Source organism: Vanellus vanellus (genome assembly GCF_965231255.1).
Source record: "Vanellus vanellus genome assembly, chromosome: 1".
Lineage (NCBI taxonomy): Eukaryota > Metazoa > Chordata > Aves > Charadriiformes > Charadriidae > Vanellus > Vanellus vanellus.
The window spans coordinates 204,645,307-204,717,395 of NC_138905.1; the positions used below are offsets into that span (position 1 = coordinate 204,645,307).

The 72,089-nt window shown below is 41.9% G+C and overlaps 1 protein-coding gene across 2 annotated transcripts; it reads right to left on the minus strand.

The window, feature by feature from the left end:
* Positions 1-17,166: 17,166 nt before the first annotated feature.
* ELMOD1 (ELMO domain containing 1) lies at positions 17,167-35,698 on the minus strand (the record flags this gene model as incomplete). Of its 2 annotated transcripts, XM_082482868.1 has the most annotated exons (10): positions 17,167-17,339; positions 19,550-19,683; positions 21,199-21,249; positions 23,716-23,739; positions 24,037-24,105; positions 25,308-25,441; positions 28,672-28,801; positions 34,075-34,172; positions 35,369-35,397; positions 35,554-35,698. In XM_082482868.1, the coding sequence occupies 10 exons, from the start codon at positions 35,696-35,698 to the stop codon at positions 17,167-17,169; spliced, it is 987 nt and encodes a 328-aa protein (XP_082338994.1). The 2 variants fall into 2 exon arrangements, with proteins under 2 accessions (XP_082338994.1, XP_082338995.1); XM_082482869.1 differs by lacking the exon at positions 23,716-23,739.
* Positions 35,699-72,089: the final 36,391 nt, after the last annotated feature.

The window sequence follows — 72,089 nt, forward strand, 5'->3', positions numbered from 1 at the left end:
AAAGCTATAGTGCTCATCTTCTAGATGTAAAATCATATCATACTCTGTCCTCTGAATAAGAGCATGGAAGTCAATGAAATTCAGATGGGAACCACAACAAAAAGCAATTTCAACAAATAAAGGCCTATTTAGCCAGAATCAGACCAAGCCCAAAGGTAAACATACTTCCCCCCCTTCCCCCCCCCCCCCGAAATACTAGCAATTACAAAATGAAGTTGAGTAGACTGGAACACCTGGTTTTTAATCAGCACTGGCCTATAAGAGAGGCGGTGACTGGGTGACAACTAGTAGGACATGGTGATAACACAAATATCAGATATCAATAAGGAGGGGGCAGCATACATTAAAGAAAGCTTTGGAAAAATTAACTAACTGTTCCAAAAATAATATAGTACCCCTCTAACCTGACATTTCAAAAATAGGAATATTGCCATTAGGACTAAACTGTCAACCAGAACATCGTAGAACCATGGAATCATAGAGCACCAGGTTGGAAGGGACCTTAAGGATCACCTGATCCAACCTTTCTTGGTGAAAGCACAGTCTAGACAAGGTGGCCCGGCACCCTGTCCAGCTGAATCTTAAAAGTATCCAATGTTGGGGAATCCACCGCTTCCCTGGGGAGTTATCATGGTTTGAGGTAAAACAGGACAAGTTCTGTTCAGTAACTTTACTTTTCAGCTAAGCCTCTTCTAACTACTGAAATTAACAACATATTGTGCAGATGCTGTTCGCTCTTAGAGTGATAAGACCTATGCTTATAGCTGATGCCCAGGCATGGTATGCAGAGAGGCTCTTGCTTAGACTTATTGCTATAACCCCCAAGGGCAGATAACTCGGTTACTTGCCCTGTTGGAGGGTTGGAAGCAGAAAAGCTTAGTGGGGTCACACCTGTGGGGAGGAGTAGACAGGACAGGTGACCAAAACTGACCAACAGGGTATTCCATCCCATCTGCCTCATGCTCAGTATAAAAGCTGAAGGATCAAAGGGGTCAGACTCTTTCTTCAATGGCTGGTGTCTGAGGAGAACTCCGTTCGTCTGCCTGTGATCCTGATCCTGAATCCAGATCCAGAATTTAGTTCCCGTCTGTCACTGAGTCCAGTCTGGGACTTCCCCAGTGTCAGCCAGTGACATGATCGTCATCCTGGGAGCTTGATACGGTTTTGTATATATTGCATTATTTTCTTTTTATTTTATTATTAATATTTCATTAAAGTAGTTTAGTTCCTTCTAAACTCATAAGTCTCTTTTTCCCTTCTCTGCCTCTCTCTTTGAAGAGAGGTAGGGGGAGCATCTATCGGTCCCATCTGGGGTGCCCCATGTCACCGGTGACCTGTTTGGCCTAAACCACGACAGGAGATTATTCCAATGGCTAACAGTTCTCATTGTGAAAAATTTTCGTCTTGCGTCCCATCAGAATCTCCCCAGGAGTAACTTGCACCCATTACCCTTCATCTTTTCCATGTGACTCCTTGTAAAAAGGATGTCTTTATCTTCTTTGTAGCCACCCTTTGAATACTGGGACATGGTGATAAGGTGTCCCCTAAGCCTTCTTTTCTCAAGTCTGACCAAACCCACTTCTCTCAATCTTTCCTCATAAGGCAGGCTTCCCAGTCCTTTGACCATCTTTGTGACCCTTCTCTGGACCCTCTCCAGCCTGTCCACATCTTTTTTGTATAGCAAGGACCAAATCTGAACACAGTATTCCAGGTGTGGCCTGACAAGTGCTGAGTAGATTGGATTAATGACTTCCTTATCTGCTGGTGATGCCCTTGTAGATGCAACCCAGCATCCTGTTGGATTTCTTTTCCACAGCAGCACACTGTTCACTCATATTGAGCTTGTTGTCCAGCAGGACCCCCAGGTCCCTTTCCACGGAGCTGCTTCCCAGCCGTGTAGATCCCAGCCTGTGCAGTGCTCCTGGATTATGTTTTCCCAGGTGCAAGACCTTACACTTGCCCTTGTTGAACTTCATAAGGTTCTTGTTAGTCCACTCTTCTAGCCTATCCAGGTCTTCCTGCAGGGTGGCTCTGCCTTCTGACGTGTCCACTACCCAACTTAGTTTGGTATCATCAGCAAACTTTGTCAAGGTACACTTGATCCTATCATCCACATCACTTATGAAGATATTAGACAGCATTGGGTCCAATATTGATCCCTGGGGACCCCACTTATGACAGGTTGCCATCTTGAAAAGGAGCTATTTACAACTACCCTCTGGGGGCAGCCTGCCAGCCAGTTCCCCACCCACCGCACAGACCACTTGTCTAGACCGTAACACATCAGTTTCTCTAGGAGGAGGCTGTGGGAAACCGTATTGAAAGCCTTGGAGAAATCCAGGTAAACAATGTCCACCGCTCACCCTTCATCAGCCAAGCAGGTTACTTTGTCATAGGAGGCAAACAGGTTTGTCAAGCATGATTTGCCCTTGGTGAATCCATGCTGACTTTTCCCAATCATGTGCTTCATTTGACTTTTGATAGCCTCCAGGAGGATTCTATCCAGAACTTTCCCAGGGACTGAAGTAAGACCGATGGGCCTATAATTTCCTGGATCCTCCTTTAAGCCTTTCTTGGAGATGAAGGTGGCATTAGCCTTCTTCGAGTCTCCTGGGACATCCCTTGATCTCCATGCCTTCAAAGATTCATTGTCAAAGATTATAGAAAGCAGCCTATTAACAACATCCTCCAGCTCTCTGAACACTGTCGTGTGGATATTTTCAGGGCACATCGATTTGTAGGGGTCAAGCTCCTGTAATAGTTCACATACCAACTCTTCCTTCACTGATGGTGGGTCTGTGCTGGCATCAACCTGGATTGCTGTTCCCAAGGCCTGGGGCCCAACAGTGCTGTAAAGACAGAGGTGAAGAAAGTGTTGAGAACTTCTGCCTTGTCAGTATTGTTGGTGACTAATTCACCTCTCTCGTTTAACAGTGGGCCAATATTTTCCTTCTGTTTCTGCTTGTTGGTTTTGTAGCTGAAGAACACTTTCTTGTAGTTTTTGACTTCTCTAGCCAGTTTCAATTTGAGCTGAGCTTTTGCTTTTCTAATTGCATCTCTGCACACCCCAGCAATGCCCTTGTAGTTCTCAATGGGCATTTATCAGCTTTTCCATCTCTGATACACTTCTATTTTGACTTTGAGCAGACGCAGAAACTTGCAGTTAAGCTAAGGGGGTCTCTTGCTCCACCTACTTTCCTTACCTTTAAAGGGGATGAACTGGTTTTGTACTTCTGGGAGAGAGTTCTTGAAAAACTCCCAGCACTCCCAGGTCCTTTTTCTCCATGGAAGCTTCCCACAGAATCTCTCCCAGCTAAGATCTGAGCGAGCTGTTTGCTTTTCTAAAATCTAACACCCTTGTCTTAGTACTAACCTTCAGCGTGCTCAGCAGGATCCCAAAATCCACAATATTGTGATCACTGCAGCCAAGGCTATCCCTAACTGAGATATCACAAAGCAGGTTTTCTTGGTTTGTGAGTAGCAAGTCCAGCAGTGCCTCATTCCTGGTTGGAACATCCAACATTTGTATGAGGAAGCAGTCCTCTATGCATTCCAGGAACTTGATGGATGACGTGTGAGTTGCTGTATTGTTCTTCCAACAAATGTCTGGGTAGTTGAAGTTGCCCATAAGAACCAGGTTCTGTTGACCCAAAGCCTGCTTAAGTGACCCAAATATTGCTTTTTTGGCTTTATTGTCTTGGTTTGGAGGTTGGTAGCAGATGCATACTGTAAGATCCCCCTTGAAGATGACCCCACTGATCTTGACTCAGAGGCATTTGATAGGGCTTCCACAATCACCGTAGTTGACTTTTATACATTCAAGATTCTCTTTAATATAGAGCGGGACTCCTCCTCCTCTTCTTCCCTGCCTGTTTTTATGAAACAGCCTACAATCAGTCATGATCCTCCAGACATGTAAATTGTCCCATGATGTTTCAGTTATATCACAAGTTTATGACTTGGCGAGGAGCTCCAGTTCCTCTTATTTGTTCCCCAGGCTGCACGCATTGGCATACATAAACTTGAGGTGGTTGGTCTTCTGGTTCTCATCTTGAGAGGTAGCTAAGGAACATTTGTCACTGTTCTGGTTGGCCTGGCTTATTCCCCAGTTCGTTGCAGTGGTGTGAGCATTGCCACTTTGGACCCCACCTGCTGAGTCCTTCAGTTTAAAGCCTGCCTCACCAAGCTGGCCAGCCTGCTGCCAAAGATTCCCTTGCCTCTTCTAGACAGGTGGATCCTGTTTCTCCCTAGCAGGCTAGAGTCATCGAAGAATGTCGCATTATCATAGAAGCCAAAACCCTCACAATGGCACCAGCCACGAAGCTAGAAAGACATATGACATGCTACAGGTCACCAGTGAGGCTGTAAGTCAGAGAGCACAGTGGTCATGGAAAACTCCAGTTACTCACTGCCTCCACAAAGTGGGAAACGGTCACACTGGGCTCTAACTCGTGCTTCATTTTTTAACAACATAAAATAATTTATCTTGGGTAGTCAGACATGACAGGAGGAGAAGCCGTGCAACCATGAATAGCACACAGGACTGGGATTAAAATGTTACTTTTGAAAAATGATAGTGTGATAGTGACCACAACGTGCATGAGTGGAACAGCTTTTTGGGAATGGGAAGGCCAGAAGAAGAATCAACAAAGCACAAGAAGTAATTACAAATGAAATACTGCTGTTCAAAACACAGAAAATGCATCCAAATTGGAAACATTGAAAAGAACTCAGGAAAAATAATTAAAAAATTGTAAGGAGAGCAAGAAAAAAAATGTTGAGTAACACCAGGCCAGATGCATTAAAAGCATCAGAAACAGGAAACCTGCCATGGAGACTGCAGGGTCTGCAGACAATAGATGCAGAACAGGAGTGCTCAGAGAATATCAGTTCGGTACAGGAAAGTTATATTAGTTACCTGCGGCAGTGCTCACTGTGGAAGGGCTTAGGAGGGTTTCCACACTAGAACTTTTATCTGCAGGTGATGAGTTGGGGAAATAGTCCCAGCTGAAGGGCCGGAAGTCAATAGAATGAACAGTGATATATCAGCAGGATCAGACAGTATTCGCCCTGTTATTTTAGAGGAGCTCAGATATGAAATTGCCTGCTTAGTTACCATGGAGCGTAACTTCTTGCTCATGTCAGACTGGAACCAGAGGAACAGAAGGTGGCAGATGCAATATCAGTTTTTAAGAGGGCTGCAGAGGACAGCTGGGGAGTTACAGCCCAGGGAGTTTCATTTCCATCCAAGGAAAAAAAAAACAACAACAACCAACAAACCACAGAAAAGCAAATGGACAGAATTCATAGGCACATAAGTGCAAAAAGTCAGCAAGGCTTCTGCTAAGGGAAATCCTGCTTCTGGTATCCATTACGACTCTGAAGGAGTCAGTGAACGTGTCAGTAAAAGTGAGCTGATCAATACAGTTAAAAAAGCCCTAAACTGTCATGGCATAGAAAGGGAAGTTCTTCTCCCTTTAACTCATTGAAAGACAGAAAGAAAGTGCCAGTGAAGAGTGAAATTGCATAATAAAAGGAGGTCGATAAGAGACTGCATTGTTTAACATACATGAAAAGCTGGAGGATTGCAAAATTTTCTGGTGGTACAAGTGTCATAGATGAAGAGTTGTAGAGTGTCATCTCAATGCCAAACGCTAAGTGATAAAATGGTAGATGACACTAAAGGCTGACAAATGTGAAGTAGGACACATAGGGAGAAAAATCACTTCAGCAGACACAATAATAGGCACAGCAGACACTGGCGCACAAGAAAGATCCAGGAATTGCTCCAGAGAGTTCCCTGAACACATCAGCTCCATGGTAAGTGTGGGAAAAATTGCAGAGAGGAGCACTAAAATGATAAAAAACATTGTGAGAACTTCAGCTTGAGAAGAAATTAAACATACTAGACCCCTTTAACTTAAAAAAAAAAAAAAAGATGATTGAGGAAAGGGTCTGAGTAGTAACAATTAAGGGCACATGGACTGGCTATTTATACTTTCTCAGTCCATCAAATAAATAGCAAACATAATAGGGACATATAAAACCAAGGCAGGCATTTCGCAGAGCAAAATTGAACTACAAAACTCAGAAGTACAAGATATTCTGAAAGAAAACAGGTCAGATACGTTTAAAAATGTTTAGACAAATCTGTGGAAGGAAAAAGAAACCACATCAAGACTTGTTAAATGTGAGGATAGACTTGCTGGCTCCATAGGAAGCTTAACCCACAGACTGCTAAAACTGAGAAGGTATTGTGAACAGTTATTGCTCCTTGTTTTACCTGTCATCAGGGCACCACGGCAGGCTGGGGGCTCCCTGGGGGCAACAGAGAAGGGCCTGTCCCACCACCCCAGCCAGGGAGCGGGGCAGGCCAGGGGCAAACAGTGGCAGCCTCAGCAGCAGACATTGAGCAGCTCACTGGGAATGGGGATGGGCCAAGCAAGAGAAAAGAAGATTCTTCACAGCCTTCAAATATGTACAACATAGCAGCAAAGAAGAAAGCAATACACTTGTTTTCCTTGCACACAAAGTCATGGGCTTGAATGTTAGTAAAGGAGATTTCAGAGCAGTCGTCTTAGTTTGATAGAGGGTATAGTTGAGTACTACGCTACACTGTTGAGTGATGTGGGGCTACCAATACCAAGAGATGCTCTCAGTGGTTTTAAAGATTGGGTTCAAATATTCATTAGAAATAGTTTATAACAGACCTGTCCTAGCTTGGAAAGGGATACTATCTCTTGGGGAGCCATCACAAAAGTAAAAAACAAAGGCTACCCTTCTTTCGGTGTTTAAGAGGTCACAGCCTCCCCAGCCTGGCTCAGTGGAGAGGAGATTTTACAACGGAGATGAATGTTAATAGAAAGTTGCTGCGATTTGCTTATGGGAACTAAAACCGAGTATGTGAACAGGCCAAATCAGCATTTTTCTTGATGGAATTTACAAAGTGTTTAGCTGACTTAGAACAATGTTTCCCAGCATGGAACATGCTTGCCTCAGGGAAGACAAGTGTTACGGAAGTTTTATTTTCTCCAGGCTGCTGCAGCCTCTTTGGGCTCTCTCAGGCCCTGGGGTGTAGGATCCTTGGCAGTCTTTCTCCAAGGTGAGGGCATTCACAACAGCTGACTCCTGTCCAGGCAACACGACGTAGAATCATAGAATGGAATCACAGAATATCTCAAGTTGGAAGGGGACCCATAAGAATCATTGAGTAGCGAGCTCCCAGGACGACAATCATGTCACTGGCAAGCACTGGGAAAATCCTAGACTGGACTAAGTGATGCATGGAAGCTGAATTCAGGAACTGGATTCAGGAATGCGTGTTTGGGATCAAAGGCAGAGGAACAGACAGAGTCCTCCTTGGACACTGACTATTGAAGAGCAAGCCCTGACCCTTTGATCCCTCAGCTTTTATACTGAGCATGAGACAGATGGGATGGAATACCCTGTTGGTCTTTTTTGGGTCACCTATCCTGTCTGCTCCTCCCTGCAGGTGCGACCCCTCTACGCTTTTCTGCTTCTGACCCTCCAACGGAGCAAGTAACAAAGTCAGCTGGCCTTGGGTGTTAGAGCAGTAAGTATGGGCAAGAGCCTCTCTGCATACCATGCCTTGGTGTTCACCAGGAACATCAGACCTTTCGTGCTAGAAGCAGATACTGTCTAACAAATATGCTGATAATTGCAGAGAGTGCAGTTAGTTAGAAGAGACTTAAATGAAAAGTATAGTCACTGAACAGGGACGTGGCTCTGTTGTACCTCAGCCCGGGACAGAGGGCGATTCTTTGCCCCAGAGCCCCGCAGGCCCAGCGGGCCCGCCCCGGTGCTCTCCAGGGTGCTGAAGCGACGGCGCGGGAGCGGTCCAAACACTCGGGGACTTTTGCTGCACAATATCAGAAAGCTCTTGCTTTTACGCCAAAAGGTTCCTTGGTTATAACTCAACTGGAAGGCAATTAATGTGACGTTGTTCTTAAAAATATTGGTGTTCATGGCTTTGAGGTTTTCTTTTGTGTTTTTATTTTCCCTTATCACCTCAAATTCCTTGTACAGTCAGATATCAACACTGAAGACTAGGTTATGGGGGCCTTGCAAGAAGAAAAGTTTTGAAGGGGGGTTTGAGCAGGTAAGAATGTACGTGAAAGAAATAAGTAAGAAGAAAAAATCCAAAGGCAGCGTTGGCATGATGGTTAGCTCATTATTGTTAGAAACTGAAAAATGTACCAGAAACATTTATTGAAACAGAGGAAGCTGCCCTCTCTGCCTGGGGGATCTGACTTTCTGCATTTAGATGTCCCTTATGGTCAGATTTCAGGTGTTGCAGAATGATGATGTAATAGTTTTAAGCAAGACAAGACAGGACAATGTCTTGCATGTTTGATATATATATTGAGTAACACAAACTTCAGCTGTGTCAGAGAAGTGGCTGTTACAGTAGCTGAGTCAAGATAGTGAGATCCTACCCAAAAGTCTTACTCACCAACTGTAAAACAATGCATTTCATTCTCAAAGGAAATCCTACTTGCTTTTTGGAGAAAGGTGTTCTCATGGCTGAAGCAAGGAAGAAGAGCTTGGGAATTCAGGCCTCTCCCATGCACTACCATAATTAAAACCTAGATTATTTTCCATTGCACCTCATTTCCCCCAAATGTGATAACTAGGCATTCTTTGTCCACCTTTTGGGGATTTTGTGAAACTGTAATCCTTCTGATGTGTAAAGCATTACTTCTCCTGCCTGGAACATGGCTATTGGGAATCACAGAATCACGGAATTTTCAGAGTTGGAAGGGACCTCTGGAGATCATCTAGTCCAACTCCCATCACACCGCAGCAGTCACACCACAGCAGTCACACCACAGCAGCTTGCTGAGATACATTGATATTATGTGGGCTTGTTAACAAAAATTTGCTCTCTCTAAAACACAGTATTTTTTCTCATTGCAGTGTTTGTTACAGGTTAATTAATATGAAGAAAATCAATTTATTACAACTGTTCTGATCCTAAAAGCAGTGTAATTAACCCCTGGCAGAATTCAAGACAGATGTAAAAGTCCCACTGCCTATGCAGCTAATGCATCACTCTGCAGTTCCCAACTACCTGTGTGTGTTTCAGACTCATCTTTTTTTAGATAGGTACGTGGTCTTATAAACATTTTTGCTATGTGCTTATCTCCCTCTTTGAATTTTAAGCATTTGATATTAGGGTTATATTATTAATTACATTTTCAGTAGCATCACAGATGACCTAACCCAAATGGCACAGGCTGCACTTCCTCCCATGATGCTCTACCCCAAAGGCAATTCTCTCTCTGGGAGGAAGGGAGCCTCTAACTCCCACCATTCATATGTCTAGGAGCTGTGCCTGAAAAATAATGCAGTTGAACTGTGGCATAGAAGTTAATTATCATTATGTATGAGACTCATAGGCAGTGATTACAGACGTTCATAATAAATTTGAGGTTCACAAAAGATACTGTTGCTAGACAGCGATGTTTAACTTGCAGTTATAGGTGCAAATTAAGAATACAGAATAAAACACTGAAGTGCCAGCATCTCTCTCTATGACTTGCGGTTCAGACAGTTCCAAAATTACCTGAGCTGCTGCAGGTTCCCAAATGCACTGCACAACCTCTCTGTAGCTTTTGGATCTCTATTGGACTTAGACATCAGTTTGGTGCTCTAAAAGCACCAGTATTTCTACATGATAAGAAATTCACTGACAGCTTTTAAAATAGTCTCCCGAGATATGAATGCTTAGTCTAGCTTTTAATACAAGGGCACTCATGCCACTGATCAAGGAAGACTTCCTGACCCACTCGGTAGATAGTTGATGTTCACATCTCCCTCAGAACTGCCTTTTTATCCAGCAAATGAAAGGAGACCACCATGTTTGGATTATAACTCCTTGCTGGAGCTCAGGGTCCCCTAATTCTTTGCTGCTGCTGGATTCATCTCTTCCATACAGATTTGGAGCTGGTGTAAATTTGCACCGCTTCACAGCAGACAGGCATGACTTACACTAACTGAGGCAAGTCTTGGGCATAGACAAAAAATAAAATAAATTCCGTTTTGTGAGACAGAAGCAGCAGATTTTCCCTGGAGGGAGCCTGGTAGGAGTCTGAGGGGGCTTTAGGGGCAGAACAACCCCATGCACTAAATTAGCAGCTGAGCTTGAGAAGCTCTGTGTTCCCCCTGCAGCCACATGCTCACACCTCTTTTCCACAGCTCTCATGGAAAAGGCAAAGCAGTTGGAGGCAGCAGCCTTGAGACAGCCAAGCTTAGAGCAACCCTCCTACCCCTGGTGTCACAGTGGCCCCTGCAAGCTGGGCCGGTGAAGGATGGGAGGAGGGGCCCCACCAGGTCCATCTGGCACCTGTTCAGACCTCTGCTCCCACTATTCTTTTTCTCCTCTTTCTTGGCCACAACGCTATGGAGACATGACGCCCACATTCTCTGCAAAATGGTTCTTTGTCAAATGTGTGCGACAAAGGGTGAAAGGGAGAGAAGCTGAAGGGGTAGTGGAAAGTCAAGACAAAGTGTGTGTCAGTTGGCTTCAATTCCAACAAACAAACCAATGTGAATAGAAAATGGAGAGAAAGTGAAGAGGCAGATGATGGCTTCATCACAACAGCTTAAAGGAGTGAGACTATCCAGAGCCAAATCAGCATCACAAATATCCCTAGCAGAGAGAGGCAGCAAACTGCATCCTCATGTCTTCTGCATCCCACCCCTTGGCGTTGCTCCAGCCAGCAGGTCAAACAGGGGCATCTGCACCAGGCTGAGTGGGCAGGTTTCATAGGCTGGATCAGCCTGAGAGGTCTGTGTCCCAGGGCGCAGAACACGTGCCATTGCCATCATCTAGGGCTGAGTCACCTCAAAAAGATCGACTTGTTCCCAAGAGTCAGTCTGCAACTCAGCAAAACTCACACCTGCCTTTGAGCAGGCCAGGAGGGCTCGTGTGCTCGGGTAATGCTTGCTTATTTGATGAGTCTTGCCAGAAGGATGCCTTGGCTTGAAAAGAGCAGGTGACAACAGCTAAGGGGCTGAACTGATTTACTGCTTTTGAGGATTTTGGTACTGGTTTTGCTGGGTGTACACACTGCTGCGGTGAGATGGACACTGCACGAGTGCTTTTCTGGATGGGTTAAAAGGAATCCACTCAGAATAGAGCACGTCACCAGGGAAAAGATGGAGCACTCAGCTGTCAGATGCCTTTGACATGGGTGACCATGGCTGTTTTCTCAAATTCGGTCTCCCCTTAGTTCCTGAGGTTGTACAGTCCTGCCTCCCACCTTTCTGATCATTACTGACACAAGTCCTGTGGAGGAGTCTTTCTATCCACAGGGGTCTCCACAGGGTTCTCCCATTGGTCTATTTTTTATTCCTGCTTCAACATTTTCTCCTTGGTTAATGTTGTTTGCAAGCACAATCTTGGCAATTCTTGCCCCGTGGATGAGTCACAGAGCTCTCTGTACTCCAAACTTTTATCCTGATGTCCATATTACAGACCTGAGTTGTTTACCATTTCCTAACCCTTCTTGCTGCTTTAAGCCTAATGTGGCTACAAAGCTCTTTCCAACTGTGGAGAACACTTCCATCTTATCTCTAGACCATGATCAATGTCTCCACTTTTGTCCCTAACCCCTCTTCAGAGCTTCATATCTAAGCTATGCCTACATCTTCTTGATATTTCCTGGCTGCTTTTGAGCAGCACAGCCTTTCTTATCCATCCCTAGAAGTAAAAATTGCCCCCAAAGTTGTGCTTATCTTCTCAGGCCCTGGGCCATGCTGTGTTCTCATGCTCAGACCCATTCAGGACCCTGCACACAGCCCATGCTGAGCCCTCCATGACAGCCGCACCATCCCCGTGTTTATCACACCAGCATCTCTATGAATCCCCCTTTCAACATGCCTCTCTCACCTTGGATTCTGTTTTTCTTTCAAGGACATTCCTGGCCATGCTGTATGCACAGGGATATGTCTGTCCTTGTTTCTAGTATGTCACAGTGCCGCGCTCTGCAGTCCATTGGTTAGGTTTTTCGCAGTCATCTCCATGTGCCTCCTTTGTTGTTGGGAAAAGCTGTCCATAAACATACAAGAAGCTTCCTCATGTCCCTTTCTCCATGTCCTCTTGCGCTGCTCTGCTTTTTTGAGCTGCCAGCTGTGGTAAGAGGTGTTGAGCTTGTGCTCCCCTGTCCCGCTCGCCTCCCTTGTTGGAGGCTGCAAGCTCTTTGGGGCACAGACCACCTTTATTTTCATGTTTTTCCAGTCCTTCAGCACAGTGGAGCCCATGTCTAGAAACACAGCAACACATGTAACAGATCCTCTGCCCTTCCCCATAGTTCATTTTGATCTAAGCTGCTGTACCCAGTTCTTGCTCAGAGGTTTTAGAGCTAAATCTCTTTTTCTAATTATAGTTCTGTAGAGAGAAGAACAGTTTCCTCTACTAGAATAAGTAATGACCTGATTTCTATGTGTGCTGCTCACAGGGGAAAGCACAAAGCCAGTCCTGCTATATTCCTACATGATCTTGTAGGAAGGCTCCTGTCTAATCTTTGGCAAGTCTTATAGAAAACCTGCACTGCTGCAAACTAAGGAAAACAATGAATAATTCATGTTCTTATCTGTTTCAGGATTGTTTTCTGCAAAACATCTATTTTAATAATTCATGTGATTTTTAGCTGCTTCGTGCTGCAGATGGAAGAGTAGAGGAGAGCAATACTGTTTTTCTCAGTGTAGCCTGGAGGGTTCATTAGTGAAAAAATCCAGCTCACAGTGGACTGAATTCCAAGTGAGGAGTGAGAGGTGAAAATCAAGGGTGGTGAGCAAGATTCAGAGTAGAACAGTTCTCTGAAAATCAGAGATTATGAGCATCATTCACAGAGGAGTCTTTCTACGATGCCAAAATGGCCATATGTCGACGATGTTAAGCTCGTCAAGAGCCAACTGGGGGACAGAGGGACGTATATACAGAGTTCCCATATTTCCCAACAGTATATACAGAGTTCCCCTGTTTCCCAACAGCACTTGCCAAACCCATGAATTCAGCATTTATAGACTTGCACGTGGTTACTATTTCAGGCTGTAACTGATGCCAACCTCAGTCACATCCATCCAAGCGGCAGAGCTGCTGATTGAGGTTTCCTCTAGAGCTTATGCAGGAATGGCTCCAATCTGCAAGACCCCACCAGTGGACAACCCTGCAACACTGGTCGCCCCTGTGGAAGGGTCAAAAACCTCATGTCACATTATGTCAAAAATGGACAGGTCAGCAAATGAACTGCTAAAAGCTGACTATAGCCCATGAAGGTCAGGTTTAGGAAGGAGATGATGGTACCGACTGTGTAAAGGAAACCGATGTGTGCATTGTGCTACCACAGATTCTTTGTGTCAGTGGCAGCAGATCTGGGTCCATTAACCCGAGCATCAGCACTCTGTTCACGTCTCCTGCTCCACCTACCAGCACTTATTTCAACTGGGAACGTGCTGAGAATCTGCCACTTGCAGCGAAATGCTTCAGCCAGCACCGCTAAGCCATCTCTACCCAGCCGTGCCCCACAGGGCACACAGCACAGACCCCACAGCAGGTACAGATGCTTTGAGAGATTGCTCTTCCATCAATGAGGACAACGGATTAATCCCCTTTAACCTCTGCACAACAGGAAATTTTCCAGTCCAGCTTCAGTGCTGCTCCAGGAAACACCCAGGAGACACAATTGTCCAAGCCAAACTGCACTGAGAAGGTGGAGTTTGCTTCTGAAAATAGTACATAGAAATACTGTCAGCATCAGCATTTGTACAAGTACCTTCCAAAAGAGCCAGTAAGAACCTCAGCAAAAACAATTCTCCCTTTCCCAAAGGAAGAAAAAAGCTACAAGCCAAAAAGCGATGGGAAGCTGGAGCAGCACTCGCTTTCCTCCCAGCTGGAATCGAAGCCCCAGGCGCAGATCTCAGGGTGCTCACAGCCCCGCCTCCACAGATGCCGGCTGAGCACCGAGGTTACAGAAGACAAATCGGTGCCCACCTCCATTGTTGAAGGAGCCCTGGCAACAACTTAAATTCACACAGGCCAGGCCAAGGATGCACTGTGCTACAGGCAGTGATTGAATCCGTAACATACAGAAATCCAGGTCACTCCTGTGTAATTTCACATACAGAATTAAAGAACCACAACACCAAGCGTCCCTGCTTTCTGGCTTTAAGGAGATCAAGGTAAACATTTCTGCATTTTAAATCACACACAACCTACCAATATCATGTTTTCATCAATTATTATATTTTCATCTGCCTGCCCAAAGCGAGGCATATTCTGCATAGCATCAGAACAGTGTCGTGTATTTTATAAAGTAAATTAGCAGCTGTGCCTTTTTAAAACACCAGGGTAGCATGGCACTGCCAATGTAAATTATTTGCCTGAGAAGAATACTTGCTAAAAAAGAAAAGCGCCAAAGAGCTTTCCAGGCTGGGCAGGCAGCGCTTGCTGCCCATGCCACGCAGGGCCAGGGATGATGTTTTCCCAGCAGCAGGCATCCAGCCCACCTCACAGGAGCCTCTGGGAGAAGAGACACCAAGTGAAGTGCAGCAACCATGAGGCTGTAGGAAGTTTTTCAAAAGATCCAACCTAAATCTTCTCTACTCTTAATTAAACCAAAACCTGCACCCTGCAGCAAGTGGAAATATTGATTCTACTTTCTTGACACAACTTTTTTACACACTTATTTTTTGCTGTTGCTTTCATTGGCTCCTCCCTAGAAAAAGCAGTTCCTCCCAGATCACTTCGGAGATGTCTCAGTGCTAGTGTAAATTCCAATTTTTTAAAGAAAAGTTTAGGTTTACGTCATGATAAGAGGCCATTGCCAGGGAAGAAGGAAGGCAGCGCCAGACAGACATCCTCTGCCAGCAATACACAGACAGTTTGGCAGTCACCAGTGACATTCTCTGCCCCAGGTTCAACAAGGACTTTGAGAGCAAAGATGTCCCAGGCCAAAGCTGAAGCATGAGTGAGCAGTAGGATAAGATCTGTAGGCACCAGCATGAAACGGCTCCACAGGAGAAGGAATTTCAGTTAGCTTCATTAAATCCATCTCCCTGCAAGACAGGAAAACAATCACCCAAAGCAGCTAGATTATAGTGACACAATCTGACACGGAGGCAGATGACATTTTCGGGTTTTATTTGAAGTTGACACCTTGAGACAAGGCATAACAACTGAGAGGATCACACCAGTAAGAAGGTAGCAGGGACCTCTGTGTCTCCCTTCCCCCCCAACTCCACGATCTCCAGTGTAGAGTATTAAAAATAAACCAGTGTAGCCTAAAACATCGCAGAAGGTATTTAAGTCAGAGTGGGGCAGGGAAAGAAAGCGAGAGACTAAGATTTGAATCAATGAAAACTGTTGCTAGAAACTTATTGTAGAAGCTTCAAGAGTGACGCCAAGATGTTCTCGATATCTAATGATTATAAATAACCACTTTCCAAAAATCAGTGATAGTAAGTGAAACATGCACAGTTTTTATTCCTTGCATTTTCATGCAAAATATGCAATAGTTAATATTTCCAGTTCCATATTTCCAAATTCATTGGAGAAGCCTAATTACCACAACACCCATAGAGCTTTGCTGATTAACTCAGCAATGAGTGCAAACTTCCAGCCCTGCAGAGAAGCCCTGATCCCCACCTCACATTCGGCCAAAGAAATGAGAGGGCTTGAATCCAAAAAGGAGTTCCAAGAAATGCAACCGCTCCCATTGCTTTATTTTTTACTTAGAAAGCGACGGCCCAAGCTGTAACCAGAAATGGTATAAAGAACCTGATCTGAGGAAGTAGAGATCACTCTTCAGATTAGGGAAATACCACAAAAGCTGTTACCTCCCCTTTTACCTGACCCATTAAAGAAAAATAGTTTTCGTCTGCATTACTGCATATCTCAAAAATAAAACCCACAGTGCTTCAGTTTAGAATGACATATAATTTATTCATATAATTCACAAGTAGTTGGACACTACTCAATTTAATCTCCATATGCAAGTGATTTACACAAACATATAATACTAAAATTGATTGCTTAGAAGGTAAAAAATACCATGGGTATGAAATGCCATGGTAGATGCTGTTCAATATACTACACAATCTTAGTGTCAGACACTTTTACTCATTCATGTTTTTAGAAAAAAGGCAGTTTGCCATTTTTATTTTTAAGTAGTCTGGGAAGCTCAAGTGGTTTTGCTCTAAACCTTCTAATCAATTATTTCTCCCAGTTCTTAGGAACTGAATTGACAACCAAAGCAACATTTTCAGTAGTTCAAAAAAAATATTTTTTTTTTGCTCCCTGAATTCACCAAGCATGATGTGGCCAAACAACATTGCCTTCCAACATGCGACACAAAATACTAACCCCTGTGTATTTAAAGGAATGTGCAGGAATTTAGACCATGCTTTAGCATGACAGTGTTGGTGACAACAGCCGATGATACAATTTTTGGCCCCTGCCAGTATCCAGTAGTTGTGAGTGTGTTTGCACTTCATTGTGAAAGTATTAGCATCACCCAGACCGTTTGGTATTCATGCAGCTGTGGAGTCTGATTGTAATTCTGCATAAACTCTTCTCCTCAAAACTTGTATCTCATAAGCCTCATTAATTCTGCATTAAGCATATATGGCTGCATGGAGAAAATTGGACTTTAATGTGTTTGCCTGCATCAGATTAAATTACACACATTATCTTCTAGACGAGGTCCAAACACATATTTCGCTTGAAATGCCAGTAGTTATCTTAAAACATACCAAGTTAAAAAGCTTTCACAATACAAGATCCAGCTATTTGTTCCACATATACAAAAACACAGCTAGAGAAATACAATTCAATTGTCAATGCTGATTTATGAGGGAAGTCTAAAAAAATAGAAAAACTCTGATACTCAGACATCAATTCAGAATGTAACACTGCATAATGCCGCAATATGAGCACCCATTTAAAATGAGAAATCCCCAACAAGAGAAGCATAAGGGGATCTAGTACATGTGACCAAAAAAAAAAAAAAAAAAAAAAATAGATGAGTACTGCATCAAAAACATGCATACAATCGCCATGGTCATTCAGTATGCTAGTGATGGTCTAAAGAGTGATCTAACACAAGAGTGAGACAGTGTTTCCAAATAAAAGCGAGTGAGTAACTACATATTGATTAAACTTTCTGATGCAGCAAAATGAGGGCACAGAGCCATCTCTGGGTTCTGGAGCTGTTTCAAGATTCGCTTGTGAAATTTCTCTCTGACACGGTTGAACTCCATTATGTCCAGCGGGTCCTCTTCAATCCAGAATTTGTGGAATTCATGCATTAAGTAGCCTACAAAATCATAAAAATAAGGAGAAGTAAAAAAGATAAATAAGGTATGTAAAACTTACATACAAAATTAGAAAGAAATTAACAATTATGATGTAGACAGAGAATCCTGGTCACCGATGTCTGACACCTCACAACACTATGCAGTTATAAGACTAAACCCGTTTTGCCATTTTGGGCAAATGCAAAATTTGATTAATATTATCCATTGGCAGAACTTCTCCCAGTAAATAAAAAAAATATTAAAAATCACTAAGTGTCTTGACATACGGATACATGAACTAAAACATTAAACTAATGAGTATAAAAGCAGGGGAAGATGCTGCTGATGCTGCTCCACCAGTCTTTTGTTTATATTTGAGTTCTGCCTCACGGGAACATTGCTTCCTCTCCACTAAAAAAAAAAAAAAAAAAAAAAAAAAAGAGTGCACTGACAGGTAAATTAACAGTTACAATCACATCTTTCTGTATTAACACTTCCTCCTCATGCACAACTTTACCTTGTATGTGCATGACCTCGCTGGAGATGCTGTTTAACACTTACGCCTACAATCCTGAAACGATGAACGATAAGTGATATACAGAACCCCTCGCTTTGGTACGACATCCCCGTTTTAGGAAGAAACTTGATCCCAAAGTGAGTTTAATATACAGGCTCTGATTAAGGCCTTTACCATCTCAGTTCTATGCCATCCTTGGACTCAAAGAGGAACGACTGACAGGAAAAAACATTACATCCAACACTAGAACTTCAATAAACTGGACTCAACCTCTTGATCCCAACTTTCACAGCAGGTGAACCGTTGAGGAAGTATAATCTTTCATCCCAACATAGCAAAATGTGCAAGTTTTCTTTATTCCACAAAGTGAAGGCATTTGTTGTAAAGAAGGCTTAATTGTTTTTATCCATTTATTTCTATTAGTTTTAGCAGGGCCTGTTGCAATAGGACAAGGGGTAATGGTTTTAAACTAAAAGAGCCAGGAGAACAGTCCCTCCCTGCTGCCAGGACTTTGGCAGTGGCAACAAGACACTGTAAAGGTACTAAAACATGTCTTCCCCCCCACCCCCAGATTCAGTGGTGAGGGATTTTAGACATGGCAAGAAACCAGAACCAAGAATAGGATATGAAGATGTGGGAGCCAAACCAATCATACTAGACACATCTGTTCACAAGGCCACAGGCGCATCTGGAATTTGGCAAAAAGAGAATAACCCTTCCAATGAAAAAACGACCTGAAGATGCATAAGTGGATATTTAGGTAGATACTTATCTGACTGTTTAATTTATCATAGCCACCATCACCAAAGACAACAGCCTAGCAGCTAAACTGCCTGGAGTTCCTACCAGCCAGTCTGTCTAGGGCAGCAACACAGAAATCATCACAAAAGGGAGAGCACTGCTAGAGTACGATTTCTGCCCATGTAGGATTTTGGGTGAATGAGTCTTAGCGATTAACATCCTTGTTCTGAAAAGTCTATACTATTTAATGAAAGTTATGCACAGGACACTAATATTTGCCATTTATCCAGTTAAGCAATAAGAATATATTACAGTTGCAAAACAAAATATCTGTTACCTAAATAGACAAACTTAAAAAAACCCAAAACAAAACCAAACCCAAAATGCAAACGAACAAAACCTTTGTAATTGTCTTAGTGCATCCTGACCCCTTATTAGCAGTTTCATGCCTATACATTGAAAAACATTCAAAGTGTTGCTCCCACTGTGTAAGAATGCACAGACCTGCTGTGCTGTAGAAGGGATGCTCGAATACAGGGGAAAGAGCTGGGAAAACATTATTTTGAGGGGGGATAACTCTACTGAAAGTTGGAGAGTAATGCTTGAATGTAGATGCAGATATCAAGACTGTTGGATTTATGGGGAAGCAATCTATCTCTAGCAGCTCTTTAAAGTACCTTTAGTTTCTTCTTATTATTTAAAACAAGTCTAAGAATATAGGAAGGTCACTTTTTCAGGCCCTTGGAGGTTTTTTGTTTGGGTTTGTTTTGTTTGTTTTACCCCTTGGTTTGGTAGTGGCATACATCGCAACTAAGCACTGAATCTAAATAGCCTAAAGACAGGAGAGCAAGACTGGGATGATAGTCTCTGTGCTGTGTCAGCAGGAGATTATTATTTTTTTTTTAAAGTATAGGTATGACAAAGGTGTTAACAGGAGTACAAATTACGTATTCCTTCCCCACCACCACTTACAGAACGTCTGCTGAAAGTGAGTTAGTGTTGGTGCTTCTGGAGCAACATTGTAGAAATGAGTCTTCAGAGAGCCACTCACAAGCAAGTTGTATGCGAGGTCTGTTATGTTAATGCCCACGATAGCAAAAGAATAGCTGTAAGAAAAAAAAGCAGCAACATTTGTGGAGAGTTTGTCTTCTTTCAGCACACTGTAAGAAACACTGATGACACAGACACTGCAGATTGTGTGCTACTGAGGTGTATTTATTCTCTCTCGTGAGCTTCCAATGTGTGTGTGGGGGGGAGGCAAACAAGAAAAACATTTATCTCCTGCCTGCTTTGTACACCCTAATGGCAGTGTTTCCCTTGTGAAACATACGGTCACAGTGAAAACAGGAGTTTCATCATTGTGCCAGCATTTTCAGAGGAGCAGCACAGATTCATTCCTACAGAATAAGAACAAGCTCAGGCATCCCTGTGCTCCTGCCCTCGCCTCTGGCACGGGGCAAGCACTCCACATCGTGGCTGTGCCTGCAGGGTGACCCAGCATCTGCTATTTTAACCCATCTGCCCAACTGGAATTCATTACCCACGATTAGGAACATCAGGTTTCAACAATCAGTTCTATAAAGATATTCACATGGCTAAAAACTCTGTGAAAAAGATCCAGCTGAGTCACCTCCAATTTCTTCCTAACAGACAACTAGATACACAGGCCAAAAGACAGGCAAAAAACCTAAATCAGAGCATGCTGGAAACAGAAATAAAAGAAGTCAGACTCATGAAGCAAAACCCTGTCCTATTAGGACATATCAACAAGGAAAGTATATTTAGGCACAACAGAAGTCCAAAATTGGAAGTTATTTCTTAGTTTGTGAGCCTCTTGCATAAAACACTTGACATTTCTGGCAGTGACTGTTTCCCAAGAAAACATATGATGGCCCATACTGACATTTAGTGATAAAAGCAAACTTGATTAGTTATACAGTGATTTTTTTTTTTCCCCTCCTCTAAACACAGCTGTCTTCTGTAGATTATCCTAGGTATTTTTTCAATTATATCTACCAAGCAAACAAAAATACTTACTTTTTTTTTTTTTAACCTTTGACATATTTCAGGAGAGAAAAAAAAAAATCCAGAAGTTAACTGCAACATGAGGCCTAACGGCAAGTTTCACAGAAAAATGAAATATAGGCATTAAAATGTTGTATTACAGGTTTTCAGATACATTCATAAGGGACATCCAGTTTCATACTCATGAATAGGGCATCTATACCAAACTGCTTAAAAAGGAAAAAAAAAACAAAACACCAAACTTACTACTATTCTTTCCTATTATACTTTCCTAAAAGCAGATCAGAACCTGTCTTCGACAATAAGAAGTGAAACCACATCACATTATGTGTTAAGAAGAATTAAACAGATATTCACCACTGCACTACACACAGGACAGAGAGAAAGCTTCTCCTTGCTACAGCATTTTTCTTAATTCTTAATTCAAACTGCTTTTGCTGTAATCTTTGATCAAAATCAAGGTGTGGTTAAGACAATACATGTTAGTACATGTACTGAAGTTTCTAAAAGAAAGTGACCTGGAATATTTTCCCTCAAATATACAGCATCATTGTTAACTGTTGTTTGTGGCAGCTTTAAAAAGATTTTTAACTTACCCGATTGCCTTATCAAACTTCTTCTTCTCCCATTCGGCTTTGCTGAACTGGCTGAGGGGGAAAAAAAGATCCAGATATTGCCATGCACTGCTAATTGACAAATATTTTCTTTCCATTTCTTTAACATTGTAACAGAGGTAAAATATCCGTTCAGTCAATCCTGATACGGCTAATCACATTTAGCTCTGCTTCTGACTGAACAGATTTGTATAAAAAGACATGAAATGGGTAACTGGCTTTATAGCATCGCGGATAAACTTCACTCATCATTACAAAGTATGCACCTACATCAATGCTCTCAGTAAAAGCCAGTTATTTTCTATACTGACTACAAAGATGATCTACCTCAATTAAGTCTGAGCTACACAAAAAGTTGAAAATATTACATTTCTTTTAACTAATCAAAGATGATTTCAGCCTTTCATGTTCTTGAAGATATACGTGATGGTCATCACTGTAGACATGGTTCACCTGAGGAGGCAAACATGAAAAATACTCCTCTGCTAGAACAGTTTTATGTCCAGCCAAACTGGAAACCACACAACAGCTGAGAATACAGAACAGTATTTCCTATTATTTGGCACAATAACGTAGAGGTTTTCAAGTACACAGAAGGTCCCTCCCTTAAAACAGTTACTGTGGGAACTATTTACTTTTAGATTGAATTTCTGTTAAAATATTTTCATTTAAAAGAGCTGCCCGATACAACCAGTCAGCCGACATCCCACTAACCAGGCTTTACCTGTACCTAGACAAATGGAGCAAGTTTAGCAGAAATCACTGCCCACGTTTATCAGTGGCTAAAAGTGGTCAGAGAAATAACCCTAACCAGTGGGCTACAACTTAGACAGGCCTGGGGGAGTTTTGCCTTAGGAAAGCAAATCAGAGCTTGCAGGGTTTAGATCCTAAATTATAGACAGCTATGTGTGAAAGTGTCTGTCTTGGACTATACCTGAACTACAATAAGTATATATTACACTAAAGACAATCCCCTGAACGTCATGTAAATATGGTATTTAAAAATTGTTGCCATTAAGTATTAACAATGCTAATAGGTTCATACCCATCCTGACCTGAGTGTTACCAGGTGGCATGCGTGACAAAACTTCTGCTCTTAAATGGCCTGGGGTACAGAAATATACTCATTCTCTAAAATCTTTGTAGGTTGTGGCATAACATCAGTTAAAAAAACACAAACAAACATTGAATAATAAAGGTGGCACATGTAAGATGTGGACAAGCAATACAGCTCAACAGAAATAGAAACTACATTGATCATGATCACATCAGAAACCAGCATGGCTGCTAAGCAACCACGCCAGGAAGAACACCACGGGCACCACCAGCAGCATCTATTTTCTACCAAACACTCTTCCAAGGGATAGAAATTGCACATGCTCACACAGCACTCCAAGATGGTCCCTGGTAATCAAATATGTAAATGAAGAACACTAATGGGATTCCCTGCTTCACAGCCCCAGCACTGAATACTCAGTATCTGGGTAATATAGTTCAGTTTCCCATGTAAGAGTTGAGTTAAACAAAAGTCTTGACTATTTTCTATAATGCTGCTTAAGCATCGTGACAATCCCAGTTCATCAGCATACATAATAAAAATTATCCATGGGCAACACAATATGTAAAGGCAAGACTGGAATCATGGGGAGTGTTTGTAGGAAGAGAGTGAATGCCAATATATAAAAGAAACCCAAAATAAACTAAATTTGAGGGATGACTCCTAAGTCTGTTGGTTTACACCACCTCCCCCCTCCAACCCTCCAAGTGCTTTTTGTCATAGAATTATCATTGGTAAGTCAGCCACAAAATACTGAGGAGATCAAAAGCTTCACAGGATTCAGATGTGGGCCTGCTATATGGATATCTAACACTACTGGCAAAAGTAAAATGTCTTTTGAGGCCACTGATTACTACGTAACTGGTTACTAGGCATTTCAGCCCCCCTTCGATAATTATGGAATAAATTTCTAGTCCCAAATAGTTCACAACACAGAATTTTTGCCACTTGGGGGTACCTGATCTCTCAACCGTCAGGACATCGGACTAGCCAAATTAGACCCATTATTACTCAAGGCAGCCAGAGCATGTGACTATAAATCAAGGGCCTCTTCAACTGTGCTAACAAACCCTTGGCCTCGGCTACTTTTAATTATCAAGTTGGCCACAGTTGTCGTGACCATAGCGGCACTGCTTAGACTTTTTTCCTACAGGTAAAAGTCATTCCAAATTTGTTGGTTAAGCCTGGTACTAAATAGGTCTGAAATACAGTGCTTTTGCTACATCAGGCAAGATTGATTTCATTCTTTATATATAAGCATGCTCAGATGTACCCAGTGTTGCACCATCAGCTACATTTGAGTTCACTTTAGAGAAAGGAATACAGATCTCTTGGTGTTGCAACAAAGACTTTCAGTTTATAACATGCCAAATTGCGGTATGGTTTGATGTTTATTTACATGTAGGGTCTCATAAAACTAAGAGAAAAGAAAAAAAAAATACCTTAGTTCCTTCTTAGTGACTTCCCTTCATTATGAAAAGACAAAAAGAAAAGTAAATAAAAACACAAAATCACTTGAAATTAGAAGTTAAGTCAAAACATTTAACACTAAGTTTATTTCTAGGATGTATATTTCTAGGATTCAGTATACAAATTTGTGCCTTGGGTTTGGTCAGTTTTCAGGATCAGCACCTGAAAACAGATAGCATGTGGCAACACCCAAGCGTATGCCCAACTAACAGAAAAATAAAACCACACCCTCCCCTCCCCCAAACACCAGCCAGCAGCGCTCTCAAGTTATTTTTCCTGATCTCAAGCATTACCTGTATTTAGGCTGAAGGGAATCAGAGAGAACTTGCTGAGCTATCTCAGTGTCCCATTCGGCAAAATACCTGCAAATACGCGTTTAAGGTGAATTGTCAAAGAAACACAACAAAAAAAGCATCTTAAATCATACCAAGCTGTCCATACACACCCTTTAAAGGCCACTACATGTGTTATGCAGTATGAGTAGCATTTAACATGTTAAATTCATTAAGCTACCACTCAGACCCCTAAAATGAAAGAGAAAAGCAGCCTCAAATTACAAATCTAATCCTATAAGGGCTTAGTGAACATGCATTACCAGAGTCTTCTTCCTACCCACCCTACAGAAAATCAGTTGCTTATTACTAGAGCATGTTGGCTGCTGAGCTCAAGACAAAGCAGTTCAGGCTTCTTGATCTGGCAGATTCATTAAGCAAGATAACAGTCATCACAGGAGATTAAGAAATGAAATACATGGTAGGGATTCATTTCCAGTGGAAGTTCAAAGCCAGGGTCAAGGGTTCAGACCCTCAACTGAGCTTTGCTAGAGGATGACATATGGATGATTTATGTCCTTCAATCTGTAAGAGCAGAAAATATTTCTTTTTCCCCTCATAGGGAGAGGTTATTTTACCAAATGTTTTTAAGTTATGTAACTACCTGCAGTAGTCACAAGGGCTGAAGGAAATGACAGGCATTGATCAGTTCCCAAATAACTAACCACGGATACAGTACCAACACCTGGTGTGTGTGAGGCTGAAGGGCATAGTGATGTAAACTCACTGCTCAATTTTGGGTACTGACAGAAATTGAAGTTTTTGTCCAACTACAGAAGTTTACCATCAGTGGCTGCATTTCAAGTGTTTTGCCTAAGAATTCAGCATGAAATTCCCAACAAGAAAGCTGGGCAGTAACATAACCCTCCCACCCACCCACTTCCAGGGCATTTTGTTTAAGAAGATTTAGATATTGGTGAAAATACACTTTACAGTTTCTTGCTTGTGGGAAGAGACTGTTAACTTACTGTGTCACAGAGAAACTAACAAGCGGGCTTAGCAAGTAGCATTACCAAGTTGAATTAGGAATACTGAAAGAAAGGAGAGCCCTTTCAGAAGAGACACCCCCCCACCCCCCAAATTGGACTAGAAAATAAATACTTTCAATTTTTGATATGAAGTCTGTAACACTTTTACAAGTTGTTTCCAGAGACTTGCTAAAAGCCTTGAAATTATGCTGCTTTTCATGACTTCAGACAAACATAAATCCATCTACAGAGGAACATACTTACACCAAGTTATATAAGCCCAGGAGACCCATCCCTCTGAAGTCTGTTTTAGGATCGTCACCTTGGAAACCAATTTCACACCACTGCTTCGAAATCCGAGCTTTCAGTGGCGAATTGGGCTTCAAGCATTTCCACAACTAGGAAGATTACAGGTAAAATATAATTAAACTTCCACACATTACTACGGCTTTTTCTTCTTTTTAAACCAAGTTAATTTCTCATGTAATATCATGGCATTGCTATCCCAGCAACGAAAACATAGGAGCAAATTAAATTCCCAGGGGTGAGGAGGTGAAAATGCCAAACCACTCTTAAATATTGCAGGTGTTTCAGCCCTACAAAGCCCTTCCGACCTTATCTACAGCTGCTGTAACATCTCAGACAAGGACTCGTTTTGTTCACGCTTTGTGCGTCAAAGTAGCGTCTGCCTCCATAAGCACAGAGACAGAAATGGGCTAGAATTTGGTTGTAAATCACTGACAGAGCAGCAGGCAATCAGCCCTCGGGTCCCTGAGGCTCTGCAGCAATCTTTTCTCCTGCATCTTTTGCAAATCTCTGGAAGGGTTATAAATCAAGAGTGCTGAGTTGGCTACCACAGTGCTGAAAAGCAAATTGGAGAACATAAAAAAAAAATCCACACAAGAATAGCATGTGCCACCTTCATATTTAACTAAGGGGTGAATCATTCATTGATCTCACATAGAGAAAAAAAAAAAAGACAAAGTGATTTAACAAGCCAGATCCTCAGCTGGAATAAATCCACTTAGCTGCACTGGTCCAGCAACTTTAGTGCCTAAATGTCATGTTGCTAGGCACCTAAAACCAGCCTGAACTGACATGTCTGACAAATACATACCTTTCCGTACACCTCATGTGCCATATCACAAACTCACCCTTTTCAAAGCGTATTAAGAAATCAGGTGTTCCCTATAAACCATGAGTTGGTGAGCAGGGCCTCAGGAAATGCACTTAGACAAAGCGTACCCAAGGGAAAGAGCTATATGCACATTTCTCAAATAAACAATCCAGAAATTGTATTAATTTTAGCAGTTCTAACTGCATTTAAAATGAAGTGCCTTGGGAAGGTTAAAACTTATATGATTTCACTTTGTAATGACTGCATAAACCATCACTGTTTAAATCATATTTGCTACCTTTCTTGTTCATCCATTGACAGTAAATACAGTATTATTCATTAGTTCAATCACGTTAAGTTAGTCTTTCTCTCATTCATAAAGTGCCCTCCTGGTAAAGACGAATAAACGATAAACATTAGCAACTCGAATTACCCATTGCAGAGATCACTTAGCAGAATACCTAGAAGGAATGAAAACCAATTGGCCTATTCTTCCCCAGTGTGGGTTGGAAACCAAATTAAACCCTTGGACATATTTCCTTTTGACATGAGAATTCGCAAAAGCAAAATGCCGGCTGTAAACAAGTGCTAATACACAGGTTACACTGGAGGCAGATGGTGAAACTGATACTTTCTTCTACATTATGAATTTTACAGTGTAAACTGCACTGTTTAATCTCCCCTCAGTCAAACACTCACTTTCCATTCTGCTTTTATTCTCATGCAGTTACATTTTTTAAAGCACTTGAATGACTACACATCACTGCTGACATGATTCTCAGAAGCATCCAAGAACCGTCCTCGCTGGGTAAAATCTGTGTGTCCTTTTAGTTAAAGCCCAGTCGACTCCCAGAAATTGGTGCTTTCAGCTGCACAGGGGCAGGACTTGAACAGGAGTCACAGAATCAAGGAGTTTCAGAGTTGGAAGAGACCTCTAGAGATCATCTAGTCCAACTCCCCTGCCAAAGCAGGATTGCCTACAGCACATTACTCAGGACTGCATCCAGGCGGGTCTTGAAAATCTCCAGAGAAGGGGACTCCACACCCTCCCTGGGCAGCCTGTGCCAGTGCTCTGTCACCCTCACCGTCAAGAAGTTTTTCCGTGTATTTGAACGGAACTTCCTATGTTCTAACTTGTGCCCGTTGCCCCTCGTCCTGTCACTGGGAACCATTGAAAAGAGTCATACATCTGCCTCATCATACCTGATGGCTAAAGCACTCCTTCAGGGGCAGCTCTGGATTTTGACTCCTCCTTGGCAAGACTTCACCTCCCAACAAGGACCCAACCTTAAAGACAGCTTTCCAGGCACCCACAGGAACTCTTTGATCATTTGACACATTTTTTAGAAATAGTTATTTGCATCCATAAGTTCTTATATAAGAAGATGCCTACTGGGATTTCTGGAAGTACCTGGAAGCCCAAGTAACTAAGGTAAAATTTTCAGAAACTCCCACTGTAACTTGTGTAAAACACCACACTGCAAGCTAGAGCGTAGAAAGCAACTTCATCATCATGTGCTTAAAAATCTCAGCCAAAGTCAGATGGGAGAAGAAACACAGGTAGTGTTTAATTTTTCGTTATTTTTTGTTCAAAATAATAAAAAAAAAAACAAAAACAAAACAAACCCCAAACAGTTCGTATGTTTTTATAAGACCACTGAAAATTCTCTAAGAATGCATTTTCCTTGTAGATAGGCTCATTATCGCTATTCTATGTTTTTTTGCCATTTCTCTGAAGCATCTTGCACTAGCTACAGGCGGAAACAGGATCAGAAGAAATACTGGGACTTGCTATTAGACTATTTTCCACCCACTTTATTCTGTCCCCAATTCCTGTCTAATATAAGAGCTCTCTAACTCAACCTCTGCTTATGATCATCTTCCTGAAAAAATGCTTCTATTACCCACTCCAGTGCAAAGCTTTCCTGAAAGCATGAAATAAGTAAGAAACAATTGGGACGGTTTTCAACACTGCATGTATTATCTAAAGACTGGTTTCATTTTGTTTTCATATGAAAGTGTATGTGGTAAATATAAATGTGTAAGTCATCATCTCCCACCCTTTCATCCCAAACAATGAAAGCTAGAGGTTTGCCATTGGGATACACAGACAACGTCTCAAAAATACAAGAAACTGAAGGGAAAAAAAAAAAGCGTGTTCTGGTTAAGAGAGAAAAATACCCTTCTTGTGTTGAAGAAAGATGTAATGAAGTAGGACATAGGGTTAGTTTTCCAGAGCTCATAGCCCAGAGCTGTTACATGCAGTAAGAGCTGGGTATCCACTGCCTAGATATAGTCCAGCCAAGGGACGCACATTCATCAACCAGGGAGTAAGCTGCTTGTTTGGCAGGTGTTACACCCAGACCAAATTAAGATAAGGCTATACAGCATATTAAAACAGGCACACGATGGAGGAAGGTGACCATACATTTTGCTGTTTTAAAAAGGTTCATAAACCAGGATGTTTGGCATGAATAAAGGATGCCCTCCAAGTATCTCTTAAGCAGCTACCTTCAGAAGCATTTCCTCATGTTGCGGATTCTCCGAATCATATGGCTCTCTGCGCAGCTTTTCAACCTCTGCAATCAGGTTTCTGTACCCCACAATCTGCAGCAGGCATGCCTGAAGAGACACTCCCAACCTGAGGGGGGGGGGAAAGGAGCAACATAATCCAACTCAATCATATGTAGCCATGAAACAGCACTACCACGCACATACCCATTTAATTCACGAGTAATAGACTATCAATTCATTGATGTAACAACACTTTAATTGCAATGGAAGAATTTCCAAGAGATCAATATTCCATTAAACAAAGCCTTGTGAAATGCATTGTCTTATTTAGTGCCTTCCTTAGATGATAAAATTTGGGATTTTTTTTTAGAACTCTGAACAGTGAATTTTCATATTGAAATCTCATTATAACTATACACAGCAGTGTTGAATGCCTGCAATGAGCACATCACTGAATCTTTCCCCTCATGCAAATGGCAGCCTCTCAAACAATGCCCTGTGACAACAGATGTGAACTTAAAAAGGGGGAGGGGGGAGGGGGCGGACCGGACGGACTCAGCAAAAAGCTAAAAATACTCATTTTGCTTTCATGCCACAAAAGCTAGCATAAAGAAGCCAAAACCCCAAAGTAATATAGTTCAAAGATCTGCCTTGAAGCAGCTTTTTTTTTTTTCTGTCTCATGTTAAGAATCACCATAATGGCTCTCTTTTCATTATAATGCAGATTTTATGTTTCCTTTTTACGTTTCCTGATGTATCATCAAAAAAACAAAACAACAAAAAAACCAAAACAAAACCCAACCAAACATGTGGCTTCCAAGGCTTTAAATTACAACAGCTTACTCAGTTTTAGCTTAAGATTTCATCATATTAAATACAAGTTATGCAGTACACAACTGCCACACTCATAAGAATATTCAAATACATATGGGAATAAACCCTTTAATTTTTAATAATGTCTAAAAGTATCTGAACACCTAATATGAATTTGGAGGGCACAGCTAAATCTGTACTCTCATTCCTCTGTGGAACACAGGCTGCACTGATATTAAGCTGCACAGGTTCCTTATTTGTCTTGTTTGATATACTGAAACATTTTGTTTGTTCTATAATACTGTTAAATTTTCTGAGCAGAAGGATTTTCACTGCTTATCTTTTGAGATTAATCTGCAGAATCAGAGATGCCATTTCTCTTGCTGCAATTTCATGTTATTTGTGGCTATAACCCTTTCAGAATAACCTGTGCAGTGTTTTCCCTCCTTTGCTGTTCGGGTTATTTTTGTTGGTGGTTTCTGGGGTGTTTTTGATGCTTCACTTGCTATACCATACAGTTTTACAGAAAGTCTGCATTTCAAAGAAAGTTGAAAAGCCTGACAAGACTGCATGTGAATTGCTGTAGTGCATCAGTAAACCACAACCATAATGTTTTCAACTACTCTATAACCTCAGTGTAGTTTAGAGCAGAACACCACAGGCAGTGGCAAAGCAGAGCAATTTTGTATTAAAAAAAAAAAAAAAAAAAAGATAAAATCTAAGTTCCAAGTTGCACAACATGTACACAGCAAGCCACATTTGCACTTTAGATAAAGCCAGTGCCAGTCAAACGTTCTGATGCAGTGTTATTTCAGGGTGCACTGGGGGTGGGATGTTAGGGTGGAATTAGTTTCTTCACTCTCCTCTTCATAAAGCTTTTGTTCTCTCCTTGCCAAAGGATGCGGGTGAGCTGCTCCCTGCCACCCTTGTGCTGCGGTGGCAGTTCTCAGAGCACAGGAGCACCCTGCCTGGGCTTGCACCCCCACTGCATTCAGCTCCAGGTGCTCCACGAGATGGAGATGATTCCAGAACTGGGAGTATTTCATGGACTATTTCCATAGTTAGTGTAGATTGCACATGTTACCACCTGGTTATTCAACCTACTTGCTCCCGCCACTAAATATACATGCTTATCTCAGAGGCATCGATAAATGGAAATTACTGTGGGCCTCTTCCTCTTCAGGTCACAGAAGCCCATAGCCTTGAAGAACAGCTCAGTGCAAACACCCCTGGGATGCTAGTTCAGCTCTGCAAAGATGCTACATTAACAAAAATGACTGCATACAGATTTGCAGAAACACATAGAGTATGACACATGTCCCCTTGTCCTTACCCCAGGAGATTTCAAGTCTCTACTATGCAAGAGAAGGCCAGAGCTTCTGAACAAGACAGTCTGGATGCAGGTTGTTTTTTTTTATGTTCAAGAGTAGGTAAGCCAATGGATTTTCCTTAATCCGGTCTAAAGAAATAGCTGACCTGCTTTTACTGAAGTTTCTCCAGAAAACTCTAGTACAAAATAAATGGCTCACATGTAAAACTTCAGTGCAGATGCTTAAAGTTTAGTGGAACTATCATAGAACGGTTTAGGTTGGAAAGGACCTTGAAGATCATCAAGTTCCAACCCCCCTGCCATAGGCAGGGACACCTCCCACTAGACCAGGTTGTCCAAGGCCACATCCAGCCTGGCCTTGAACACCTCCAGGGATGGGGTCTCAACAACCTCTCTGCGCAACCTGTTCCAGTGCCCTACCACCCTCAAAGTGAAAAACTTCTTCCTAATGTTCAATCTGAACCTGCCCTCTTCCAGTTTAAAGCCATTTCCCCTCATCCTATCACTACATGCCCTAGTAAAAAGTCCTTCCTCAGCTCTCCTGTAGGCCCCCTTTAGGTACTGGAAGGCTGCAATAAGATCTCCCCTGAGCCTTCTCTCCTCCAGGCTGAACAGCCACAACTCTTTCAGCCTCTCCTCATAGGAGAGGTGCTCTAGCCCTCGGATCAGCCTCGTGGCTCTCCTCTGGATGTGCTCCAGCAGGTCCATGTCCTTCTTATATTTTGGACTCCAGAGCTGGATGCAGTACTCCAGGTGGGGTCTCACGAGAGTGGAGTAGAGGGGCAGAATCACCTCCTTTGACCTGCTGGCTACACTTCTTTTGATACAGCCCAGGATATGGTTGGCCTTCTGGGCTGCAATTGCACACTGCTGGCTCATGTTGAGCTTCTTGTCGATCAGCACCCCCAGGTCCTTCTCCTCAGGGCTGCTCTCCAGACATTCCCTACCGAGCCTGTATTTCTGCTTGGGATTGCCCCGGCCCAGATGTAGGACCTTGCACTTGGCCTTGTAGAACTGCATGAGGTTGGCTTGGGCCCACCTCTGCAGCCTGTCCAGGTCCCTCTGGATGGCATCCCTCCCGTCCAGCGTGTCTACCTCGCTAAACAGCTTGGTATCATCGGCAAACTTGCTGAGGGTGCACTCGACTCCACTGTCCATGTCACTGACAAAGACGTTGAATAGTACAGGTCCCAGTACCGACCCCTGAGGAATGCCACTCGTCACTGGTCTCCACAGAGAGTGATTAATTTTGAACCAGTGATTAATGTAATATAAGGAGCAATTTAGTGGCAGGGTACGTGGCACCACCTTGCACGTCCCAGGCCCCTATTCCTCACTGTTTTGAAAAGATATTTCACTAAATTGGGGGGGGGGAGAAAGGAAGGGGATGAAAGACTCAGTCCTGTAAAATGCTGAATGCAAGGGTTTAGTCCAAAAATCAATTAAGTGGGTTTTTTTTCTGTGCTAAGCATATAAACACCTCCTGGATTAAACCAAAAGAATAGTTCAGGGGTTTTTGTTTTGTTGTGCATTTGTTTGGTTTTTTTTTTTGTTTTTAACACTAGAACCTCATCACTCAAAGTGTAACTTAAGGTTCAGGGGCCTGATTCAAGCAAGCAGAAATCATTTGCACCTCTGCTCATTCGCTCTCTCTTCTGGAAGACAGCTTTTTTTCAGGGGCCAAAGGCAATGCCATGAGGAGAATCAGATAGTGATCTCCTGTGTCACACAAAATACTGCTTTAATAAATTCCTTGGCTTTTCTTGGAATTATTCCACCCAGTTACCCACAGATCCAACACCAAGAAGTGAGTACTTGAATCAGCCTGATTACAAATGCTGCAGCTACTGGTGTCCATGGGTCAGGCTCTGAGCTGTGCACATTTACGTGCTGCAGTTTTTCCACACACATCACCCTCACTAGTTTTGCTGTCGCTGATTTTTTTTTTCCCCCCTGAATTTCAACTATCGGCATCCTGTGCAACACAGGACTACCAGAGCCATGACGCCCTCCTCAGACAGGCAGCCTCTCAGCGTGGCCTTGCATCCACTTGAAGCGGCTGCTCTTTCATTGTCCTACCTTTGGAGGTCATGTGGGCAAGGTCCTGTGAATTGACACCTCTGGAAAAGCTCTGGGCCCACTCCCAGAAAAACTTCACAGGGCTCTCATCTATGAGGTGTTTTCTTTGATTTGTTTCTCTTATTTCCTTCTCATCTTTAATGTTTGGGTCACCATTTTTCAGTCCAGGTGGACAGTGGTCATGTCCACAACAGCTGCCTCTCAAGTTAAAGAGACACCCAGTGTACTCTATTTCCGTTATTATCACTGAAGCCTCATTTTAAGACTCCCCAGTTACTGTCCTTTTCACTGGGGGGTAAGCCTTGGGGGTCATAACTCTGAGACCAAAAAAAGATTATTTTTTTCCAACTGAGCTTTTGGGTTTTGTTGTTGCAGCATGACCTTGGGACCACCTTACCTGTTCATGCTGTTGCCCACAAAGAAAAGCAGCTATCAATGCATGGATGCCCACTCTGGATTAAGCACATCCATTTCAAGTTTGGGAAGAGGAGTGAACCTCAGACTGATCATTTGACTAATACAACCCTCAACACTTCTTCCACCGATTCCTGACCTAGACCACCTTGCGCCTTAAGCTAGGGGCTGAGAAGTAAGGCAACCACAAAAGTGTTACTACTTACTTTTGAAATACATGCCTGTAAATTTAATGGTTTGTTGTCAATCTCTTCTTACCACTAACATCTTGTAGCATTAAAAGAATATCAGCTAAGTTGTATTGTTACAACTTGAGTTTGGATAATTCAAAGCAGTTTTAAAATGTAAAGCAGTATACCATTTATATCAGTTACAACAGGACTATTTCTTTCCTACTGCATACAGCCTTGTTAAGAAGCCATCACTGTCACTGCCAGGACCACCAGCTTTAGTGGTATTTTATCCCTGGGGAAATGGTCCCCATAAATCAATGCATCAACAACATACTAAGACAGCATGATTCAGGAAGCAGCTAGATAAAGAGACTCAGGACTTGCCTATTACAGTCACCATAAAAGATCGTTCATTTTTCCATCAGCTTTTTGACACCAAAGCTTAAGTTGTAGTTTTATGCTGAGAGACAGAATTCATCTTCAGATTGTGTGCCACAATAGCTATGGAGAACTGGTTCTCCATGGGCCTGGGCACTGAAGAAATCAATAATTCCTTTTTTTTTTTTTTTTGTAAGGAAACCATGAACTTACTGTGGATTTATATCTGGATTAATCCTTTTCAGCTCCATGATGTCATCTATAGTTTTTTCAATAGCATCAGGGTGAACACTTACTGAAGTTTGCAGCCGCTAAAGAGAGGTTTTAAACACGTATTAATTCTTATGGAAGCTATTATTCAATAGACGTTAACAATGGTAAATTTGATAGCCAAAAGCTTCTACATTAAGAGCCCAGAAGACCAAATTCAATATACACTGCCCCCACCACCTTTCCAGTCTATTCAACCCTATTGACTAGTTTCAGTGCTTCCCCATGCCCTTGTAGTCAGTCTATTGCATTTCTGTGGCAGCTGCTAGTGAGGACAACCTGCACTGAAGCCTTTGATCAAGAAGCAGCTTCAGACTGTCTACCTAATTACACTGGAATTGCTAGCCTTCATTTGACACCCCCTCTCACCATTGCAGTAAAACAGCAAAAAATTTTTCCTTTCTCTTGCATGTCATTGCACTTTGTAGAGATGTCCCTGGAAGTTCAGTATTCAAAAAATCAACATGCTTTCCAAAAAATTAAGAGGTTGAACTTTCTGGTGCTTTGTCTCAAAACTACACAATTGCTTTAATGCAGGCTTTTAAATAAGATTCTGCCTTTCTGTTTGTGCGAGAAATGTATTTGGAAGCACAGTGCTGAACTATGAGCTATGTGACATCCTTTTTGCTAATGCTGAGGTAAGCTTTTCAACACCACTGATTCTCATGCCAAAGAAACGAATGGCTGAATGATGCTATTTAACATATATACAAACACTTTATGAGAAGAATTTAGGATAGCATAACCAGTGCTACAGGAAAAGGAAGAGGTGACAGAGGCTCTTCTCCATTAATGTATTTAAAAGGAAAGCAGAGAACAAAGTTGTCTTGGCTATCTAAGTACTGCTGCCTTCAGTCTGCTTTCCAGACAGAAAACCTGATGTGTAAAGTGTGTAAGTGACTGACTGCAGATTACAGAAATTCTACGACAGGGTGAGGAATCAAACCAAGAAATCCCAAATTACAACACATTACCCTTGCTGTCTCCACTATGTCCTGTTGCCCCCTTGATTCTATCAGTGCCACAGTGTGGCTGTCCCCAGAGCACAAAACACTCTCCCTGACTTTGCGAGATCTACTGCTATTACAGATACCAGAGTCTCTTCAGCAGATGATGATTTTAATGCAAAATCACATCAAACCCTAAAGTTATTTTTTGCGGTGAGAAAACAGCAGACTAAACAAACCAACTGCACAGGACACAATATACAAGGTGAATGAAGATATCTTTCACTCACCTTACTTTTTGAACCTTTCAGTGATGCCTCTGTAAGAGAACAGTATTTAAAAGCATCATGTCAGACAAGCTAGGTTTATATTGGATTTATTTAACAATTTATTTATTTATGAGAATTAAGTCATACTACTTTTAGCACGTGCAGAAAGGTACAAAGGGATGCAGAACTAAGTATTGTGCAGTTACCTATTTTCATAGTTCTGGCAGCTCCAGGTTTGGTATTGTAACAGATCCTTTGCAATTCACATCGACCTGTTAGTTTCCTGACCACGAATTTCAGGCAGCGCCACAAGCATTTGCAGTAGAAGTACAGGCATACCTGGACAAACATCCTGGCAAAAAAAAAGAAAAGAAGCCTGAAAATAAGAGTCTTGAGCAGAGTTTGTTTCAACAGGGTCACCACCCAAAGAGAAGTTACTTACTCACCCCAAATTTCCATTGCCTGAGGGCACATTTAAAGCATGTCCAGCATTCACACTGCAAACGTTTTTCCTGGTGTTAAATCATGCTTTTTAGTCTTACCCAACAACAGAAAACCATGCACAAAGCACGAGAACTGGAAGCACAGAATAAATCAACTCCAGAGTTATCAAGAGTAATTCTAGAAAACTCTTTGTCCCCTTAAAATAAAAGGCTCTATTGGTCCTATTAACGCTTTGGGGAAACAGGACTACATGAGAAGGGAGCACAGCTCACGCTGTTGTCATGGCTGCTGAGGATCCAGGGAGCCACTATACCCCGGCTTAGCTTTGCTGCTCCGTGCAGAGTGGCTGGTTATCCTGACAAACATGAATCAACACTCATGTCAGGTCCCTCAGAGTGAAGAGTGATGGTTAAGGAAACAAACAAACAAAGAAATCAAAGCTTCCCTTCTTTAGGAGAGAAGGTGTTTAAGAACCTGTCCTGAGGACTGCCAGTTCTTCCTAAGATCAGCTCTTATACAGCATTGGTGCTGCAGAATTTCTCAAAGTACAGAACTGACAGTAAGCCAAAAAAGCTCTCATTTAGGTACTTCATCCAGTTTTGAGCCCCAGCAACGCAAGATAGACTTTGACAAACTTGATGGATTTTAGTGGAAGCCCACAAGATGGCAGGGCTGAAGCACAGGCCTTGCAAGGAAAGGCTGGGAGAGCTGGGCTTCTTCAGCCTGGGCCACAGATATCTTCAGGGGGACCTCAAGGCAGCGCCCCTCAGTGCCTGTGGGAAGATCATGGAGGGGAGAGAGCTGGGCTATTCACAGCGGTGCAGGGCAGGAAGACAAGAAACAACAGTCAAACTGAAACATAAGACGCTCAGCCTAGATATAATGAGAAGCTTTTTCCCCCACGAGGCCAGTCAGTTAGTGGCACAGGTTGCCCAGAGAGGCTGCGCACTCTCCTTCCTCAGAGTTTTAAGTCCTGAGCGGAAAAAGCCCTGAGCAGTCCAGTCTGACTTCAGAGCTGACCTGCTGTGAGCAGAAGGTTGGACCAGAGACCTGCCGAGGTCACTCCCAGCCTGAACTATCCCATGATCCTATGAAAGTGTGAAAAAGGCTGCATAAATGAGAAACTCTCTATTTTAAAGTTTGTTAGCATTGCAGCCGCTACCAAAGCCCACATACTGCTACCAAAACTATATAACACACCCCAAAAACAGATTTCATGGGCTACAACTTATTTGGACACAATTTAGCTTTCTTGTTTCTACAGCTATGAAAGCACAAATCTTGCCATGTTACTCAAATGTCAACCCCCGTGAGTGCACCAGGATTTGAGGCGGTGGGCAGGATCTACCCAGGGTCCTTGGGTTCAGAAGCACATCTCAGAAAAGGCAAATTACAAAGACCTGACAGCAGGAACATTGCCATCTGGACATGGTCCTGGGCAACTGGCTTTAGATGGCCCTGCTAGAGCAGGAGGGGTGTACTAGATGACCTACAAAAGACCCTTCCAACCTCAAGCTCTCTGTGATTATATTCTATGATTATATTATGGGAAAACATCAACACAGCTTTGATATGCTAGCTTGCCACTAAATGGCCAAAAGTAATTTGCTCCATTATGTTCTAAGCTTGCGTGCATGCATATTCCTCATTAGCCCATTATATCCTCCACACACTGTTGATGCTTTCAAAGGACAGTTATTTGTTAGGACCCTCTGTACTATCCCTTTCAATGGAGTGTGGTGGTTATTCTAAAATGCCAAATTCCAGATACTTTAAGAGCTCTATCACTTTCTAAAAACATCCTGAAGGGCATGGCGTAGAAGGACATTCAGGGAAGGGAAGATAAATTAACCTATGTTAATGTCCACACAGGAGTTTAATCTGCTTTATATTCACTTTAGCTTAATCTCCTTTGAAGGAGGATTAAGCTGAGAGAACTAAAGCCATTTTAGGTCTAAATGGAGAGCATCCACACAAGTATTTAACATGCTTTAAAAGCATCCACTTTATCTTCACACTTTTAGTTAATTCACTTAGCACTCCTAAACGCCTGCATACAGGCAACCCCCTTGTCTTTATGCAACAGGAAGCCTCTATTTTAGACACAAAGTGAAACCTAAAGAATGAGGAATCACTCCCACACTGGAATCAAGTTTTAGACAAGCAAAAAAAGTTTCAGCTGCTGACACTGAAATATTTGGGTCCCCCTTCCCTGCAAGATGTCCCAGAACACACTACCGTGAGGAGTTCGTATGTGCAGGTGATCACCTTCAGTATTAAGAACAAGATAAGTTACCAGAAGGCAAGTCCATCACCAGCCAAGCAGCCACTCTAACTTTCCAACAGTCAGTAGTGTAAGTCAGAGTCAATCTCACATGAAGTCAATTAATGCCTCCAACTACAGCCTTTAATAGTGGCTTGAAAAACCCGACAGGATAACATTGGGCATTTTCATTTTCCATTAGACATTTGATATCAGCCTTCACAGATTTGACTAGTCCACCATCCCTGAAGAATCCCAACACAACCTATAGCCATCCCTCAGCCTTCTCCACACACCCCAGCTCTGTACTCAGACTGAAGGTCCAGAGAAATCAATACCAGAGATTAATGGCAAACTGGAAGGCAGAGTGTGGTAAAACAAAGTTCTGGAGTTTCACCATAAGTTTGTAGAAGTTAGAGTTGCTATCTTTTGGCCTGCTTTGTTTCCAAAAGTTAGGTGTCTATTAGAGCAACTCACTGCCCAGAAAGCTCATGAATATCAAAGAAGGGAGGAAAGACTCACTTAACTTCATGTTAACAGCCTGTGTAAGGTTTCCTTCTAATGAACAAGATAGCTCCCATAAAAACCACACCTCCTTTAAGAAAGTTGATGCCTACACTTAATTGCCTCCAGGGCTGAAACATTACAACCCATTTCTTTATGCAAAACCTTGTTTCTTACTGTATTGTGTAATGTGGATAAGGTTTTTTTTTTTGGGGGGGGGGACGGGACGAGGAGAAGGTGTTAGGTGTATTCGAATTATACATTGCTGCCTTTAGGCTCTATGACAGATTTGCAAATCAAAGGGAAAAACTCTAAATGGGATAGAGCTGTGACCTTCCATGGTTGCAACCACATTCCCCACTAAAATTGCGCTTTGGCTGTGGTTTGCATAAAGATTAACTAATAAAAATTGCATCTACTAAAACCACGTCACTACAGCAAGCAAACACTACATCTGTGATTCACTAAAATATACTTAGCAGCTATTACTAATAAAGCAAACAAACACTAGTTTTGACTAGGTAGCTTATAGAAGTTAGCCTTTGTGAATACCTTCAATTTTCTACTACTCATCCATCTCAAGCTTACAACAGTTGAAGTCTTCCATTTGTAACATGACTGGCATAAAAGAGTAACACAAGTTTGCTTTTCTTTAGAAAAGGGAATTCTTGCTTGCAGATGTCCTGTAATAAAAGCACACTAGTGATTAAATAAGACAAGTTTTATGCCAGCTGCTATGCACTTCAGTTCATATAAGCAAAGTGGAGACATTGGCAGCTATAAAACAAAACATGGTGTATCATGAACAAGAACCCATATGAAAGTGTAGCATGAGCCATGTGTTTCACTACAGTGCAGTGGCATTAACTTCTGGTTTGTTTTAGAGTCCAATGCCAAATCTCCTCTCCACCCTTCTCTGGTTTTGGGTTTAGTTGTTTGGGTTTTTTTTTTTTTTTTTTTTTTTTCCTGCTTGCCTTTGCAAGTTTTCTCAGCACAGAAAATAGTGTGTTTCACCAGCAGTTTGCGTAGTCGTGTACAGTAATACTTCAGATCCTGAGGTGAGCTTTAAGAACAGAAGTATTACAGAAATGAAAACGTTCCTCATAGACTTGCACTCTACTCTCCCCCATTCCCAATACAAGCTCCTTCTCCTCCTGTATTACATGCAGCTGTATAGACCCACAGATTTATGTTTACATATGCAAAGTGCATTACAAGAGTTCATATGAACATTTATTCAGGTAAAACAAAGAAAAAACTGCATAATAAGATGCTGACGCACACAGGCCCAATCAACAGGCAGTTCCTTGCCAAGGACGCTGTATGAGTGGAAACACACACAGCCATCCTCCAATGAGAGGACAGGGTTACGTATTCCCAGTTGTTGATGACAATCACTTGGACATCAGAAACTACCTGTTAGCTCCTGAGCAATACCAACACAACTCAGCATAGTTCTCCCAATTTGGCTGACAGAAAAGGTCACTGAACTCCGAGATCAATACTACAGAAAAATGCACTTGTTACTTGGGTTCCAAGGGGGGGAAAAATAAATATCAAAACAACATATTCTGAAATAAGTATTCCCTTGCATGTCTGGAAGAGACATATGGAATACTACCCAGTGCTTAAAGCTACCACAATAGCCTGATGCACCACAGAAAAGTAGTTTTCTTCTGTGTAATCAGCAAACATCAGTTAAGGGCTGGTACATGCATCTATTTCACTTCTTCCTTGCTCTTCTACTTTTAACTCTTTCATATTTTCCCTGCTGTATGTCACTCTACTTCTCAGCTCTCATTTTCTGCATGAACAGTTTTAACCAAAAAAGAATTAGGCTATGAGTACCTTGCAAGGACTATCAGGAATCCTGCAAAACCAAGCAAACAACCAATCTGTACTGGCAATAACAGGGTGTGGGAGAGATTCTGGAGAACTCTCTTCCATGAGGTTGTGGATGCAGAAAGGGGGTTCTACAGCTGCTAGGATCCTTGCAAGACACAGAGAAATTTAGAGCCAAAAAGAGCACAAAGTAAGAGTACCACTGCTCCAGTCACAGCACTTCTGTTCTCCACAGTACAAGCTGCTCTGCCCCGGGGTAAGAAAGCAAGAAGCAGAGAACCAAGCGTGTTGTTTCACACCCTGACATTGCAAAGGGAAGGACAGAAGGGGTTCTCAACAAGGGGTCTCAAGGTTGCCTTTGACTAGCCAAACAGACGATGGGTCAGTGTGATGGGAATGGCAAACCTGATGGTTATTAGAATTTACATCTCTCTCCAATGACAGTATGACATCACGTTTTCATGGAATCACCTTTAAATAGAAAGCCAGAGTGGCTCTAGCCAGCCTTCTCCATGATAAATAGGCAGAAGAAAAATTGAGCAAAGGTTGCCAAAGTTGCCCAATATTTCTGTGAAGCTCTTTTCCTGTGTGAGGTATGTTTGCCTAAATAGTAAGATGTATGTATAATGCAACATGCGGTATTTCATTGACATGAAGGGAAGGAGAGATTAATTACTGTGTAACATTTCTAAAACTAATAAAATAGAAGGTACTTATTTCCTCCCCTGGTAATTCAAGAACCTTAATAATTCCAAAGCTAGTAACAAACAGAGCAAATATTTTGGGTAAAATGAAAACTTCAACTGGATACCCAATGTTAGTGACCGGATTTAAAAAGGTGGAAAAAAAGGCAAGCAAAAACCAACACCCCACCCCCCACCCCCCCCAAACTCACTAATTTAAAAGAATGAAATAAAAGTCACTGAATCTATTTACACATAATTTTCTTTCCTGTGTGTCCTGTTTTAGTCTTACAAATAGGAAAGGCTCTTCTTACACAACTATTTTTCCTGAAGGACTTACTCAGCTCGGAGAAGAAAGAATTACATATCAATATTTCCTTCCTGAGAATTCTGATTACAGCTTGAGAAGTCAAGGACACAAAAGTTAGAGATGACAAGCTCTCCAAATCGGTAAGCAAGTGATACCACCCTGTTAGAAGCTAATTAACTTGACTATCTTTGGTTTATTTGTATAACTTACAGTCTGTACACAAGGTCAACCAAGAAGTAATGTACCAATCACTGTTTCTGCCAAAGTCAAAACTGCTATTAGCTCCTTTAAAACACAAGAAATTGTTTTCACTCTGTGCCTTTGCAGACTTGACAACTGAAATCCACCTTATCTCTCCATTTAGACATGAAAGCAAGTCACCGTGGCAACTAAGGAAGACATAAGAGTAGTTTAACAGCAGCTTTCCACACTTTCCCGGCTCTTGCTTTTTGCCGACTTGATTTTCATTTTATCTGATGTGACTCCAGTAAGACAGAACTTATGCTTGAAATCTGCTAGTGCTTACAGACTGTTTTGCAGTAGATCAAGAGAAGGTGTCAAGTTTCTAGGTTTTATTGTAAAAAACCTAAGTGTCTGCTACAGTTGGTTCCCCAAATTGTTATTATTTCAGATGTTTAAGATAAGTTACAGTCAAAGTGGAAGTGTGACTGACAGACTCCTCAAAACCCCTTTACAGAAAAAAGAAAGCACTGAAAGATTAAATATTTCACTGAGAGACAGTTTTATTATTTCATAAGTAATATTTCAGACTTTAGGAATAATTCATATCAGAGCAAGCTGAGAAAGAAAAGAAACCTAGAACAACCCAAAACCTGTTTTCATTTAGACATCACCTTGGATTAGAGATATAAGCATAACAGTCCTGTAGTTTACTGGCCAACAGTACTCCCCTAAATTTAGGGATTTAGAGTTATTCCAAGTACTGGTCTGTCTGAAAACAAACAAACAAACCAACCAACCAAAACAAAAACCACAACAAGAAAAAACCCACCCCCAAAAAAAGCTTCTCCTTCTTTCCTTCCACTACAAAGCAGCAGCTATTGAAAGAAAGCAGGTCAATGAAACCAAGTTCTGTTACACTAGGGATCCCCCAGTTTAAAAATTATATTCTCATAAAAGATCTTGATGTCAAAGTACCCGCCATTTGTGTAAGCACAGCCCCTTTCTTCACTATTCAGATGTGCAATACAGTCCTGGGAAAGGCAGGAATAGAGAAAGTAATTCAGATTGAGAAATGAGACTGCACGAACAATGAATTTAGGACTTCTTTTGTTTTGCCATTGTTCAAATGCTGTAGAACTTCAGTTTATTAAAAGCAGTCTTGCTACATGGCACAACATGTCTTTTTATTGTCTCATTCAATGGCTGAACTTTGTGTTAGAAATTTACTATGAGACATATTTTTTTAAGTCACTTTTACAAATAACAATTTCACTTCCCAGTTAAAGTAGAGATGGCGACTGTCAGCAGACAGGCAACTTTAGAGTTGAGCCACTTTGCAATAAGTAAAGACTAACTTTCAGAGTGTGTCTTAAAGAGAAAAACCACACATGTACAAATAAAAAAAGAAAACCAAACCCAAACCACCCACTTCAAGTAAACACACACATCAAAAGCAATAAAACATTATGCCATAAATTTTAAAAGGGGTATTCCATACTTGGCTATTGTTCTAAATATCAGTAGGAACAAATTCATCACCTTCATGTAAAATGTAGTTAAGCCAGTGTTGTCAGTGGCATGAAGCAAACATCTTTTTACTTCCTTTAAACATGAGGATGTATAAGTGTTACTTGTAGAAAATTAAGCAATTACTTCAATTATCATAGAATGGTTTAGGTTGGAAGGGACCTTGAAGATCACATAGTTCCAACCCCCCTGCCATAGGAAGGGACACCTCCCACTAGACCAGGTTGCTAAAAGCCCCATCCAGCCTGGAAGAACAGTCAACGTTCAAAGTCTTACCTTTTCATTGTCTTTCATGCGAGGCCCTTAAAGCTTATTTGTGGATCATACTGATTATACTCAGCCCCAGTGAGACACACCTGGAGTGCTGTGTTCAGGGCTGAGCTCCCCAGTACTAGAGACATGAACATACAGGAAAGAGTCCAACCAAGGTTCATGAAGGTGATGAAAGGGCTGGAGCATCTGTCATAGAAGGACAGGCTGAGATCTAGGGGCACAGAAGGATCTTATCTATGTGCAGAAATACCTGGATGGGGGTAATAAAGAAGACTGAGCCAGATTCTTCTCAGTGGTGCCTGCTGACGGGACAGGAGGCAATGGGCACAGACAGAAATACCGGAATTCTACATAAACATATGGGTGTTTTTTATTTTGTTACCATTTTTAAATTTTAAGGGTCAAACAATTGAAACAGGTTGTTCAGAGAGGCTGCAGAGTCTCTATCCTTGCAGATGCTTAAAATGTGACTGGACAGAGCCCTGAGCAACCTGCTGTAGCTGACCCTGCTTTGAGCAAGGGGACTTGATTTCCAGAGCTTTCAGCCTCACTAACCACAGAATGGTTGAAGACTAAACAGGGCTTATTAAATGGAAATGTCTGGGGAAAAAAAAAAAAAAAAGAAAAGAAAAGAAAATTCAGTTATATTAAATAAAAAATAGAATATGTCAAAAGAAAGACAGATGTCAAGCTGATTATAAAAAGCCATGTCAATGGTCCAACAGATGAGTAGTAGGCACAGCAAAAGCAGCATGCAAATCACACTAATTCCTCATTATCTGTACTCACATCTGCACTGTTTTGTTTAGAAGACAAACTCCATTAGCAGTCATAAAGCCCTGATGAAGCATACGCAGATTTGCCCTTTGATAGTAGCAGCAGAGCCTACAGCATATCTCCAGTACACAAATCTAACTCAGAGCTGAGTAGCAAGTCTGCCTACAGGTGAGAGTCTTCTCTTACAAGAAGCCGTATTTGAAAGCCACTGTTGAAAGTCCTCCTTGGGTCTCCAGGTGAATACCTGCTGCATGAGGTTGCTGCAGGTAAACTACTATCGCTACTCAGAGACAGCAGTTGAAGTTAGCTTAACTTTACAGATGAAAGCCCTTCTCCTCTCTCCATCTTTTTTATGGCATTTTGTATATTGTAGTCAACAAGATGACTTGCAATTTGTGTAGACCCAACTAAACTCTTTGGTTTTAATCCCAGAGCTAATCTATGCCATCACCATCAGCTAGTCTGGTGTCTGCTCCACGTTGTGCAATAAGGAAAACACTGTGCCACTGACCGGTTGCCACCATCAGCACACCACACTCAGCTCTGCAGTTGATCTTCACAAACAGTTAAGGATGCTCTTAGCGAGCTCCTGGGTGGCTGCTGCTATTGGTAACAGACAAACACTAGGGGACGCAATATGCGTTAACATTTTTTTTCTCCAGCTGATTTCCAAGCTGGAAGGCTTAATATCTTTGTCGTGCACATAGATCTCCCTGCAGCTCCAAATTTCTCTGCCTTATTCCCTATCACACAAACCCACTGCCAGAACACATACAATAGAACTCACTAGCTCCAGTAAGAGCTTTTCTTGGAGGATGAACCCAGCTGGGTGTGGAATTTAGATAAGCAACTGATTTTCAGAAGATCTACCTTGGCTACTTAAGAGAAGTTAACACCTCAAACCAGGACTTCTCAAATCTTTTAGGATTCACTGACTTCAGAAATACCATGAAAAGGAGGAGGTAGTTTCTTCAGAACAGCCACAGGAACCCAAATATTCAAAACAGCATGCTTTCTCCTACGTGGAGAAAACATCAAGTGGCCAGGACAGCCAAAGGAGGGCAAAACAGGCAGCTTAAAGGGAGAAGCAAAGCATTTACTATAGTCAGGGAAGAGCTGGCGTCTTAGAAGTTGTCAGCAGCTCAGATTCTCCATCAGGAAGGCGCAAAATGACATTACACTCAAAAGATACCAGGCCACTGAAGGGGCAAGCTGTAACACCCTCTGACCCCAGCTGCAGGCTCCCACCCCACCCACAGGATGGTAGAGTACCATTTATGCAGGATTCACAGCCTTGGGCAGGCTACTGACCAAGCCTGTACAGAGAAAGAAAGGTAAAAATTAGAGGCAGGACTGCTGAGATGGAAATCATTAGCAGGATCCAAGAAGTAAAGCTCCAATGTGGGATGTTACAAAATTGTAAAGGGAAAAAACACTGCAGGGATGTTAGCCAGGCTAGTCATGAACCATCAGGTCACTGGACCATTATCAATGGAGTTGGTGGAAGACTTGGGACCATCCAGGATCTGGGCCACAGAACTGCAGGGGCCAATCCTTTCCCTCCTTACCAGGGCTTTTCAGGGTGGTGAGCACACTAACAGTTAGCCTAATGGCTCATTACATCTGTGCTGTCTTTTGTGGGTGTTAGCAAATACTTTTAACCTGTTTATATCCTGCTTACAGAGTCCTTTTGCAGCTGGCTCAAGATACCAGAGGAAACCGACCCAAACACTCCACAGAAACACTTAAGCCAAGGCTGGCTTGGCAGCAAAACCATTACAGATGATCAGCCTAGAGGTAATGATGCTGACATCCACAGCGTATAAGATTCTTTGCTATAAACAGTCTAAAAAAAGAGAAAAAATATAGTGACAGATGCTCTATACAGAAGCATATGTTTCAGTCCTCTTGAAAAAGTTTTTTCCATCCAGACAGAATATAATTTCTTTGGGTTATACACAAATTAAGCTCTTGATCTGTGTTAGTTTCTAGGATTGTTCAACTCTCTCCACTGACTACAGAACAAAGACAACATGAGCTTTCTGCACCTACAGCTGGTGTCTGAAAGTCCCCCTTTCCCCCACTGGTTTATAGAGAAACAACTGCAAGTCATACGGTAAGAGCAAGTAACTGGCATTTCTCCCCAAATTGAGCACAATTGGCTTCAAAAACATTTGCACATCGTCACCAAGCATCTCCCCTTCTCTGCTTTCACAAATAACACTCCAAAAATTCAGACAGCAGACAAGAGTGGGGAAGAAAAAACCCAACATTTTTCAAGCACTGTTCTATATCACTGTTTCTCCTATTTTCCCCTGACATATCAGGCACTACCAATTTGATACATAAGTCCCATAAGACAATTCCCACATTCTTTGCTTCTATAAAGAACTAGAAAGGAAATTTTAAATTAAGGCAGCTTTAATTAAAAAGTGAAATCTAGGTGAACAGAAAGCAATCTAGTATAAACTAGTTTACATCTTCTGTACTACTAGTAACAGCTAAAACACTTAACTCACTGCAGCATAGAAGTAATTAGAATAATTTAACACTTCCGCAAAAAAAAAAAAAAAAAGAAGTTACCTCAAGAAGTGTTTCATGGTGACGGTTTGGTTTATGTTTATGTTGCTGGAGCCGTAATCTATTGATCACTGATGATGGCTTCTTTGCAGGCGATATCAGCACTGTATAAATAGAATTGAGATGTATTTACTAACAGAAAAAAAACAAGTGGTACTTCAGTTTTCCACATTGTTCTTGAAACAAACATCTATGGAAATACATGGGAAAGATATTAAGAAATCTCACATCAGTAAAAACAAAACGAAAAAGCATAATGTATTCACACTCTTCAGCCTGAGCACATACTTCGACCAGACTATGCTATCCATGTCTCTCTTCAGAAAAGTCAAAAATTTGACAAAGAGCACAGAATTGAAAAAGCGTGAAGAAAAAGCTAGGCTATTTCAGACACCTCCTGTGTTCTTCAAACACACGTCTGGTTCACGGCAGCTTCCAAGTGGTCGCTTCAAGAGACACTCAGCTCATTCTGCTGTTAAAAGTCCTCTCTTCCCCAGAACTTGCAACAGCACTTGGAGTAGCATGTAAACAAAGAGCTACTACTGGGTCCTGATTTAATTCACTATAAGAGATGTCAGGTAATCAACTTTCCTGGTGACCAACTTTATTTTAAGATCTCATATATATCATTTAACAGATACAGTTGACCAGCTTGCCCATCCATTCTGACATCTGGTGTCCTACAGTTAATTTTCATTATGATTACTTTTTAGTTCAATTAGAGGAGAGGAACAGAAAGAAATATCATAAATATAACCCTGCCCACATACTGCAGATTCTCTGCAGTCATCACCTTTTTACTTCAGGTTTCTGAAATGGAGTATTCACATACAAGCGACATTTGACTAAGAAATGCAGACTTCTCAGATTACAGTACTTCATATCCTGTAAAAGGCAATAAGACATCTTTACTCAATTCCAGAAAACAGGGTACTGTTACACATCTGCTATTGGGACAGCTTAATCCAAGACTTAAAGGGAACAAAACCACATTTTCAAGCTCTGTACTAGTACAAACCATACACAAAGGCCTGAATGAAAGCTGCGCTGTTAAGAAACCATTCAAAAGTCCATTTTTCATTAGCATTGCATGCAGCATGCTGAAAAGTACCCGATGGCCTTCAAAATCTGGCCTCTCTTGTTACAAAGTTATAAATCTAGAGAATCTCAAATATATTTTCTTTTGCAGGACCTACCAGCACTGATGGAATAAAAATCTTCTTACCGTACCTTGTTCTCATATTTCCCTTTTGTTAACTTACTTTATGCTGTTACCTACTGACAGGAACAGAACAAGCATTTAAGTTCAGAAAAACGCAGCTATCTTGTTGGATTACATCACACACAGCTTGCTAAAAATATATAATCCCTGAACGGTGAAAGCTTCATTCATTTATATTGTTTTTGACTGGCTGAATCATGTTGCTGTCCCCTGAATACAGCTGTAATTGGTGCTGGCTGCAGTGACACCTGCTTTCAAGGACAGAGGTACTAACATCAAACAGTTCATTAATGACCGCAGTAGGCAGGCTCCTAACACTTCCTGCTACAGCTTTTGATAGGTCTTCGACAACAGCAAGCACAGGGAGCACAGGAGATAGGCAAAAACTGGAAGGGATGTAACTTGCTCCCCTTCTCCAGTCTAATAATTTGCTGTTTAAAAGATACAGTTTGTGAAAGATTCTCACAGCGGAGTCTCAGCTTTTTAGCATCAACTTGAACAAAGGAAGCTTTACCACAATATTTGACCCATAAGGGCAGCAGTGTAAGGAACATGCCAGAAGTGCCAGGAGCTGTCAAATCAACCCCCTCTAAAAGTGTGTGCTGGCCTCAGGCTCTGAGGTCAGCTCCTTTTTGATTCTGACCAAGGTCCTTGCTGAAAATGATGCTGCTTCTTTACTACTGCTTTAAAGGGAGGAGAAGTTCCACTTGCCGGAACTCCAGAATTTGCTCATCCAAGTGTGGCATGGTAGAAGCTTCAAGATACTCTCCCTTCAAGAACAGTTACCAGCTACAGCCAATTATAAATTTGTTTTGACTGCTCATTAAAAATTAGACTGTTTCAAAAACTATATTTTAAGAAGCCAACATTGCTATTCATAAACCCCTGCATTCTACCCCAGAAAGCTAAACTCAAAGGAACATTGTTGGTTGCAAAGAAAAAGCATAACTAAGTGACAAAACAAGCATTGCAAGAGGTTAAAAGAGCCAATTTTGGATCTATTTAAAAGCCCACCCTTGGAATTGCAGTAATTCTCCTTGCTCTCTCCCTTTTAATTAAAAATGGGGTGAGGGAGGGGAAGTCACCAGCAAGAAACTTTAGAGCCGAAGTCCTGATGCCACAGAAGTCAACATCAAAGCCCTCCAGCTTGGAGAGGAACAGTTCACCCTGCAGGCTTCAACAGCTAGTCTCCCACAGCACAGACCCAGCAAATAACTAGGTCCATGGAAAGGCTATGGCCTTAAAAGCCAACTCCTCCACCAGAGCACAGAGCAAATTCCACCTGACTCTACCAAGAAGATTTTCAAGACCTAGAGGCAAGACTTGCAGCACAAGCAAAAGCCTCAGTCTGTGCTGCTGTCTTGGTTCATAAGGTAAAAAGTTTACTTCAGTGTCTGGCAGTCAGGCTTTGTAAATGCTGTCACCTGCTAAGTACAGACATAGAAATTAGTGCCATGCTCTGTGATTCTTGCAATGATTCACTTAGGTGGAAGTTGTGGTTTGCACTGAGCTGGCCACTGGGTGGTTCTGTTTTACCTCAAACCAGGACAGTGGACACACACATACTTATGGCATTAAGCTGTTGACATCCAGGCTAGACTGGGAAGCCAAATCAGAAGGTGAGAATTTACAGTCATCTTCAAAGAAGTAGGACTGTAGGGCAGCATTCCCCATTTCCATAAGTGGTCCTCTAGGACAGTGCAGTAAAGATTTTCTGTGAAGCATTTAAACTCTAAAAAGTTTGTTACCACAAGTTACAGCTGAGTAAGGTCAACTGTTCATAAACCTGTAGGGCCACGAGACCTAATAAGACAGATCCAGAGGAGGGCCACAAAGATGATCCGAGGGCTGGAGCACCTCTCCTATGAGGATAGGCTGAGAGAGTTGGGGTTGTTCGGCCAGGAAAAGAGAAGGCTCTGGGGAGACCTTACAGCAGCCTTCCAGTACTTAGAGGAGGCTTATAAGAAAGATGGGGAAAAGCCTTTTAGCAGGGCCTGTTGTGATAAGACAAGGGGTAATGGTTTTAAACTAAAGGAGGAATGATTTAGACTAGATACAAAGAAGAAATCTTTTATGGTGAAGGTGGTGAAACACTGGCGCATGTTGCCCAGAGAGGTGGTAGATGCCCCATCCCTGGAAATATTCAGGGTCAGGTTGGACAAGGCTCTGAGCAACCTGACCTAATTGGAGATTTCCCTGTTCATTGCAGGGGGGTTGCACTAAATGACCTTTAAAAGCGCCTTCCAACCGTAACTATTCTATGATTCTAATTTCTGACAATCTCTTTTCCTTTCAAAATATAATAGATTTCTATTAAGTGAAAACAAAGAAATACAAGAAATAAAATCCCATACAAAATAAACTACTACTCTATTTTACTTCCAGTAAAGTTGTTACAGCATCTCAGTGAACAAAATGAGTGGCTATAGCTTTGGACAACATTTACATCACTTCAGAGTTTGCCTGAAAAGTTTCAGTCAATTGCCATTAGGTGTACTTAGAAAAAAAAGTATTTGTGGTCAGGGAGAGGAATTTGACTTACAGCCTTCTGTTTTCTTAAGGAAACGTTTTCCTCAGAAAGTTGGATGTCTGCAGATCAGGAAGGCTTTCAAGGTCCACTTGTAGGAAAGGAAGACACATATGAAAAAAGGATTTCTACAATCAACACATAATCAGGGTAATGAATGTTTGTGAGCTTGTTGAAAGAACCATCACAACAATTATACAATTTAGTTGAGAAGTTAACAGCAGTTACAGATTTGGGGAGACAAATACAAGTGTCTGAAGACTCAACTTCCTGCACTTTTTAAATATCACTTTTGTCAGAAAGTGCCAGACTTGCAGCAGGATACCAAGAGCCAGCAGGCACCCAGTGGGGAGCAGCCTGTTGGCCACAGCACCCACCCACCACTCCGAGACCCTGAGTTTGCACTTTTTCATGGTTTCACTCATATGAACTTGCAGCTGTGTTTTTCTGCAACCTAAGAAAACGTTCCAGCTTTAAGCTTTACACACTCACATTTTCTCACTGAGGAATCTGCAAGATACTTCCCCTCTTCTCCTTTTATAGGCAGCTTTTCAGCCTTTTCTGATTTTAAGTCATGCAGCAGACTAAGCCTAAAGACGAGTAGGTTTGACTTTGTTAGCTGTCTTTCATTAATTCCCTAGAAGTAGTTTATAGAAACAACACAGATCCACCACTGAAAACCTCTTGGCCAAGTGTTTCAAGTTTGCCCTTTGGCATGAAAAGACTAATATTCTAAGGCTGCAGATTGAGGATGATGGAGCAAGGACACAGTTTGGATCTCCCATAGGCACGAGTTTCTCAGCTTGCAGGATTTTATCCCATACCACACCGCTTCCATAAATCAACCTCCTCCTCTCTCCAGCAACATACCCACGTACCCATTCACTGCCAGTTGTTTCATCCAGTTAATCTTAAATCAGACAGGAGTTTCCCTTCCCAAAACTAGCTGCAGCTCTTCTTGGAAGAGAAGCAGTACTACTACAATCGCAATTGCTTTGCTGTTCTATGTAAGATCCATCTCAAAATATAAATGGAGTTTTCCTTAAATAAATATTAACTATTTGCATTCTTGTGACTCTATGATCTTTTAAGTAGCATAGCAAAACATGCATCAATCTGAAAGGTTAACAGTTGCTAGAGGCTAAAGAAGTCAAGAGTAAGCTTTAAAAGTCACCTCTTTGTCTGAAGCTGCAGGTTTATTTTGTTTATCTTTAAGAAAGCTGCAGATACAGCTGAGGGGAAAAGTTGTGTTATTTAATACAAATCAGCATATTTGCAGAATAAAATATAAAACCAAGGTAGTTTTCTTCACAATGTTTGTCTTGCAAGCTAATGACTTACCTGGCACATTGCAAATATTTTTAGAAGGTTTATATTCTAATTATAAAGAAAAAATAGCTGTACTGAAGAGACAAATCATCAGAACCATTAAGATGAGCAGGCTGAATATAGGACTTTGTTTATGTGGATCATTAGATTACAAGTCATCCAAACTTTCCTCCTCACAAAAACCAAAAAGAACATGTTTACAGTAGAAGGCAGTAATTGCAACAGTCATCTTGAGTGCAGAGGAAAAAAAAAATATATATTTTTAGGTTTAGTTGTTACAGTTTCAAAGTAGGTTCTTCTGAGCTGAATGCCACCAACTACCATCATGATGTTTATTTCAGGTTGCAACTTTTCTTTCCAGTAGCATCCTGGCTTGCCACCTATCTCTTATTCACCTCAAAAGCCTATGTGTATTTATTTGTGAGGGACAACAATCTTGAGCCTTATATTGTCAAAAGTGTTTTAATACTGTACATTCTAGCGTTGTTTTTTTTTTGCTGATAGGAACGTCAGCGATTCTCTATCCTGAACACTAATCCACAATAACTAGAATTAGAAAGAGGAAGAATAGCCGATACATGTTATGAAATGTCCCTTGAGGTCCTGGTGGACAGCAAGCTGGCTACAAGCCAGCAGTATGCAAAGACAGACAACAGCACCCTGGGCTGCATGAACACAAGCAGAGCCTGCAAGTAGATTGAAGGAAGGGATTATCTTCCTCTACTCAGCACTCACATTTAGACACTGTCTAGTTTTGGGCCCCAGCAATATACAAAAGACACCAATAAACTGGAAAGAGTTAAGCAGATGCTACTGAGATGATGGGGTAGAGGCTGGGGGAGAAGGGCTTGTTCAGCCCAGGGCAGAGGCAATTTTAGGGGGACCTAACAGCACCTCCAGTGCTTACAGGGAAGTCATCAAGAAGTCTTAGATGGACTCCTCACAGCAGTGCAGGGAAGGAAGGTGAAAAACAACAGGCATAAACATAAAACAGGAGAGGTTCAGCCTGGACATAAGGTGACAATTTTTCCCCAGGAGGACAGTCAGCCAGTGGCACAGGCTGCCCAGAGAAGTTGTGCAGTCTCCATCCTTTGAGGTTTCAAGTCACAATTGAATGAAGCCCTGAGAAGCCTGACCTCAAAGCTGACCCTGCTATGCACAGAAGGTTGAGCTGGAGACCCTCTTAAGTCCCTTCCAGCCTTTGATTCTCTGCTTCCCCCACAGTCACTCTCACGGGGAAATCTCAGATATCCTGAGTTACACCCAAGCACTCCATACAGACAGGGTGCCCAAGTCCTCGCTATTTTTTTAATTTAATGATTACCATCTTCTCACTAAAATCCTTTATAATTTACAGCGTTTCCCATGAAACAAGCTTAGCTTGAGGGTGGAACAAGATTACTCCCTTTACCTTGTCTCTCCCCACTGCTCCCACCACTCAATTTGACCATAAACAAGTCATTTTAAGGGACCTACAATTCAAGAATAAGAGTCTACAAGAGTCCTGCCATTATCAATATAGCACACAAAAACCCCAAATACAAATAAAACCCCCACGACTCTAGGACCCCAGTTTGGTCAAGCCATACTAATTCTCAGCAAATACTGTTTATCATGCTATTCCATGGAATAAACATATACCTATTTGTACCTTCCAACTTGCATTCATGCCAAAGGTGGAATAAAAGTCACTTAAAAACATCCTTCAAAACCCAGTAAAACCAGAGGATCTTTGACCATCTTAATTGCAACATAGTCATTTATAGGTGTTTGAATGTTATAACAAGAACAAGTGTGTAGAACTCTCCAACTAAGAACACATCCTGGAAAATGGCTCTATTGCCAAAAAGGTTCTCAGGAACAGGTTGCCTCAAACCCCAGTTCCATGGAGTTCAAAAGCACTTTGTGTTGGCTTGGAAGCGGCTTTGCCTGACACCAACAGATAAAGCCGCCAGCAGGACCCACCTCAAAGATCAACAGTGGATGCCTGTTTTGTGTGAGCTGTTTCCCATCTCAGCATAGAAGGGTATTTTAATGTCTGTGTGCCGAAGACGAGGCTGTATTCAACTTCAAGCCTTCTTTAGAAGAAAGTCTTGGAACAAAATGTCACACATGACTGATGAAGCTAATAAGCAAGACTTGACTTTAGTCACACTGTCAGAGGTAATAAGATTTTTTTCCTCTCCTAATCTCCATCACACATTGACATTTTATGTTTCTGTGTATCACTAGCAGAATAAGCAAAAGGCTAGACAAAGTCAAAATTCACTGAATTTTTGTCCTATCTAAAAGAGCCTGTGAGCATGAGCACATACAACACAATTAAGCAACTGAATAAAAAACAAAACAAAACAAAAAAAAAACACACACACACCAGAGTTGGGGGGGACAACACAAAAAACCCCAAACCTTCCCCCAAGCCACAGAACAGTCCTTTAAAAATCTCCAATTCTGTAGCCTTAACTTAGCACTTCAGTCCTTTACTGCCCTTTTAAAGCGGTAAATAGCATCACAGATATAAGACAGAAACAAGGAAGCATCAAGAGGGTTTTACAGCATCTGTAAAAGACAGACTGCATTTGGAGGCCTGCATTTCAAATCTCACATGGCAAGTTACCTCTAACACCATCCAGTTCAGCCTACACACTGCAGTTCCTCAGTATTTTTGCTCACTGATAACCAACAGTTTGATGAAGATAACATCAAACCAAAACTCAGCATTGTAGAAGCATCTCCACAGTTCACTGTTGATCTCTTCCCTTTAAAAGAAAAATGCCATGGTTCTCTACCTGACTTTTTAAAGCAAACTAAATCCCAAAAATTCAAAGGAGATGTACATGCATACAGACATATTTTGCATGCAGAACTGTGGCAATAATCTACTTTTACCAATTTCTATTAATTCTGCTCTATTACAACATTGAAAGATGTTGAGGACAAAGTTATATGAAGTCTCTTCAGGTCACCGGTGAAGATTTCACTGAGTACATTCTATTTCTAATACTAAATATGTAGTTAAAAAGGAGAGAAAACTCTCCACACCCCAGAGCCTGTAAACTTCTAGAAATGTCGTCAGATGCTTAACTTCAACAGGAATTAAAGTATCCAAGCTTTGTCTATAATGTTTCCATCCTTAACAAGCTTATTTTACTTATTGAGGAAAGTGTATTTCATCCAGAAGAGGCCCAAGTAAATGATGTATCAGCCAAAAATTAAGTCTCATGCTTGAAAATAGCCCTCAACCCACAGCAACTTCCCCCTCACCCCTTGGTGCATTATAAAAAGGCATCATTTTTAGCCACTTCTCATGAACTTTCACTTGACCACTGATGAATTCACCCAGGAGAACAGCATTATCTGTGTGGCTTATGTATGCCTACATGGTTTGCAGTGCAATGTTTCTGGCCTACTTGCTCTGTTTCCAGACACATTTTACGACAGCTTGTACTGTTCTAAATAAAACATCACACTTTGTAGCAACATTCCTTCAAGTTTAGAATAAATCCTACAAGACTGGATGCATAAAATCCAAAGAGGTTGCCTGGTTAGCTCCCAGACTAATTACTGCAGAAGCTTCATGGAGAAAAACCCAAAGTGACTATTTTCAAAAGTGAATGACTGATGCTCTTTTGCCTTCTCTTCTTGGTTTCCACCTCATTGCCTAGATGAGAGGAGGGTACAAGGTAAAAGGCAAAGATGAAGTATTCACTTGCTACCAAAATTAACTGAAGCCTAGATTTGCTTTAGAGCCCTACTAATTCCCAACACACATCAGTTTATGGGGAAGAAACCTCATCCTATCAATGGGTCAGATGCAGAGCCACAATGTCAATAGAATTACACCAGAGATGCTTGCTCCATCCTTTCCCTTACCCTTCCAACGTCTGTTACATTTGCTTGCACCAGGTACAGTTAATTCAGCCATGAGATCAATACAACCTCACACCAAGCATCAGCCTGAAAGCACGTAGAACTAAGGACTTCTGTATTTATTTTATTAACTGACACACACGAAACACACAGTCAAGGTCACCAGATGTGTCAGGACAAAGGCCAGACAATGCTTTCAGGCTAGAGGAGCACAAAGCAATTCATTTACCCAGGAATTTGGTGAAGGTCAGACACAATTCATACTGATCTAACAGAAAATTGTTCCATGTGGTGCCGAGGTTCCCATCACTGCATCCAGATTACTTTGGCAAGCAAGCAACAACTTGGAGCTCTCCGAGACAGACACACAAGGGTAGGGTATGTAGAGTTTCTGCCTGTCCTTCTGTAATTTTACAGACACGCTGTTCCCTATGACAGAGTTCAAGAATAATGACCTCCCATGCGGTAAGCCAGTTAGATGATGCCATGAAGCACCATGCACCAGTTGTTAGCTGCCTGAGGTCCTGCAATCTGCAGAGGGACCACAATAAACGAGTAACACACTTAACCTGCAGTCAAGAGGACTAAAAATCCCACTGCAGTTTTTTTGCAAACTTCATGGCCTACTATTTCATCTCCTGTTTGCTGCTCAGTGAGATGTTCTGCATCCCAAGGGGCAGGAAACCGGGACAGCTCCAAGTATACGACCTTGCTGGAAGTTCTGGTTATGTGCTTGCTGCCCAGAAGAACACCTGCAGTGTAGATTGCTCTGGTTTTACCAATGCCTGGGATGAACAAAGAGTGGGAGAAAGAATCTATTTGCCCATAGAAACCAGAAAGTTTTCTTAAGTTGCTGCAATAAATATTACTAACTCCATGCTTTGGTTGAAACAGGTTTAAGGCCTTCTTTAGAAAAAAGTTTTGAATCATAATATAGTTAAAAAAGAAAAAAAAAAAAATCATTGCTTTAGGGACATCTTCCCAAGTATGTTGTTCAGGCAGAACTTTGTACCAGCAGCTACCAGTTGACTCTTCAACTTGAAGTATCTTATCAAATTTTAGTTTCCATTAACAAGGATTGTGAACAACTGTAAAAATGACCATACTTAGACTCGCTTCACTCTTCTGTAGCTTAAGCCAACTCCAATCAGCGCAAAAATCAAGCACTGCTTCTGCAAGTAGTGGAGAAAAAAAGTCTGGATGGAGTTTGGTGTCAGGGACAGTCACAGCAACATAAACACCCCTCTAACATGACAAAGCAAAAGGAAAAGGTGATAAAGATCTGCAAAAGGAAAAGATGGAAATAATAGTTTGAAAGTCAATAAAGTTATACAAGCTGGTAAGCCAGACTGATGAAAAGCACTTCCAGGCATGGCCCAGGAACCATCCTTCTGTGGTAATTGCACAAGATGTCCTTTCTCAACCAAGCAGGAAAAAAAAAAAAAAAAAAAAAAAAAAAAAAAAAGTCAGTGGCAAGGGAAGTGCGACTTGCCATGGTCCTCTCCTTCCCTCTGCCACTTCCTGCTTGGTCCTACTGGGTGTTTGCTTTCTTTTAGGTGCTCACTCTCAGATAGAAAAGGATGGTGGCAGAGATTTGACAGCAGAAGATTGAAAATGGGTGGAGAAGACAACAAGGGAAGGGCAAGGGCATTGGAAACTGTTCCTGCAACAAGATTACCAAGGGGGAAGAAGAACAAAATAGAGCTAGGAAGAATACAAACTAGGACAGGATGATTGGCAGCACTGCCATAACACACTTATTCTTAACACAATGCAACACAAAGTCATCTTCCTTCACATCTCTTTCTACTTAGATTAGTGGGGCATACATTTTTTATAGTCCTACTTTTTACCTCATAAATGTAAAGTCATAGTTAGAAAAACTTAAAAGGAAAATAAAACAAGTTTCCTCAATGCTTTCAGCAGACACACCCATGATAATTCAGTCATACGAACTTATCTCATCCTTCAGATGGTAACCTGTAGGATGCAGTACAACATGTAGACCTAAATTTTCTCCAGATTGTGGGTTGGTTGTTTTCAGTGGGCTTTTTTGTTGTTGTTTGCTTGGGTTTTGGACTGGATGATGACCACAATCTTATCTTTCATGCTTAGATCTAGTCCCAAATTGCTTGGTTTGCATATGACATTGACTGGATGTTCAAGATGCACAAGAGCAAGAGCACTCTGACTTGTTCATGCTGTGCCACTCAACTTTTCCTCTGGAAGAAAAATATCCCTCAGTTTCAAATAATCCCTACAATGCAATCAATAAGGGGGGGGGGGGGGGCTCCACTCCAGCTAAACCAGCCTATAGTATCAAAAAAACTAAGGCTGAAACATTTTTCTCTTCCAAAGGAAAACTTCAGTCCAGCAATTCTTGGGCATCTCATTCATGCATAGGTGCCTAAAGACTCCGAAGATTTTGTATAAAAACAAAAAGCCCTGACCCAAAACATTTGTACTGTAGGTGGTCAGGACAAACAAGGTTGGAAGAAGGACATGATTATCTCAGATCCTTGGAGAGATCATTGTGGTCCCCCATCAAATAGTTGAGGCAGATTGCGTGGTCTTTTCGTAATTTCTGCCCAGGGTATGTCCTGCTTTCCATATCTTCCTCTGGGAGCACCATCTCTCCTCTCCCTTCCTCACTCTCCTCCCTTCCTCAAACGGTTCAGCAAGAACTCCTCTTTTCCTCCTTCAATCCATCTGTTCTCCTCAGGCTGCCTTAACACTGACAGCGTGAAGGCCTAGCAAGCCCAAATTAAGAAAACCCACATTGATCTTAGCGTTTCAGAGGCACAACCTGTTTGATGGCACACATCCAAGCCAATGTTGATATGGATGTGGCTTCGTGAAAGCAGAGTGGGAGAGGGAATAAGAGACTTGCTCTTATAACTGCCTACCAGAGCTATGGAAGAGGACTACAGTTCCCATGACCACAGGACTGCTTTGTACTAAAGTGCCCAATTCCTATCACCTGCATGCCTACCTGATTGTGCAAGTATTATCAGCGCAGTAACAAATCGTTCATAGAACTGTTTGGCTTTGAAGGGGCCTTTAAAGGTCATCCAGTCCAACCCCTGTTGCTACACCATTGACAAGTCACAATACCTGAGGCATCCTGGCGGACAATGAAAGGTAGAGATTTACTTTTGGTTTTAAATGTATAAATAAGACTACTGAAAAAAAGTGGCAAAACTTCTGTTCATTATCAGTGCAATCTGGAACTGGACACAAAAGCCCTCGCTCAATATGGTGATCCCAGTTGCGTTACAATTTTGGGGTCCTATGAAACTTATCAATTCACTTTTGGCAGACTCAGACACAGGCACACAATATGGGCCTGTATGGCAGACGGTATATCCACTAAGGAATAATGCTTATGTTTGAAATTGATAGCCAGTTGTACACAGTCCTAAATAAGCATTCTTTACAGAAACAGCCTTTCTTCCTTATGCACCTTCAGAATACACCAGTTAACTGTGAGCAGATTGTTGTGGAGTCCCCTTCCCTGGAGATTTTCAAGACCCGCCTGGATGCAGTCCTGAGTAATGTGCTGTAGGCAATCCTGCTTTAGCAGGGGAGTTGGACTAGATGATCTCTAGAGGTCCCTTCCAACTCTGATGATTCTGTGATTCTGTGATTAGCAACATGATACAGGGAGCTGTGGAGACAGGACCTCATATAATTAATTTTCTTGATTTGGGTCCTGTCCTTTAATCTCTCTGCCTGAGCATCCGTCACCAAGAAGAAAAAAACATACCTACCACAAGAGCTACAGCTACACCAGTGCATAGCATAGACCAACGGAAGTGGCTCTGCCAAGGAAAAAAAAATGGTGCCAAGCATTTGAATTGGAACCACATATATGGGAGGACAGGGGGGGAAGGCCGTTTTGTTTTTAAACAAAACACCCAATACGGATGCTGGATTAGCTCCTGCCTGGTCCCTAGGACTAAATGCCAGGTTGCAGCTGGTGTGCTCCCAAAGCAGATCCTCTGGTTTCTCAGGTGGTCTAAGACTATTCCACAAAGTGAGCTGGAGAACAAAAAGGCAGGGACTGCTGGGACATTTGCTTCAAAAACACACTCTCTGCCTCAGCTAAACATTACTTTACAGGCATTTTTAGTCATAATATGCGTGTCTACAGTAATTATAGGTACAGTACCACCAGAGAGGGGAGAGCTCACAGGTATGCAGTTTCCTATAGACACAGTCATGAGGACCACAGTACCCTGCACCTCCTAAATCTTTTCGAACAAGTTGCAATTTCACCTGCTCAATTTGCCAATTGTTTTCAATTCCAGTCTTCGCACCTCCTGTATTTCTCCTATTGGCCAGGCTCCTCTGTACATCTGTGACAGTAGCTGGCTGAACCAGAATGGAGTGCTCAGCCTGAGGATCTGCAGACAGATTAGGCCGTGTTAAAAAAACTACACCCAACCACCTGGTTCCACTTAGGTACTATACCTACTATAAGTGCTGAAAACTATCTTATTGAAGGGCCTCTCAGCTGTAACAGAAAGCTGAGAAGTGTTTGCTCACATTTTGCAGCAGAGTGGGACATAGGACCTCAGAATGAACTGCCAGAGGGCTTTGAAACTAACAAACTTGGTGTGGGGGTCTTCATTGGTTTTATGCTAAAGTGGATGAGAACTGCTCACTTGATTACAGTTGAGAGGTACTCTTAAGAAACCAATATCTTTGATGCAAGACTCAATAATTGTCTGGGAGTGCTCCCAGAGCAGGACTCCTGGTTTAGTTTCATTGGGAGAGTTCAGGTCTCTGGTAGCAAGACTGCTCTGAGACCTGAACCAGCACAAGGCAACTGGAGAAGGTCTCCAGAGGATGTGTCAGATACTCAAGTTGGATGTGAGCCAAATTGCTAGTGTAAACATATCCAGAATTTGTTTCGAGGCAAAGTAAGACAGGTCAGTTTACCACTAAAATGCTTGCTTTGCCTTGAAAAGGAGTGCTTACATCCCACGTACCACTGAGCAGTGACTCGGGAAGCTGCTCCTGCAGCCTCTGCTGTCAGACTCCTCGTTGCACCACCTGCCAGGAACAAGCAGCATTTCCACCTCAGGCTCAGGCTCAGGCTCAGGCTCGGCAAATCCTGCAGCACAGCACAGCTCAGCACTCAAACTCATGTTATGAGGATGCTAAGCCCAAACCATAGCCTCAGTCCTGCACCACCACAACCATTCTCCATATCAGTCTCATTTTTCATTTTATTTTTCCTTACTTTATCCTTCTTTCCTGGTTGGAATCTCACCACCTGGCTTCCTTCCCAGTATTCCAGCAAACCTTACCCTTGGTAAAAGACTGGAATTTACTCTTCCTGCCTCCTTACCAAAGCTTGCATTCAAGGAGGGTAACAGATTTCATAGTCTTTTGGCCTACATCACAGAGCAAAAGATTTCAAAGGAATGTCAAATAAAACAAGCTTTCCAATCAAGAAAGCTGAGCAGATGTTCATAAAAAAAAATTAAAAAATAAAGTCTCATGAGTCAGAGGACATTAAAACCAACAAGATTTGATCTCCAGGCAGCCCAAGCTTGCTCTTCCTGTAATTTTGTGCTAACACTTCAAATGACCCCTTGGGAAAAATAAAGCTTGCCTGGTTCTATATACCATTTATGCCCTGTCTGTACAGCTAAACAGAACTTTTGTTAACATTGGTTACAGCTGATCACACCTTAACTGTAAGTACAAATTCTCTGGACAGCTTTAAAATACAAGATGCTTTAAATACTAGCAGCATTCTGGAGCCCTACACACACTAGCATTTGTGCAGCAGCATTTTCTCTGCTTCCATCACTGCAAGCAGCAGCAAGACTCTTTGCGCAGGGGAGATGATAGATAACAAAATAACCACCTAATGCAACACAGCCGTGAAGTTTCCCAGCTTAAGTATAGCTTAGCTCAAGGAGCTGTAATTCCCCAGCAAGAGGGACAGCAAGATGTTCTATCAGAGGAGATTCTGGGGTTCACAAATGTCAGTGCAGCTAATGTGATGCTGTCCCATGGCTAATAAAGCCCTGTCTTAAGAGCTGAGCAGGCAAAGGATTCATAGACGCTTTGGTTATATGCTTAGCTCTAGCAGGTTTGTACACTAGCAGAACATTTAACCTTATAGCAGAGAACCAGCAGGAAAGTTAAATTATTATTCTGTTACATGATTTTTCCCATTGTTTAGGGCTTTACTGGAAGTATTTTCTGCTGGTTTTCTGTCTAGAGTGATACATAGAGCATCTGATGCTGTCACATGATTTCACCTCCGAAAATTATAGGCTTCTTGTCTCCGAGCATCTATTAGGCTTGGTGATAAGTCAACTGCTACAGCAATATGGTTTTGCATTAGTTTTAGCTGAAATACTGCTTAAAATGCTATGCAAATTATGAGAATTGAACAAGTCAAATGATATGTCTAGATGTAATTCCACCTGTTTGGTTTGGAAATGCCATGGTCCACATTTTTTAAGAAAGTCAGAGAAAAGCAGGCTCCCCTTAGAATCAGTAAGTCTCTTCTGTACTTGCGCTTTGCCAAAAATGCTAAATAGACATAAGTATGCAACACCTACCAAATTACTGCACATAAGTCTTTTGCTGTTCTCATCTTAGGGAGACGAGATGTTCTTATCACAAGCACACTCAACTGCTTCAACTATTCAAGGCTCTACCAGTACAAAATAATGCCCTTTAAAAATACATAACGAAGCAAACAGTAAGCTTGCTGTAGTGCACAGGGATGATGCAGGATTTAAGTGATGCCATTTCTTCTATTCTACTTCATTTTAGGATAAATCAGGATGGGAGGGGCAGGAGGAAGAACGAAAACCTGGATTTACTAAAGCATGGAAGCCACAAAATAAATTTCTTTCAGTTTCTAAAATGGCTCCTTTGTTTCTAATGCCTTTGTCACAAAAAACAGCTTGTTGCGATCTAACTGTCGAGTTGACTGAATTGGGACAAAGGTGTTGTTCTACCCCCCCCCCCCAATCTCCCGCTTCCATTCTGACATACACTTTAGCTATTCTCTTTTTAGCCATTTTCATGGAAACGGTAAGAAAAGCAGAAACGGCGAGAACAAAGAGAAACATAAAAGACTACAGACATCAATCCTAGAGTTAACTCAGGAGCAAGTGTAACTTCAATACACAATGACCATCCGGGGGGGAGGGGGGGATGAAGGCGAAGCAGGAAAGAAGCGAGTGACATGAAGAAAAAAGTAAAATAAATAAAAAACCATCATGATCATGTCCACATGTCGCTGTAACTGAAGTCCACAGACCTTAGGGCTGCTGCGCGGTGCGGCGACGGGGCAAGGCAGGCCGGCGGTGCCCTGCGCAGGGCGCGGAGCACACTGCGGAGCCGCAGAGCCCTGAGCCCCGCTACCGCCCAGCGCCGGCCTCCTCCGGCCGCCCCTTCGCCAGTGACAGAGGGAGGCTTTAAAAAACAAACAAACAAACAAACAAAAAAAAAAAACAGAAACAAAAAAACAACACATACAATCAAATATTAACAAAAATATCCCCCAACAAGCAAATACGCGAACTGCCCAGCGTCCCCGCAGTTTCCTTACGCCGCAAGGTCCTCCCGGGGAGAGTCCCGCATTCAAAGGGGCAAAACTTCGCTCCCACCGCCGGGCAGAGGAGGAGGAAGAAGAGGATGGGGGGGGGGGCACACGGACACACAGCGCAGGGGTCTGCGATGCCCGGAGCCGCCTCCCGTCGCTAGGCGACCCGCGGGGCCGCCGGTACAGCCCGCCGCCGCCGCCGTGCACTCACCGCTCCGCGCCGCTACATCCCCGTGGCGCGGCGCAGCGCAGCCGCCGTCCCGGGCCGTCCTTCCTCGGCGGACGGGTGCGGTGGTGATGCCGCCGCTGCGATCTGGGTCACCCGGCGAAGGTGAGGAGGAGGAGGAAGGAGGCGGGTGGCGGTGCCGCCTACCGGCGAACGCGGGTGGAGGCTGCGGCGGAGAACCGAGCCCGCCCCGCGAAGAGGGGAAGGGGCCGGGGACCGCGGGCAACCGGGGCGCGTTGGCTCCCTGCGCCCCGGTTGCCCGCGGTCCCCGGCGTAGGATGCACCTCTCCACATTGGTATCCCCCCCCCCATCAGACTGCAGCTTTACTGCCTCATCTCTTATTCGCCTCATGTTTTGCACATTGAAGTAAGCTTTCAAGCTTAATCCCGTGCATCAACGCAACCAGAAAAGTAGTTTTTTCTGGTTTTTTTTTTTGTTTTTTTTTTTTTTTTAAACTATATCCCAACGATTTCCACCCCCAACACGCAGACCCTTGCTCTCAACTCCTGAGCTTGTCAGGGACTGCTGTATGGTTATGTTGGAGGAGCCACCGCTGGTCATTACATTGAGTAAACCCAGTATTGGAGAACTTTTCAGGGGCTCCAGGAGCAGTTAAGCTTCTGAGTTTTGCGAGAGAAATCAGTCATAATTACGGAAGATGCATCATAAGCACAAAATGTCAGATCCATGCTACAGAAGCTTACCTTCCCAGATGCCATACTCTTGTCCAGAAATGTGAAGGAATTTAAAATGTAAGCTGGAAAGGCTCATTGACTCTAGTCAATGGCAAATTCAGGGGATCAGACCAACAGGTTTGGAGTTTCCAGATGGCCTCCTGCCTGCTCTCTGGAATCCAGCAGTAGTACTGGACTATACTGTAGTCATGCAGTGCCATTTCAGACCTGACTGGATTTTTTACAGGCCCCTTGTTGTCAAATTGCAGTTCGATGTACCCATTTCCTCAATATCTCAGGATGGAAGTTACCCGGATTACTATGCCTCCTACGTTCAACGTCATTGTTCTTATGGTAAGTTGAGGCAAACCAGTATTTTAAAGCTAACAGGGGCCTGGATTAAAAAGATCTTTTTATTATAAGCAGTTAGAGAACATTTTACTATGCTGTACTTCCTTTCTAACAGCATAATTATTTTTAATTTATGGCAAATTAAAGAAACTACACATTACAGAAATGTAGCCTGTCTTTCGAAGTACCAGTGAAAAACAGATTAGAAAAAATAAATACAGGACCCCACTAGTTGAGCAATGTCACACTTTTACAGCAATAGCTCATACAGCCTGCTGTGTGTAATAAAAACCAGCAAGGTTACCTGCATGATTAATTCCACATTGGAAAGATGGTGACAGAAGCAGCAAAAAAAAACCAGATAGCAACACATCTAGCTCAGATCTTGGTGAAAAATCAAAAGCTCAGGTCCCTCATTATTTTGGATGGAAGCTCTTGTTGTGCAATTTACTGATAAAAACAGGATTGATAAAGAGTACACACGCTATGCCCTTGTGAAGAACTCAGTGTTTTGACACCATCCAGCATTTTTCTCAGAATATGTGCCACCCAAGCATTATTAAATGCACCATAAGGAGTTACTTCTTAATTAATGCTTTCATACTATTATTTTGTTTTAACAAATAACATTTTTAATTTTGTGATGATACAGATGGTGGCAGAAATACTTTAACTACACTTGTATTCTTTTACTTAAAACATACAACAGAAAGAATGTATTTTACCTAATGATCCTAGTACTCCCAGAACAGGCTTAAAAGTTGTAGTAAAGAAAGAATAAAACCAAGCACCCCTGTTCACATAAGGAACTTTCTTACCTTAGTTTTCAAAATCTATAGTCCAGACCATTGATCTGTTTAGGTTCTATTTAGGACAAGACAGACTACTCTCAGCATAAACAAAAACCTCCTCAGGCTGCTTTCAATCCCCTAGAGCTGCCCTGGGCACCAGGGGACCCTTTTGTCAGCTGGGCATTATCAGGGTGTGATAAACCACACCCTTGTCTTCAGGCTGCTACCACTTTGCCTGAGCTAAAGTTTCTATTTTTTGTTTCTTAGTGTTTGATCTTCTGGCTCTATCAACCCAGGCATGATTTAAGAGACCATAATACATTAGGCAACTGGTAACAGTGTTATGCGTTTAAAAGAAAGTTGCTGTAATGGACGCATACTGCTAAGTATAATGATACTCGTGATATCAAAGAAACAATAGTGGATTAAGTACTGCAAGACCAGCTGCTGGGTTTCTTTTTGACTGAGCCGATCAAACTTTTTTGCTTGTGGGACAAAGCTTTGCATTAAAAAGGCTACACCTGTCTCCTAGTACTGGAGACACATGAAGTGTGTCTGGAACGCGTCTCCTAGTACTGCAACACATGAAGTGTGATTTCAGTTTAAACGGCTATTTGCCCTTGCTCCGTAGGAAAAGGCATTACACCTCTTGTCATTTGGAAATCTATACGCTTATATGAAACTGTACGGGATCTTGGTGTTAGACCTCTGTAAGAAATAACCAAACACTGGTATGTGGTGAAATGGAGCCTTTCTGAAGCCAGTAGCAAGCAGATGACAAAAGAATGCTGTAATTAGTGAGTCTGATGCTAACTACAGCTTTTGTCAAGCTGTTCAGAGAAGAATCAAGCTCAGATTACCTTAGGTGTTGGATGTCATCAAGAAAATGTCCGGCTATGTCTTCTGGGAGGTGTTATACCGTCCAGACGAACAGGACACAGGTAAAAGTGCAGATGGGAGGACAACATTTGTCTGAGGAATCTAGAGTCTTGGAGGCTGCCAGTGGGAGCAGGAATCATGCAACAGGTATGTTAACTATTGCGAGGTCTGTAGTGAAAGGTGTCTATAGTAAACTGATTTCCAGCTGCTGGACTGTACCACATATGCAGCTGGACAGGTGCTCCCAATACAGTTCTTACTCCTACGTCAGCATAGCCATAAACTTTTATATATCTGCCTGGAGCTTTATTGTTTATTTCTAATAACTAATAAAAAATCTAAAAGATTCAGAAACAGGCCCTCTTGGGGAACCATGAGAATCTAGAAACAGAGTACTAAACATCTGTAGATTTGCTTGTATGTAAGAATTATCACACTTTTGGAGTGATACTCATGTGTTAGCATGAGTTAACATCTCTCTGTGTTTGATACTGCACAACACATGTACGAGCCATTTTTTTTTACTCTATATAATCATGTATATCCATGTTGGGATTTATGGGATGGGATCTGGGGTTTGTAGTTCATTCCTCCCCATTCCAAGTAGTGCTCAGGTAGTGAGAATTATGTGATGCAGTTAGGGATTCCCCTCTTTGGTCTCCATGTACATTCACGTAGCTGCTGATTCCATTCCTAGGACAGTGTCCTATGTAGTTGATGAGTGTATGGGGACTACCCGCAGATATCCTCCTCCCAAAACACATTCCTACAGCTGAGCTGCAGAACGCTGTAGAATTGTGTTACAAAGAACCAGCCTGCTGCAGTGAACATAAGGATGGGATGAGAAAATATATTTCCCATCTCTAACTTCTATAATTTTGTTTGCTTAAGAAACCTGGTTCCCCAAATTAAAAACTATTTTCTTGCTATGCCTGAGTACCTATTTCAAGTATCACAATGATTTCATTGTGATACTTCAAATCTGTGCCCACACTCTACTTTGAAATATTGAACAGCTGGCAGTTCTTTGTGCCTACCTCAGGACAAGCATCAAATACAGAATTGTCCTGAGATGGTGTATTACACGGCTCTTGTGCACTGATATTATAGCAACTAAAGCAGTCTGCACACAACCTTTATGTCCATTTCTAAAACCTCTCTCCTCGTTATTTTGTTCATTTACAGTGCCACACTTCATTTCACTCGTATTCCTTTGACTGAAGATGCCGTAAAGTTTAACACGGGAGACAATAACAAAAGCATGTAGATGATGATAACATGAGAGATGAAGTGTGTCAGGCTTGCTCATATAGTCTTTTGAGAGATGACAGCTAAGTGAAGCAGCCAGTATGCTCATTTAGGTTACCCATCTCTTGAAGCAAAGAATTTTGTCAGAGAGGACTTTGTCTACATATGAATTAAAAGCATTGAATGTTATAATATTTTAATTTAAATAATTCTGCTTGATACATCTATATAGAAAGAGTAAAATAAAGTGATGTAGACACAAATTTCAAACATTGTATGCTAACAATGCCTGCCTTTTTATCTTAATAAAAGTGAATAAACTTGAATGTGCTGATTAACGTCAGACTGTGTCCTAATCTTCTTCACTAAGATGAATACCGACCATATTATGTCTCTGTGAAAAAAGAAAGATTTGCATTTGTAATAAAGAATTTCTTTGAAATCAATTTTGAACAACGGAAATATAAAGTGATGTGATCATTTCTTATCTATTCTTTTTGTTTATCCTCTGCCATTAATCAGATCCATACTCTGTATGCATATGCTACATTTCATTCAAAGATTACAAAGTGTTACACAATGATTCATGAAGATTCACAACCATTGGTGAGTTGGGTAAATATTTATGTAAATGTCATGCAGATTGGCAAACTGAGTCACAGAGAAGTGGTGTTTGTAAAAAAAAATTCCACTAAGTTTCGATGCATCTTTTTCATGGCCTACTCAGTTGAAAAACTTACAACTTCTGTTTTCAGATATGTTGAGTAAGTGTACAGATCTAGAGAATTCAATGAAAAGAGCAGCAAGTGAGGTGATCCAAGAAACCAATCATGGTTTTGTGTAGAAAATTTTAACTTATGGTTGCGCAGCTATTCTTCTTCCAAAGAAGGTGAATCTATTGCATGAGCAACATCTAAGGAGAACTCCTGAGATGATGCCTGAAAGGGGCTGAAAGGATAGACTCCCAGTCTAGGGAATACACTGCAGTATTCTCTCCAGTCTCACTGGAGGCACTGAGGGTCTCATTTACGATGGAAATGTAATATTTAGTTCTCTGTATGTAAACAATACTATGCCTTTAAAAATGAACTTTTCAGATTGTGTCTGGACTGCGAGCACTATATCCTTAAAAATGTATTGATTGGTGAAGTAGACAAATTCACTATCTGATATTCCATGATTGTCCTTATGATACATTTATGCCCTGAAGGATAACTGTGAGAAATGATGGTTTCCAAGGATATGCAGGAAAGCAGACTGCCTGCCTAGTGTAGATATCAGGGAGGATCCCTGTGTAGGGTCGCATTGCTTGCTGAATGCCTACCAAATCCTAATTGCTTGTGACAGAACTGGGTTTTGTCAGGTTAGTGTAAGATTTTGACCGCAGAGCCAAAAGAGAGTAATATAATTCAATCATTAATTCCCAAACCAAATATTTCCTGTCTCATCATGGAAAACAGGCATAAAGAGCAAGAAGAGAACATAAAGTACATGCAGGCTTTGAAGAAGAGATGATAATTTTCAGCCTTTGTGCCAGAGGAAACAAATATTTTGTTTGAATGTTTCTAACAGCATTGCTTTCAAGGCTAAACTAAACCATGTGTTGATGGGTTCAGTGATTTGGAGGGAAATCAATATTTTTTATGGTTCTTGCAGTACTTCATATTACTTTTCTGAAGCAATGGAAAGTGTGGTAGACTGGCACAAGAAGATCTTCCCTAGACTTTGCCCAAATTGCAGAGAAAGAGTCAGCTGGGCAGCGAAAGCAGCAGTTCCTGTTCAGCAGAGAACCAGCAGAGGATTTGGAGAAGTGTTTCCAGCAGTGATTTATGGATTTAATCATCTCCAAGCCTCTGGACAGTCCATGGACCTATCATGTAGTATAGTAGTTTTACTGTATTTTCAAACAAAACTGTGATGATAAAGGTGCATAGTGCCTGATGAGAACCTGACAGTGGCCCATTGCTCCAAACTGCACAAGGCTCCCTGTCCTATAGAGTGGAAATGTCGGTAGGATTCTTACAGCAGAGAAGGCATGGCTTTGGAAGGATTTAAAGTCCTAAGTCTTCAAGATTGCTTATGGCCAGAGAAAATTTAGAAAATTAAAACCGAGGGCAAAATAATTACAGAATCACAGAATCACCACAGTCAGGTCACATAGTCAGGGTTGGAAGGGACCTCTGGAGATCATCTAGTCCAACCCCCCTGCCAGACCAGGGTCACCTACAACAGGTTGCACAGGACAGCGTCCAGGCAGGTTTTGAACGTCTCCAGAGTGGGAGACTCCACAACCTCTCTGGGCAGCCTGTGCCAGTGCTCCACTACCCTCAAAGTGAAGAAGTTCCTCCTCATGTTAAGATGGAACTTCCTATGTTCAAGCTTGTGCCCATTACCCCTTGTCCTATCAACGGGCACCACTGAAAAAAGACTCCTCCCATCCCTCTGGCATCCTCCCTTTAAGTATTTGAAAGCATTAATAAGATCCCCCCTCAATCTTCTTTTCTCTAGACTAAAGAGACCCAAGTTCCTCAGCCTTTCCTCATATGAAAGATGTTCTAATCCCCTAATCATCTTCGTAGCCCTTTGCTGGACCCTCTCCAGCAGATCCCTGTCTTTCTTGAACCGGGGAGCCCAGAACTGGACGCAGTACTCCAGATGCGGCCTCACCAGGGCAGAGTCGAGGGGGAGGATGACCTCCCTCGACCTGCTGGCCACACTCTTTTTGATGCACCCCAAGATGCCATTGGCCCTCTTGGCACCCAGGGCACATTGCTGGCTCACGGTCATCCTGTTGTCCACCAGGACTCCCAGGTCCCTTTCCGCAGAGCTGCTCTCCAGGAGATCAGCCCCCAACCTGTACTGATGCGTGGGGTTATTCCTCCCCAGATGCAGTACCCTACATTTACCCTTGTTGAATTTCATTAGGTTCCTCCCTGCCCAACTCTCCAGCCTGTCCAGGTCACGCTGTAAAGCAGCACAGCCTTCTGGCGTGTCAGCCACTATAATTTGCTTAGCAGTGGTGCATGTGGGACTTTGAAGACTGAGGACCATTCACTGAGAGGTTTTATGTGAGCAGAAAAAACTAGCAGAAGACAGTGTATCAGGAGCTGCATTGGGAGCTTTTAGTTGATCTTCGTGGATATTATGCTTTCCAGTAATAGTGTTTAGGGAATTTATATCTCTTAGATTCTTCCTTGATCAAATGAGGAAATTCTCTGTTTGTTGACATCTGTGTGCATGTGTTGTAGGAACCTTGCAAGAGCTGGAGCTTTGGACTGGCAGTATTGATAAAGAAAGGTCTTCAGACGTGGAGCATGCGCATCACAACTACAGTAATTTGTGCCTTCTGCTTGAAAGTTCACAGGAGTTTTCTGAGGACCATTCAGGAAGGGATCAAAGATTTTCTGTTTATTGAAGCCTACAGAATTGAGCTCCCAGTTCTAGTGAGATATTAACGTTGACCCAGCAATGTAGGCACACCTTTGCAGTGTGTCTGACAACAGAAGTTGAAACTATTCCTCCATCCTCTGATAGCACATGCTTACACTGCATTAATGCAATCTCATGGCATAGCAGAAGTGCTCAATTTAGCTAACCCCTGCCCAATCCTAAACATTCATTGACTGGTTCAGTTCTCTGGATGACAATATCTGTAGCTGTCCCAACACAACTGAAATCTTCCTGCTCAGAAAAAGTTGTGGTGTTGTGCAAAAGAAACTTGCTTCACAAGAGGATGGTACCTTGTACCGATGAAAGTGAATTGCCAATAATTGTGCACTTGTGCCACAAAAACACTGTTGTGAAATCTTACAATTTTATCATAAGATTTATGCTATTTATTTTACGTCTTAAAGTTCCACTACCCTGAGTCTAGAGGTTTCAGGAAAATTTCAGCTTTTATTAAAGGAAAAGAAAAAAATGTACTCCAAAGTCTTATGTTTGTGGAAAAAAGCTTGGAGGTATGAAGAGAGTGTAGCCTAAAGGTTAGAAATCAGAAAGCATATTGATGTTACTTGACGTTTTAAGTCTCTTGAGAATAAAAGACTTTTGTTTGCTAGTATTTGAAAATAAGAATAAAACCTGCCTTCATTGTAATGACTGGCACAACTTCCATTGATTTTAGCAGGCCGTAGATTTCTCACCTCTCTTTTTGGTCTTATGCAATTGCTAAGAAATTCTAAAAGTTGTTTTTTGGCTGGTTTTCCTTTTTAGAAAGAAATATGAAATCCAGCATTGAACAACACAATGCAGAATCAAAATGACATGCAGCACAGAGCCAGCCTTGCTATCTTCCTGAAAAATATAAGCCTTTGGCATTGCAGAGGTTTGTTATGGAGAATTTTACTATCGCAAGCAGCAGCAGTAGCACATTTTGAATTTAGGTCAACAGATATTTGTCAACATCCTTAACAATTACATGAATGCTATCCTAAAACAATTCATCTTGTGTCTCATCATTTACTATGGTACTCCTCTACAGTACTACTCATACGTTAATTTGAGCTGGATTTTGTGCTAAGAGGTTTCTTCTTATTTCTGTAACGAACTGCTATCCTCACACATATCCTATTTGTCATGATTCTTAAACTGCAGCTTCTTAAATCAAGAGATTTGATACAGCAAATCCTACTATCTTGCTGTGATTTTCTTTTAATT